Source organism: Polypterus senegalus, chromosome 12 (genome assembly GCF_016835505.1).
Source record: "Polypterus senegalus isolate Bchr_013 chromosome 12, ASM1683550v1, whole genome shotgun sequence".
NCBI classification, from domain to species: Eukaryota; Metazoa; Chordata; class Cladistia; order Polypteriformes; family Polypteridae; genus Polypterus; species Polypterus senegalus.
The window spans coordinates 108,176,192-108,243,808 of NC_053165.1; the positions used below are offsets into that span (position 1 = coordinate 108,176,192).

General features: G+C 41.0%; 2 protein-coding genes and 1 non-coding gene across 5 annotated transcripts; 1 reads left to right on the forward strand and 2 right to left on the reverse strand.

Moving 5' to 3' along the window:
• The first annotated feature begins 14,553 nt into the window (after positions 1 to 14,553).
• Positions 14,554 to 37,302, forward strand: coro2bb (coronin, actin binding protein, 2Bb). 2 transcript variants are annotated; one of them, XM_039773203.1, is made up of 12 exons: positions 14,554 to 15,030; positions 21,430 to 21,630; positions 25,512 to 25,628; positions 26,965 to 27,114; positions 27,193 to 27,357; positions 27,472 to 27,588; positions 28,109 to 28,213; positions 28,662 to 28,758; positions 31,706 to 31,818; positions 34,613 to 34,703; positions 34,887 to 35,026; positions 36,188 to 37,302. In XM_039773203.1, exons 1-12 carry the CDS (start codon positions 15,016 to 15,018, stop codon positions 36,317 to 36,319), a joined length of 1,443 nt encoding a protein of 480 aa, XP_039629137.1. In that variant the 5' UTR covers positions 14,554 to 15,015; the 3' UTR covers positions 36,320 to 37,302. The 2 variants fall into 2 exon arrangements, with proteins under 2 accessions (XP_039629137.1, XP_039629138.1); XM_039773204.1 differs by lacking the exons at positions 14,554 to 15,030; positions 28,662 to 28,758; positions 31,706 to 31,818.
• A 5,042-nt stretch (positions 37,303 to 42,344) lies between these two features.
• On the reverse strand, positions 42,345 to 50,514 carry LOC120541502 (acidic leucine-rich nuclear phosphoprotein 32 family member A). 2 transcript variants are annotated; one of them, XM_039773206.1, is made up of 7 exons: positions 48,887 to 50,514; positions 46,059 to 46,208; positions 45,831 to 45,953; positions 45,518 to 45,716; positions 44,569 to 44,681; positions 43,274 to 43,343; positions 42,345 to 43,188 (listed from the first exon to the last, which is right to left on the reverse strand). In XM_039773206.1, exons 1-7 carry the CDS (start codon positions 48,938 to 48,940, stop codon positions 43,130 to 43,132), a joined length of 768 nt encoding a protein of 255 aa, XP_039629140.1. In that variant the 5' UTR covers positions 48,941 to 50,514; the 3' UTR covers positions 42,345 to 43,129. The 2 variants fall into 2 exon arrangements, with proteins under 2 accessions (XP_039629140.1, XP_039629139.1); XM_039773205.1 differs by having other exon boundaries at positions 42,345 to 43,191; positions 48,887 to 50,513.
• On the reverse strand, positions 46,282 to 46,411 carry LOC120541818. Its single transcript, XR_005636092.1, has one exon. It is a non-coding gene; the product is annotated as a small nucleolar RNA SNORA28 (small nucleolar RNA).
• Positions 50,515 to 67,617: the final 17,103 nt, after the last annotated feature.

Genomic DNA, 67,617 nt, shown 5'->3' on the forward strand with positions numbered 1-67,617 from the left:
CCATTTCTGCACCACCAGTCACATCATATGCCTTACTTTTAGGAAGTGCCTGCCTTGAGTAATACTACATCTCTCTCTCCCTGGTCTGTCTCAGTACGACACACACACACACACACACACACACACACAGTCACATCTCTCTCCTGATCATGCCTGCTGCGCTGCCTCTTGTTTACCGTTGCTAGGCAACACCGATTACTCTTGTGTTTCAAGTCACTTGGAGTTTTTTCAGCTCTGATATTTAAGAGGACATCTTTCCTGTTGTTGTCAAATCCTCTTGTAACTTTAGGAACATCTACATTTTAACAAGTTTGTACACTTTATGACCTTTTTTCGTTTTTAACCCCTTCTTGTTATTGCTTGCCCCCATTATGCTTGTTCATCCTTTTGCCTTTCACACTTTAAACAATCTTAACATTAAAGTGACCATCAGTAGGATTCATTCCACCTCTGCAGTTAAAGCTCCTCTTGCCTGATGGGTCAGGACACTATCTGATTTGTCTTGATGCACAAACACATTTGTACCTTTAATGCTGTGTGGTTTAGACTGTTTCTTTGCTCATTTGTGGTATCCTACTTCCACAAAAACAAACCTTCATGATATCTCGATCCTAAAAATGTAGTGAAATTTAGTTATTAATTTTGCATTCTCCATTACTCTGGGAGCATTGGGCACAAGTCAAGATGCCAGGGAAAGTCACTAAAGAGTGGATGAAATTACAGCGGTCACACATGTATTCTAAATGAGAGGGAGAGCTGGAGCAGCAGGAGAAACCCCACACCAACAAAGGAAGAACACTGAAACTCCACACGGTCTGACTGGAAAAATCATGTCCTTCAAACTGACAAGCAGCAGAGTTAACCAGTGCACCACCATGAAAACCTTATAAAATTCTTTTTAAGAGAAGCTAGTATAGTTTTACATGGCCATGTTACCATTTCTGCTTTGTGGATTTATGATTTGATGGAACATTTTTTTAAACTGTAACTCCCATGCTGATGGTAATGCATGTCTATAGAGACACACTTTCTGTAGCTCTTACTTTCTCTCACACCCACATACAAACTCTCTCTTTCACACAGGCAAATGGACTCCTACAGGCATGCAACACTCACACAAGTCAATGCAAATGTGTTTTATCGACTTGGCATTTATACATACAGCCAAATCAGTGATGGAGAAAAAAATCATTGCAAGTATGCTGTACAGATCAGGGAACGTCTTGTATTTTTGTGACAGTTTGAAACGACAATTAGAACGAAAGCACCACTTGCTGATTATGTCCTTACCAATCCACAGCTTTCTGACGCTCACCACCCCTCCACTGTCTCTGGTACTGACCACTAGCACTAGGTCTGCTGGCAGAACTGGTTATTTTTCTAAACTGGTAGTTATATTAAAGCGTTTTTCAATTCTTTGTACTTTGACCATTATAATATACTCATTCAGAATTACACACATATTGAGACACCCACACACTCTCTTGCATTAGCCCTGCATTCACACTATCGCACACACAAATTTACATTCATTCAAAGCGATGTTGACCTAGTTTTTCTCACACACACACACACACATTTGCTTCTTCTGTAATACCACACTCTTGCTGTCATGTCCATGTACTTTTTTTTTAGAGAAACATATGAACAACTATTTTCTAAACCTGTTTATTTTTCCATAACAGAGGTGGGAATCCAACGTGGCTGAGGTGCCAGTGAATTACTTGACACCAAGCTGATCAATCTGGACCATGTCTGCAACACAGACAGAAAACATGCAGGAATAAATGCAAGTTTAAGTTCAAGTTCAAATTGATTTTCACAACTCCAGAGTACACTGTTTAATTTCATGCCTGACCAACACCCTACACATTCTCACACTCCATTGTGTTACAGCAGCACTACTCTCCTCGGACCACCCAGAAAGACATACTTTCAGACATGGCCCTGATTGGCTTCAGAATCCTTAATAACTGTTGTGCATTAGACTGTAGTCCCACCTGCTAGTTACAGGGTGACACCTAATGCTGCAGACAGGGGCTCCATGTGCTCTTAAACCCTTAAATTGGAATAAATTACTTCAAAGATCTACTTAACTAGAGGCAGAGTCTTGTCTTGATCAAACTCCTCCACTGAAACGTCTTCTTCATGAGTCTATGCACTAATGAGATGGAATTATAATATTCACGTATTCTCTGTGTCTTATTTAGCTAAGAAATGTGTCTCTTGGTTCATGTAAGCTGGGTCTTCTCATACTGAATACTACACCTTTAAAAATTTCTAAAATGTTCATTAAACCGAAAGAGATCCAAAACAAAAAATAAATATGTTGTGACCAACTATTAAAGACGATCAACACATACTGAGGCATACTCATTCGATAAACTTTCTCTCATAATCTTGGGATCTGGGATCAAGTCCTTACCCACTCACTGTTAGATCTGTAGATTTCCATCCACATTAGAACACTCTTGACGAGAACAGGCCATTCAGCACAACAAAGCTTGCCAGTCCTATCCACTTATTTCTCCAAGAAAACATCAAGTCGAGTTTTGAAAGTCCCTAATGTCTTACTGCCTAGTCACTCTTCTCTGGACCTTTTCTAGCACTGCTATGTCCTTTTTGTAGCCTGGAGACCAAAACTACACACAGTACTCCAGATGAGGCCTCATCAGTGCATTATAAAGGTTGAGCAGAACCTCCTGTGACTTATAACCTAACATTCTGTTAGCCTTCTTAATGGCTTCTAAACACGGTTGGGAAGTTGATAGCTTAGAGTCCACTATGACTCGTAAATCCTTCTCATATGGTGTACTCTCGATTTTCCGACTGCCCATTGTGTATTCAAACCTAATATTTTTACTTCTTATGTGTAATACTTTACATTTACTGACATTAAATTTCATCTGCCCAAGCCTATATGCTATCCAAGTCCTTCTGTAATGATATAACGGATTCCAAATTATCTGCTAATCCACCTATCTTGGTATAATCTGCAAATTTAACCAGTTTGTTACTTATATTCCTATCTAAATCATTTATATATATTAAAAACAGCAGCGGCCCTAGCACTGAACACCACTCTTAACATCGGCCAGTTCTGATGAGGTTCCTCACACCATCAACCTCTGCTTCCTGTGTCTGAGCCAATTCTGCACCCATCTACACACCACACCCTGAACTCCCACTTCTTTTAACTTGATGCCCAACCTCTAACATGGCACCTTATCAAATGCTTTCTGAAAGTCCAGATAAATAATATCATAAGCTCCACTTTGATCGTATCCTTTTGTTGCCTCCTCATAGAATTCCAGCATGTTAGTAAAACACGACCTCCCTCTTCTGAACCCATGCTGACTGTTCAGAATAACTCCTGTCCTTGCCATGTGTTGCTCAATCTTAACCTTAATAATTACTTCCATTAATTTTCCAGTCCTTCGGAATCTATCCAGTGCGCAGTGACTTCCTAAAAATATTTGTCAAGGGTTTATACACTCACCTAAAGGATTATTAGGAACACCATACTAATACGGTGTTTGACCCCCTTTCGCCTTCAGAACTGCCTTAATTCTACGTGGCATTGATTCAACAAGGTGCTGAAAGCATTCTTTAGAAATGTTGGCCCATATTGATAGGATAGCATCTTGCAGTTGATGGAGATTTGTGGGATGCACATCCAGGGCACGAAGCTCCCGTTCCACCACATCCCAAAGATGCTCTATTGGGTTGAGATCTGGTGACTGTGGGGGCCATTTTAGTACAGTGAACTCATTGTCATGTTCAAGAAACCAATTTGAAATGATTCGAGCTTTGTGACATGGTGCATTATCCTGCTGGAAGTAGCCATCAGAGGATGGGTACATGGTGGTCATGAAGGGATGGACATGGTCAGAAACAATGCTCAGGTAGCCCGTGGCATTTAAACGATGCCCAATTGGCACTAAGGGGCCTAAAGTGTGCCAAGAAAAGATCCCCCACACCATTACACCACCACCACCAGCCTGCACAGTGGTAACAAGGCATGATGGATCCATGTTCTCATTCTGTTTACGTCAAATTCTGACTCTACTATTTGAATGTCTCAACAGAAATCGAGACTCATCAGACCAGGCAACATTTTTCCAGTCTTCAACTGTCCAATTTTGGTGAGCTCGTGCAAATTGTAGCCTCTTTTTCCTATTTGTAGTGGAGATGAGTGGTACCCGGTGGGGTCTTCTGCTGTTGTAGCCCATCCGCCTCAAGGTTGTGCGTGTTGTGGCTTCACAAATGCTTTGCTGCATACCTCGGTTGTAACGAGTGGTTATTTCAGTCAAAGTTGCTCTTCTATCAGCTTGAATCAGACGTCCCATTCTCCTCTGACCTCTAGCATCAACAAGGCATTTTCGCCCACAGGACTGCCGCATACTGGATGTTTTTCCCTTTTCACACCATTCTTTGTAAACCCTAGAAATGGTTGTGCCTGAAAATCCCAGTAACTGAGCAAATTGTGAAATACTCAGACCGGCCCGTCTGGCACCAACAACCATGCCACGCTCAAAATTGCTTAGATCACCTTTCTTTCCCATTCTGACATTCAGTTTGGAGTTCAGGAGATTGTCTTGACCAGGACCACACCCCTAAATGCATTGAAGCAACTGCCATGTGATTGGTTGATTAGATAATTGCATTAATGAGAAATTGAACAGGTGTTCCTAATAATCCTTTAGGTGAGTGTATACTGTATGTACTCACTAGCCTCCTTAAGAACACGAGGATAAATATTATCTGGGCCTGGTGATTTGTTTGATTTCATCTTATTTAATCTGAGCAGCACTTCTCCTTCTACAATTTCCAAATCCCTCAGTACCTACTTAGTTATGCGCAGGTTAGCTTATTAGTATTAAAGCTGGCCTAGTGAGGGCATGTATGATTGCTTTCTGTTAAGAGGGGATTCCCATTTTTGTGTCCCCTGCCATCCAAACAGGCCCCTCTCCTCATTTTATAGTAAAAAATAAAGTACATAAATTAGTTGTATAGGTGCAGCTTACCATTACATTATATCATTTTTTTAGGCACATTTTCTAATTTTCAGCTTAGCTAAACAATGGATCAAAGATTGAGGTCAACTGACCTCATGGTTAACAATCAATCTGCATTTTACATAACACAGCTGATGGCACACATCATCACAACGCTTATCACAGCTTAAACAGGACAATATCAGAATAATGAACAGAGACCATCAGAGACTGTCGTAGTATTCGTAAGGAGAAAAAGGAAGGGCTCTGATTCACTTATTTCATTGTATTATCAATTCAATATCGCACAATATCATTAGGTATTGTATGAGAATGAACATCTTGTATAACTGTGGCCACCGAGAACAATGTGAAGTTACAAGAATACTTATCTACTTAAGATAGATAAGGACTGAACTGCAATCCTGCACAGCCTTAATACGTGATTATGTGGATCCTTACCCTATGAGCAACTTGTATATCTTAAAAATCCACACAAATGGCCTGATTAAAAAATAAAATATGCAAAAATGTTTGGAAGAAAACCTGCTTATATGTCCTAATTAATTGCAAGCTACACAAATCTGTACAATCTGTGTTTTGGCAAGGACCACCTTTTCTATCCCCTTACCAATCAGCCCCAATTCTCTCTTTTGTTGTAGTCACCAACACAATACAAGAAGAAGCATTCAATGCAAAATGACCTGGTCAGGAGTCAACAGCACACTTAAATAATCACCTTCAATATCAACATATCACAAAGAAACAAGGCCATCACAAATCCATAGTTACAGTTCACAAGCAGACATATTTTTCTGCCATAATATGATTAATTGTGCTCAAAATAGAATTTAACATCTGCTGTTTTAGAAACCTGTTGCATACAAAAAAAATCCCCAATAATTAAAACCTGATTTCCAAAATTCCATCCAGCACTCAGGAATTTGAATTGAGAATTAAATTTGTATGCTACATCCTGATCCAGAATGAAGTGACTCAGACATACTACATTATACTATTTATGATCCAGTGGCACCATTCTGTGCATATTTAATGTTCAAACAATGCAGAATGTGCCAGTACAGGACTGAGGGATGGGACTGGGGGTCTGTTACAGTGGGCTGTCTTAACTTGTAGGAACAATGGGCACTGGCCAGTGGTCCCAGTAGCATAGGGGCCAACAGTGTTGGTGATGCCTGCATATGCTTCTCTTTTGCTATCAAAACAGGGGCTCCAGTGCACTACTTTGCCCAGAGGTCTATGATGCTGTTAAAATGGCCCTAACAGTGGTGTGACTTCCAGTGACAAGCCTGGAGAGATCCCTGGGGCTACAAGGTTCACATTTCATCCAGCTTTATAAGTGAAGACTCTGTGTTGCTAAAAATCAATCCTTTTATTGATCTAAAGGTCACATTATGAAAAATATACCATGTGACAGATAGGGGGCGCTATCGCTCCCTTGAACCCTTGTCCAAGACGCCAGACACCAGATAAAAGTCCAATAATTGACTTTATTTATTAACAACAGTGCACAAAGCACCCTCCTCTTCACAATATTCATTAATCTCTATAATAATTCTCAATAAACCAATCCTCCACTCCCAGACGTGTTGCCACCCTTTCACCCAGCTCAGCTCACTGTCTGGGAGCTCCCACAATCCTTTTATCCTCCCTGACACGGAAGTGTTCCAATCCCCAGTCCATGTGATCTTCTATCACTTCCGGGTCAGATGAAAAGTCCTGTTCTTCATCCCGGAAGTACGTCACTTCTGCTGTCGCTCTGCCTATGACGCACATCCGGGTTATAGGGCACACGTGACTCTCTGGGCCTCCCTGCAGCGTCCTCTGTTGGCCCCTGGGGTGTCCAGCAGGTTTGTAGAGGAAAACTCCATTGTTCATGATTTCCTGCTGGTATCCGGGGAACCTCCATGCTGCAGAGAGAGCTCCATATGGCGGCCTGGGGGTATTGGCTGTGATGACAAGCCGGCCATAGACCACAACCATCCTGCTGTGGGGAGTTTTCTCTGCAGCAAGCCCTAAAAAGCTTGTGAGGGCAGAAAATAAAATTAACACAGCAAAATACAAGGAAATCCTAGAGGAAAACCTGACACAGTCTGAAGATTTGTTTCCCTGCAAAATAACAGCTTCAAGCATGAAGCCAAAGTTGTACATGAATATCTTTAAAACAACAATGCTAATATCCTGGAGTGGCTATGTCATAGTCCAAATCTCAATCCAATTGACAATTTGTGGCTGAAAATGCTGTTTACTTGTGATCCCCAAGAAACCTCACAGAGCTTGAGCAGTTCTGCAAATAAGAAAGGAGAATAATGGCAGTGTCCAGATGGACCTGCACACACCGATAGACTCGAAGCTGTCATGGCTGCCAAGGGTGCATTAATTAAATACAGACATAAACAGGATGAATAATTATGCAAATTGTTATGTTGTATTTTATATTTGCAATTACTTTAGACCACTTTGCAGATATCTGTTTACACTTTGAAATCAAAGAATCCTTTTGATGAGTAATGTCAAAAAGGCTAAATTAAATCCACCACAATTCATTGTTATACAAAACTTTCAAAGGGACAAATCTTTTTAGGCACTGTATGCTGCGTCCTCTTTGTTTGTTGGGATTAATATTTTGACTTTAATCTTTCAATGGATTTACATATTTTAGGAAGACCATTTGATCAGTTTTGGAGTCATGTCTGTTTATGTGCCAGGTTGTCAAACAACAAACATGATAATTCAAAAATGAAACCACTTTGTCCAGAAGAAAGTTGGAATAGTTATAAGGACTGTACACATCTAGAAGTCTGTACAGCCTGAGTGAAATTGTTCCAGTAAACAGTAGGTTTTACTAGCTTTCCACACATTATTTTGCAATATTTTATTGCTAAAACAATCAGATTTTTAATTAATTGTTTCCTAAAAGTTTCTTCCCGTTAATTGTACTCAACTAATGACAAAAATACAAGGGTGCACATAACAATAAATCCCTAGTGATATTTATGCCTGGAAGGACATTATCAAGACACTGTCTAATAACAAATACTAAAAAACAAAAGAGAACAGAATTTTAATAAGCAAGACCAGCAGCACCAATTCCCTCCATGAATGAGACACACCAGACAAATACCTGACAATTTCTTTTATAAGAAATAAAATCCCATGTGATATTTCTGGAATGACATAAACAGAGACACCAAAAAAAAAAAGCAGTTTGTCAGCAGTTAAACTAAATTTGAGCAAATCTCTGAGTGAGAAAAAGGGTCAAAGCAAAAACCTGTGGCCACCAAGGTCCCTCGGGACAGAAGTTAGATTCCAGTACAAAATGTTAATGCAAAACACCACCCAACGTTAAAAGGACAAATAGGGACATAATAAAGCCAGAAATTGTTAATCATCCATCCATCCATCCATTTTCCAACCCGCTGAATCCAAACACAGGGTCACGGGGGTCTGCTGGAGCCAATCCCAGCCAACACAGGGCACAAGGCAGGAACCAATCCTGGGCAGGGTGCCAACCCACCACAGGACACACACAAACACCAAGCACACACTAGGGCCAATTTAGAATCACCAATCCACCTAACTGGCATGTCTTTGGACTGTGGGAGGAAACCAGAGCGCCTGGAGGAAACCCACGCAGACACGGGGAGAACATACAAACTCCACGCAGGGAGGACCCAGGAAGTGAACGCGGGTCTCCTAACTTCGAGGCAGCAGCACTACCACTGCGCCACCGTGCCGCCCCATCTAAATCATCGAAAACCAAAAATGCTCTTTTAGACAGCCACACTAAAAACTGAATTAATGAAGATGCCCACTGTAAAAAACAAATGCCATTGATTGTATTTTATTAAGATTTATATAAAAATTAAAAAAGAGGCACCTTAGAACTGTAATCTGTACAGAAGTCAGTCTGCAATAAAGTAGTAAACTATGCAAATTGTTTTAATAATGGATTCAAAAAATATTAATAAAATGTACCTACAACAAAGACTTTAAAAGTCACTTAGCAACTAAACACACTTAGTTAGGCTTCATTTGTACCTTTATGTCTACACACAATTCAATTGAACTTATGACCATCCTTACCTTTATCCAGCTCTGAAGCATGTATTTATAAATATATATATATACAGTATATAAATATATATATATTGTGAGATTCGCCCGGACACCACCAGTCAGAGACCACATCTTTATAAAAGTCACACGTTTATTCATTCACAAATAAACACAGTCCCGAAATACCACACAATGCAAACAGCAATAATCACCCAACAATCCTTCTTTCTCTCAGTCCTTGGCCGCCAATCTCCTCCTGGGAGCTTCATCCTGCTCCCTCTCCCAACTCTAGCTCTCCGCTCTTCCGCCCTTTTATTCCCGCCCGGATGCATTCCAGGTGGCTGGAAACGAACTTCCGGCAGCTCTTCCTGGTGTGGCGGAAGTGCTGCCCTTTGCCCCGGAAGCACTCCGGGCATCCCTGGCAGGTTCCTCCGCCATCTTGCAGAGTGTGACGGAAGTAAAGTTCTCCCGGGTTCTAGGAGGCTTAAGGCGCCCCCTGGCAGTGGCCACGAGTCCCTCCTCTCCCGTGGTCCTCTCCTGCTCCAGGGCGGTTGTGTCCTCCTGACCCGGAAGCTTTTAATGTCTCTATTCGGTCCCTCCAGGCAAGAACCCCAGACATCTGTGACAATATATATATATACAGTATATGATATTCAGTTTCACTTGCAAAACAAGCGGTACATTGGTGCAGTGATTAGCACTCGGCTTCCAAGGGTGTAAATCCTGTTGCTGATTGTTGGCTCTATGGAATTTGCACGTTCTCCCCTTGTAAACGACATGTTTTCCACCAACATCTCAAAATTGGTGTGTTAGGTTAACCAACATTTCTAAATTGGAGCACCCTTCACTGGACTGGCATCTGTCAAAAGCTGGGCCTGCCTTGTACCCAGTGCATCTATGCTTTTTCTCCAGTCTCTGTCCCTGAACTGGATTAAATTGGTAAGATAATAGACAAGTGGATGGATTTATGGGAAACTTTATATTGCATTCATTAGGTGAAGAAATCAAATTTTAAAGCTGTCCCTCTGTCTCTCCCTCAGTTTTCTTCTTACACTTCTTAAAGAAACAGTGTGAAGGGCTGAAAAAATGCATCAGCAGTTCATTCCATTGGCTGGATTATACATTGGTAGCATATACTTCAAATAATTAATTCATGGACCCAAAAAATCCCAATCACTTTTCAACATCCAGAAGCAATATGACTTTACAAACAATATTTATTTTCGTCCCGACAAGGATGTGATTTATAAATACTAACAAAGCAGCATCCACTTTCGCACTAACTTACCCAAATACAGACGGGGAGGCCAGAAGCTAACCCATATGCAACATGTGAAGAAAGGCAAAAATCTGCGCATGGGGTGGTATCAGCAAAAAATTGTAAAGTAACTTAAAAAAAAACACAGGCTTTCAAGTAAATAACAGTCAATAACATCCCCTAGCCACGGGGAATGCAAAACCAGTGTGTTTCTTTGTGCTGGACCCAAGCCTGGATAAATGGGGAGGCTTACATCAGGAAAGGCATCCGGTGTAAAATTTTGCCAGATCAATATGCGATCAACAGTATCAGATCAACAATACAGATTTCCATCCCGGATTGGTCGAGGCCCAGGATAACAATGGCGGCCACCAGTACTGTTAGCCAACAAGGTATGGGTGGAAAATTAGGCTACTGTTGCCAAATGGAGAGGAAGAAGTGGAAAGCATGTCTGGAAGCAGGAGGACAGGTAGAAGGTTAGGAGATTGGAATTGAGGGTAGGAACGTTGAATGTTGGCAGTATTACTGGTAAAGGGAGTTAGCCAATATGATGGAGAGAAGACAGATTGATATATTGTGCATGCAAGAGACCAGATGGAAGGGGAATAAAGCTTGTTATATCAGAGGTGGGTTCAAATTGTTCTACCATGGTATGGAAGGGAGGAGAAACGGGTTAAGCATTATCCTGAAGAAACAATACATCAAGAGTGTTTTGGAGGTGAAAAGAGTGTCGCACAGAATGTTGATTATGAAGCTGAAATTGAAGGTGTGATGATGAATGTTATTAGCACAATATGCCCCGCAAGTTAGGTGTGCAATGGATGAGAAAAAAATATTTCTAGAGTGAATTGGATGAAGAGGTGGAAAGTGTACCCAAGTGAGAGAGAGTGGTGATTGGAGCAGATTTCAATGGACATGTTGGTGAAGGGAACAGAAGAGATGAGGAGCTGGTGGGTAGGTGTGGTGTCAAGGAAAGGAATGAAGATGGCCAGATGGTACTGGATGTTGAGAAAAAGTTGGCTATGGTGAATATGCATTTTAAGAGAAGGGAGGAACACAGGTTGATGTGTAAGAGTGGAGGAAGATACACACAGGTGGGTTATATCTTATGCAGGGGGATCAGGATGGAGCTGCCAGGCAAAAGAAAAAGAGGAGGTTTATGAATGTTGTGAGAGAGGACGTGCAGGTGGTGGGTGTAACGGAGCAAGACGCAGAGGACAGGAAGATATGGAACCAGATGATCCACTGTGTTGACCCCTAACAGAAGCAGCCAGAAGAAGAAGAAGATGACCAAAAATCATGTCAGCTACTTCAAGCTAAAGGTACTTTATTTTGCTGAAAAAGATTAAAAATAAATAACATATAAGCATGCACTGTAAATAATCTCTAGTGAGTATATACGGTATGTGTGTGAAGACACAAGGACTGCCAACAGTGTCTTTTGACTTACAACTGAGGACTATAAACATTGTTTACCATGTGCACCAATCCTAGACTTGTTCAAGTCAGTTCATGAAGTAGCTGATAACTGTTACTTAAAACTTCAATAGTTCAGGCCAAACCTAGAATCAAGCTAAAGAAAAACAGCCACCTGTGTCACATAACTAATGATAACCCAGACTGGCTATTTTAAATAAGAGCTATGTACATATTCATTCATTTGCAGTAATCTATCATCTCTACTGGCTGTAATCCAGTGTGCTATCCAATACCATATACTGTACAGTAATGCAAAAAAAATAAGTACACACCGAAAAAAAATCTTTTTTTAACATAAAGTATGTGTACATATTAAGACTTAACCTTCATTTAAAAAGTATCTATTGATGAAGGTGATATAACAAACATCATGCCACATGAATGTTTTGCAGGACATTGTTTAATTTAAATAAACATACATGCAAATTTTACAAGTGAAAAAAGTAAACAAGCCTCTTCATTTATCACTACCTCAAATACCTAAACTTAGAATCAATTGCACCAAATCAGGTGAAAATGATTAGAACATCACTGAGGGCATCTTGGAGGAGCCCGTCTTATTTAAAATTCAGACATTTACTTTAGTTTCTGGCATGGTGGCGCAGCGGTAGCATTGCTGCCTCGCAAGGAGACTTGAGTTCACTTCCTGGATCCTCCCTGTGTGAAGTTTGCATGTTCTCCCCGTGTCTGCGTGGGTTTCCTCCCACAGTCCAAAAACATGCAGGTTTGGTGCATTGGCGATCCGAAATTGCCCCTAGTGTGTGGGTGTGTGTGTGCCCTGTGGTAGGCTGGCTCCCTGCCCGGGGTTTGTTTCCTGCCTTGCGCCCTGTGTTGGCTGGGACTGGCTCCAGCAGACCCCCGTGACCCTGTGTTAGGATATAGTGGGTTGGAAAATGACTGACTTTAGTTTCCTCTTTGATATTGAAGTGCGTTATCACCATGTCTAGACTGAAAAATATCTTTAAGGCTTTCAGAAAAAAAAAGTGTATACATGCTTGTGAGTCTGGAAAGGGATTTAAAAAGATGTCCAAACAATTGGAAATCAATCATTCTGCTATCTGGAAGATCATCTACAAGTAGAAAAGATTTTAAACAACTGCTAACTTGTCCAGGCCAGGTCACCCTAGCAAATTCAGCCTAAGAGCAGAATGCAAGATGTCTCTAAGAACCCCAAAATTTCATCATGGTACCTACAAGTAGCTCTTGCCACTGCTGATGTCAAAGTGTTTCAGTCTACCGTTAGGAGAAAGCTGCACAAATTAGATCTACACGGAAGGTGTGCCAGGAAGAAACCTTTACTTTTCAGAAAGAACATCAGAGCAGAACTAAAGTTTGACCATGCACGCCTAGGCAAAGATCAGGACTTCTGGAACAATACACTCTGGACAGATGAGTCAAAGAGAGAGTTATCTGGTCACCGTACCAGAAGACTTGGATTTGACCAGAAGAATTTGATACCTGCTGTAAAGCATGGTGATGAAATGTTATGGTTTCAGGCTGCTTTGCTGCATCAGGGCCGAGGTAGTTCGCCATCCAAGATCACACTATGAATTCTTCATTGTACAAGGGGGTGCTTTAGGTTAATGTGAAACCATCTATCAGAAGGTTGAAGCTCAAATGAAAGTGGACCTTGCAACATGACAATGACCCTAAACATACCAGCAAATCCACCAAGGAATGGTTGAAAAGAAAAAACTTGGGGGTTTTGGAATGGTCAAGCCAATGCCCAACTCTGATTCCCATTGAGAAGTGGTGGAGGGGGGTTGGTTTGAACTGGGCTAGGCAAGCAAGACACCTCTCAGACATTCTGAATGGAGGAGTGATATAAACCTTTTCCCAGTCGATGTGAGAGACTGGGAGATAGTTATAGCAAATGCCCATTTCAGGCTGTTTCTGCATAAAAGGCCAATACCAGCTATTAGACCCATGGGTTTAATCGCTTTTACCACAAATGGAAATGGCATATTTGCATTTTCTTGTTATATACATTATCTCAAAGTCAAATTTTTATTCTTTTGCAATTACATAACCTTTACCTAAAGATAATCCTTCAATGCAGATGAAGTCTTGATATGTCCACATGTTAAAAAAGAAACATTTCATGAGGTGTACTTACTTTTTCACAGGAGAGTAAGGGCATTGTCTATTAAACCAAAGAAAATGCTTTCTGTTTTTCAAATACAAGTTAGACAACTCTGTTTTTCAAATATAAGGGATGATGTGGTACTCTCTTCCAGCCCTTATGGGAGCTACTCTACCTGCACAATCTGTTGTTACTCAGTTTAACTTCTGTCTTTTTTGTAGTCTAGCCCACTACATAACACAACCACAGTAAATCCCAAAGGAATCTTTGAATGACAGGGAGTCACTGATAAGCCTCCCCAAGAGCTCCATAGAGGAGCTGGGTTAGGGTCTGAGTCAGGGTCAGAGTCAGGTTCAGCTTCTTATACTCTCAGTCCCTGAGCTAGTGTTTTTCTCTCCTTTATATACTGGGATCCTAAGAGAATTTACTAATTAGTCACAGGAGGCTGCAAATAAAAACACCAAATAAAAGAAACGATTACACATAGCATGAAAAGCTATGAATTAACAAATGAAAGTACTAGTAGAGTACATTAGATAACTGCAAAGGCAAAAAGCCGTTAACAGCCTCCTGTGGCATACTGGCGACAGTATGTACTGTACAGTGTCCTTGATGTCGTCAGATACACACATAACAGAGGCGTCTAAAGCACTGCAGCTTTTCACGTACACGACTTACTGAAAGGGAAAAACATTTCATCAGAACGAGGAAACGTGTTCTGTAAGAAAACTATCAGCCGGTCTGGCCACCTAAGACCGAGGTGCCAATGCACCCTCCCGTAAGACACGCGCGGAAGTTTTCTTGGTCGCTCTGCGGCTTTTCCTCTCCTTCTCCTTCCTTCCTTCCGCCCTCCCTCTCCCTGTTTCTCTCTTTCTTTCATTTCCCCGGCCTGTCTCTCTCACACTGGGCTGTGCTCCTTCCTTCCCCTGCCTCACTTTTCTCCTCCAGTTTTGCTTCCTGCAGCTCCATCCATAATGAATGCGCGGTGACATCAGCAGAGCTTGGCGAGGGCGTCCTAATCTGATTGTGCGGGGAGCCTCCAGTGCCGCAGCGGCGCGCAAAGCAGAGCGGAGCTCAGCTCACTGTGCGTCGGACGTCGCTTCTCTCGCAGTGCCTGCATGACTGTCACAAAGGTAAGTGTGTCGCCGTGTGTGAGGGGGACTGTCGTCAGTTGAGTATGCCCGCTTCCAAACTTTCACCTGGTACTTTGCACTGATGGGTGCCGCAAGGAGCGGCTCTTCTCCCGCAGGGTGCGGCGCTAGGGGGTGCTCATCCCAATCTGTTTGTAAAAAGCGTCGTCACTTTGTGGTTTTCTGGAGGTCGCCCTTGCAAACGAATGTTTCAGTGGGATGTCAGGGTGTTATCTGTTTGCGGGACTCGGAGATTAGACGGGCTAGCTTGCTAAATGCGATCTTATTGTCTGGCGGCTGTTACGGTACGGTGCGGTGCGATGCGGTGCACTGGGGTAATCGGAGCAGCGTTGTGATGTGTAGTTGATAGATGAAGATAAGATGACGGGTATTTAAGAACACCCGTGCAAGAGAGTGCATGTGTGTGACACCGAGATTATACAGTACGGGAATCACTGTTTGCCCTCGGACTAAAGTAGCCGATCACCACGTATTATTTTCCCAGACTTTTCATATTTGTATTTACTTTCGTAAAGGATAGGATCGGAATCTTTTATTTCCATCTCCATTATCACCTTCTCCTGAGTTTTACTCCCTTGGAGTTGGGAGCGTTCCAGCGAGTGCGGCTGCGCATGCGCTAGTCATCGTTCTCAGGGCTGTGTATGTGTGGGCGCACGTGTGTCAATGTGAGTATTTCTGCCTGTGTAGGGTGCCTTTTGCTTGACACACCACCTCCATTCAGCTGTTGATGTGCTGTAGTGATGCTTGTGTGGGTGCTGAGCTGTCTGAACTCGTCAACCTCCCTCCGCTATGTCCACTCTTATTCTAATTGCTGTATGCATGAGATCACCTCTGACCCTTTTAGTGCTCCACCTGCTTCCTGGCTGGCGTCTCAGGGGATGCTAAAAGTACCAATCTCAGTTCTTTCATGAATGGAGTGTGCAGTGCAGACTGCTAGTGCAGTGATCCTTTCCAGTGCAATATGTACTTTTGCATGTCAGCTGGCCAGTGGCTCCCAAGGTCGTCCCTTCACTCCTGCCGTGTCTTAGTTGTCCAGGAAAGGGAAATAGTCAGTAAGGCCCTTTAAAATGGAGTATAAACATCTCCCATACTCTGAGTCACCGTGTGTGTGTGCTCAGTACTTGTTGGGAATTTCACCAGAGATTTTTATGTCTGTTTTGTATTCCCCCTTGCATGAACTTCCTAAATATCACACTATGTGTAACATCAGTGGTGTTCAGTGTGGTGTTTAAGTTTGATATTAAGGTTCTATGTTACACTGCTGTCTCGCAGGATTTTGATTCTGGTTCAGTTACCTACTAAGATGCTTTCTGTGAGTAGCTTTCATGTGGGTTTTTTCGAAAGCATTCTGTTAACACTCTGTTGGCGTGGTGTGAATTAGTCTGGGTGTGGTGTATCATTTAGGTCAGTTCCTCCCTTGCACCTGTTGCTGCTAGGATGGGCCTCCTCTGTTGGCATAGCTGGTTTTGAAAATGAATGAATGCTGTCATTATCTGTTAATTGTCTCTTACAGTAAACTGCTCCAATGGTATGTGAATCGTCTCAAGCAATATTGTAATGTATACTATCATATTATTTTGAGAACTTGTTATGACAGTGCTCGGCTTGAAAAGCACTATATAGAATAACAACCGTAAAACTCACCTTGTCCTGGAAGAACCTTACAAGTTATTTTACAGGGAAGGGATGGTCCCTCACCCACTAAACATTGCATCTGTATCCTGCCTGCACTGCTGGGGATCTTTTACAGAGGGAGACATGCTGATTAAGAAGGAGAATGCTGCTATTAAAGGAGCCTCTGAGGGTCTCTACAGATGACCACTGGCCAGGGTCCATTTCCTCCCGCTGGTCTGCTTCCTTGAATGAGACCATTGAACCATTTACCCAGCTGTCATGCTATTGGCCACAAGGCTTGATGCTTTAGTGTGATGATTATCTGAGTTGTGTGCATAGTATCTGATGAAGCCCCCTCCCCACCCTTTTATTGTAGAACAGGATGTCTAAGGATTCAATGACAAGGAAGTTTGTTTCAAAAGCACACATTTTTGACCAAAGAATGTCCGCCTTTCTGAACGGTTACTCGCATATATCCAATCTACTGAGTCTTATGTAATTGGTGGATCCGTGGAAATATTCCAACTCCTGCTGCCTTAAGGTCAAAGGTTATGGGACAGGAAGTAAGTAGGCTGTTGTGAAGAGTTTTGCCGTTTATGTAGTTCTTCTGCTGCTGTGTAATTAAGAATGCTTAGCTTGGGACTAGCAAGAGAATGCTGAGGGGGCATTTTCACATCACTTCTTACTTAATTTTCTCAGTTGCAGGGACAAGACATACTCATTGCAGAGGTCAGCAAGACAACGTTTAACAGGAATAAAATAGGGGTCTTGAAAAATTAGTCATAGAAAAGCTACTGTTGGTCAGTCCAGAGCAGCCTAACCACCTCCCTAATGAGCCCTCTTCTGTTTATCCCTCCCATATTTATTTCCATTTAGCTTTACAGTTTCTGTCTAATTTGTCTTATCAGTCTTTTGTGTCAGTCAGCTGTCTTGCTGAGGGAGATTCAGGCAGGCATCGCCTAATTGAATTAGTGTAGAGACAAAGAAATGTGAAAGGGGGCATCAGGCCCTTGAGAGTGTGAAGTGGAAAGACAGGAGAGTGAGGTGATGTAGACAATTTCCTGATCTTCTTTGATATGATGTTGCGTCCGAAATTTAACACAAGAACTTGAGGAACTTGAGGAGGGCTCTTTCAATCACACACCAGTGTGCCACTATCCCATTCCAGTGTAACGTGAACACAGAACAGGGATCTGTGTAGAGAAATGGCGGTCTCAGCCAGCACAAATGTTCTTCATTTAGGACAAGGTGGTCACCGCAGAGGCTCTGTGCGGTCTTAAAAATCTTTCATCAGGCAGGATGCAGCTGTGTCTCTTGAGATTCAGTGGGACCAGAGAGGAAGGAAAGAGCTTGGTGTAGCAATGCTGTCGGGACCCTTGATTGTTGTGTGGGTGGGTAGAGGTTGAAGCCAAGAGGTGGAGGAGGAGTTCTTGGTGTGTGTTATTTTTTAATATATTTTCTTTAATGTTGGTGAAAATAAGTGTGCTGTACAAACAGTTTGTCTTGACTTTGAGGTCTTAAAATTAAAACTATCAGCTTCCTAAACAGGTGCAAAAAGTCAAAGTTGTATGCTTCCTCTGATGTGAACTAAAGTCACTTGTGAGGTCTGTTGCCAAAATTCTTCTTTGCACAAAACAGGCTGAAGTCAGTCTGCTAACTGTGCTTCCCAAATCAATAGGACCCGCTCTCCTACCCAGTGGCCATCCTTGTGCGTCACTGGTCAGCACATTGGCTTTCTCATGCTGGTGGTCAGATATTTTTAGCGAAGAGTTGTGTTAGCCAATCACTAGTAAAAGCAGGCCATCTCTCATGGATTGCTAAACGTCTGGGCTCACATGGCTGAAATCATTTGTCAGACATGATACAGTATGTTGTAGTAGCAATCTTTCATAATCCTTCACTTTTTTTATTTTGGCGTTCTTCTAGGCCAATGAAAGATAGGAGTATGACATCCCCATTGGAGATCTCCAATCTTGTAGCTGAGCTGAAAAATAGTACTCTGAGAAGAAATGTAAGAGCAGTGCAAACTGCGGGCAATGTACTAATAGCCTTGGGTTCTGCAGGAATTGTGGGGTCCATCAGAGGAATCAGTTCATGGCCGCTGGCAGCAGCCATGAAGGTATTCCCCAGGCTTTGTGACCAGGATGTATTTGGTTGTTGTCTAGTTACATTTGAATAGTGTCCCAGAGAAGTGAGATCTGACACTGGCAAAGTCTCTTTGAAGTCCTTCATGTGCAGAATAAGAAAATACAAAGAGCGCTGACCAGTTTTAAGAAGTGCTGTGGAGGAGGAGCCAGAGTGTGTGCTTGACCACATGGCCACTGCCCAGCTTCTTCACTGAAAAACATGAATGGCCTCCGGAAATTTGCAGGGTTCTTGAGCTGATGCCAGGCGGCTGCTTGCTTTTAAGAAAGACAGTTTAACAAAGGAGCTTTTTTTAATTTTAATGACAGCATAGTTTGAAGACCAGCTGGCCAGTTAGGAAATTGGAAGGGGACAGCACAGCGATGAGCTGTCTTCAAAGGAATCTGTGCCTTCCAAGAGCATTCTGGGTCTGGGGTGGACAGTAAAACCATTATTATCCATGACAAATTGAGAACAGAGTTATCTACATTTTTGTAATGGCACATAGTACAGAAGACCATGACTTGGGTTCACTTCTCTAATCAATACCTTTTCTCTGGACAGCTAAATGAATCTTTTAGATTTCAGAAACTTCTCCCTTCATGTGTTAGTCATCTGTACAGAACTACCATATAAGGAAGGGGTGTCTCTTCTTGTTTTCCCCTTCTTTGATGAATATTTAATGACAGAATGTATACCTTCGAGTAAACTGTCTTATTGCTGAAGTTGGGGTCACTGAGTGCAGGTCTTCAGTTTTTTTGTTGCTCCCAAAGACTTTTTCATCTAGGGTGTGGAGTCTCCTTATTACTCCTCGAGGTCCATGTCACTGAAGTGTAGAAATAGGATATTCTTAATACTTTGTTTCAGGTCCTTCAAGAGTATTGAAGAGTCTTCTCATTGCTCTTTGAAACCTTTTCCCCTAAAACAAAGAGTTGGGATCTGGTATGTAGTTCCCCATATTGTTTTAGAAATTTCTGGTGCATCTTATCGCTGCTTTTGATTTCCTGGATTCTGAAATGCTAAGATGAATTATCCTCATTATTTTTCAAGTGTAAAATAAGAAATTTATCTTTACTCAGTAAGGCTTGGCCAATGAGTGTACAGAAAGCGGACATTCTTAATACTCCTTTAGTTTTTCACACCTTACGTATTCAGCTATAAGAATCAATTTTTCACAAAGCACAGGTCCCTTAGATTACATCAAGAGAAGATCTTAACTTTTTCTCCAGGCTTGGCCATTGAGAGTATATGGAGAGAGTGGAATGTTCATTGCTCCTCAATCTCCTGATGCCTAAAAAGCAGGAATGGACTTTTCTAATTCCTAAGGCGACACCTGGAGGAGATAGGAAACTTCTCCCCTATTCCTTAAGGTTTCACTCGCCGTTGAGCCAAAGTCAGATTTAGTTATTGCACCTCTAGGCCCAGCTGAGTTATTACGATTTTAGCACTCAAAGACCCTTTTTACAAAGCAGCATACTGTAAGAAGCTAGTAAATGAATTAAGAGAGCAAATAAGAGAAAAAAAGAACACTGTGATTTCCACACACCCCATGTTATTCTCCTATGCCATCATGGTGAACTTCATGACTTGTTATGCAGTTTTGTATTTGAGTCTAAGATGAGCAAGTTAAGCAGCAGACATGGAAGTTGCATTCTCTAACACATGCCTCACAAAGCACTGCCATCTGTCAGGTGTCTAAAGCTCCTTGACAGCTCCCGGAGATGTAAGCTTCTTGCTTGTGCCATTCTAAGATTCAGGCATGTGTGTTTTTGATCTTCTGTATGTGTGTGTATCTGCATTTACATGTGTGAGCAAGTAGAGGTGTGTGTATATATGCATACTTATTATATTTGGCCAGACAGACTGTATGGCACTGGCAGCGCTGGGGCTCCCTTAGTCTCTCCCCTAGGAGGATGGCCAGTGCACAAGAGGCACTATTATGTGAGAGGAGTGAAAGGGGAGACTCTCCTTGTTCTGCATTCCGTGTGAGTCAGCTGACTGCAGCGGGCTGTGCAGAGCGGCCAGTGAAGCCGTGTCCTGCTCCGCTGTGACAGGAGAGGGAGAGAGCAAGGAAGCATAAGTGGAGTTCAAAGAGTAGTGACACTTTCACATGAACTGCAAGGTATGCTATGCATGAAGGTAAGGGTCCTCTTTATCAAGGAAATTGGAGTAGAATGATGCCATGGTGCTGAACACATTCATTGAACACAGTGTTGCTTTCCTATGAGTGGTTACAGTGTTGTTGGTACCAGGCTGTTGTGGAGGATAGAGCCACAGTGTTGGTGATGCCAGTTTATTATATTGGAGCAATAATCACTAAGGCTGATGTTCATATAGGGTAACAATGTTAGCAGTGTCAAATTTATATATAGAATTAAAGTATCAAAAGTGCCAAGTCTTCCCGCAGGTTACAGGTGCTGAGGTGTTTGTAGCATTGTTGACACAGTTTTTCAACACTTGTTTGTGCGGAAGATGTCCTTTATACCAAGATTTTGCACAACATGCTTGTTAATTGTGCCAGAATAATTACTATAGGATGTGTGAGAACCTGTGACAGGTTTGCCTGGAACAGTCCTAAAGTTTTGATATTCATGATTGTTTTATTCTCTTTGCAATAATTCTTTGTGTTTGTTCCTCTTGTAGATGTCATGGCGCCCTCAGTACCGGTGCTCCAAGTTTCGAAATGTCTATGGCAAGGTAGCTAACAGAGAGCACTGCTTTGATGGAATTCCCATTACCAGGAATGTTCATGACAACCATTTCTGCGCAGTCAATGCCAAGTACCTTGCCATAGTAACAGAGAGCTCCGGCGGTGGCTCGTTTCTTGTCATCCCACTGGAACAAGTAAGAATTCACTCATCCTTAGTAAACAGCTAATCACGTTCAGGTTTATTGACATGTGTACATAGTATAAAAAATTCTTCCATCCATGTCTCTTCAAAAAAGTGATACAATGTCAACAAAAAAACGCACAAACTCACATAAAACAGCAGAGCATGTAGCATTTGTATACGTAGTTATACGCTTTATGCACATGCAAGAACATTTACAGTATTTGTTGCTATCGTTGACTGTTAAGTAACATTAGAAATAGTTTTTGAATCTTCTGGTGAAAAGTATTAATGCTCCTGTACCATTTATAAGAAGCGAGGAATGACAAAAGAGGCTGTACAGAATGTCTAAGGAATTTAGTAATACTGTCTGCCTTTCTAAGGCAGCAAGTGTTGTACATTATATGGCCAAAAGAGTGCGGACAACCCTCCCAGTTACTTAGTTCAAATGTTTCATCTGTTAACAAGTACATAAAGTAAAGCACATTGCACATTGACAAATGTCAGCAGTAGAATGGGTCTCATTGAAGAGCTCAGTGACTTTAAACGTGGCACTGTCATCGGATTCCACCTTTGCCACAAGTTAGTGTAGCGTTCTCAGCCTTTAAGTATTTGCGACCCGAGTTTTCATAATAGTTTTAATCGTGCCCCCTAACGTTTTTTTTGAAAGGAGCCCACTAATACCAATTTGTTCTTTTTTAATTAATGATATATCATAGATGCATATTTTATTATACCTACTTAACTTTTATCGACATTTATCTAACTCTATATTTATTTTTCTAGTATCAGAATGTAGTTTAAGTTAACTTGTTTTAGATTCAATAGATGTATTTTTCATATTTTTGATTCTTGTTTTCTGTTTTCACATCTTCGCGCCCCCCTAGAGGGGCCCGCCCCACAGTTTGAGAACCACTGAGTTAGTGGATTAAATTTCTGCTCTGTTAGATCTGCCCCAGTCAACTATAAGTGCTATTATTGTGAGGTGGAAGTGTCTACTGTAGGTGCAGCATTCGCTCAGCCACAAAGTAGTAGACCACGTAAACTCACAGATCGTAAACGGCAAATGTTGAAGTACATAGCATGTAAAAATTGCCTCTCCTGTGTTGTATCACTCACAACAGAGTCAGGAACTACATCAGAAATTTAAGCATAATCCAAAGGCTGTGTAAATTATTACTACCAGTTGTTCCTCATGTTGACATTTAGCCACTTTAATTACTTTTCTGAGTTCATACCTGAGTTGAACCTGGTGATGTCTGATGATTGAAAGAAAGACACACAAAAATGTAGACATATCAGGAGAAGGGCAAAGCAAGAGTAAAGTTATTCAAGGGTAAAGGACCCTTAACATTTTGAAGCATAACAGTCTTTACCTTAGCTAATCCGATTACAATATTAGAGGCCATTTTTTGAAAAAGCTAAACTAACACCTGGAGAAATGGTCAGATCAACCAATCAAAAGGCAGTATCTCTCAAAACATTGGAGGCTGTATCATAATGGATAGGGTTTGTCTGACACAAATCACTAAAGGCAAGGTTGGCTGTGCCAGACCCCCTGTGATGATGGCCAGTTTCAAATGACCAGTTTCAAATCAGTTTCTAAGATTAAAAAAAAATGACTGTGCCAGGGTCTATGAATTTGATTAGCTAGAGACCAATAACTCAGACAACAAGGCCATTTGTATCAGAGAAGTTGGTCAAATAAAAAAATGATGTAACTAATAACATATTGGATCATTCCAAGCTTTTGAAGTTGGCCAGTGATAAATCAGTTTCAAGGGAACAAGTATGGCTTGTGTTATGTGTGTCTAGGCCAAGTCAATTGAATCTGCACTACGTGGAAAAAATATTCAAAGCCAGTTTTGTACTGACCCTGGTTAGAAATGAAGAATTGATTTATTGAGAGAAATTAATTTACTGTGTGACAAGCAGGTGAATTTTACTACTTTTGCCATAGATGATGCTGTGTGTCATAAGATTTGAAAACATGAAAAAGTTTTTCTTTCAGATACTACAGATATTGATATTGGGACCGAGGTGCAGTGAAATTTGAATATAGGGGATGAGAGCAGGCTAATACTATACACTAGTCTGGTTGTGAGCATCACTTCTTTCCGAGTCATTTGCTCATTTGTGGAGTGAAGTGTCCTGTGGACCATAAAAGAGGGAGGAGTTCGTGAAGCATAAAGCTCAGCTCCTGGTTAATTGCCCACATCCTTTGGCAGGGAGTTAGTGTTGTGCTGGAGAAGTTAAATTCCACCTAATGAGACTCTTGTGAAAAGCATTAAATTCTCAGTGCTCATTTACTTGGTAACAAGGCACAGAGATACCCCTATTCTTGCCAGGCAACGTCCCACAGAGAGCAGGATATCACTGGCATATAAAGCGACTTAGATTTTCCTTATTCCCAGCATGCACTGTAGCCCATGTGATCTCCCCCCTCCTCTCACACTTAGAAGGCCCAAGTGCAAACATCTGCTGGACAGATACTGCTGCAATTAAGCAGCATGGCCTAGTGTTAAGCCGATGGACTAGAAACTACAATAATGTATGATCAAATCTTTGAATCTGCTGATGCCTTTATGATGTAAGTTTAAATGCTGGTGCTGGCTATGCAACACCACTTAGGAATGAGGCTGTGTCTCTTGTCAGGTGCTACTTAAACAAAACATGATTTGAGATGCTCATTGTGGTGGGCCTTTTTTTACTGGGTGTTGTTTTAGGGTCTCATTATTGTTGATTGCAAGGATTTGGAGACTATTGCTTGTTGAAAGTCCCCTTCCTTAAGGGGTCATTTTGGATTTTGGCTGCGGGCTCACTCGTTAAGAAATGTTTTGTGTCTACTCGTGTAGAGTGGCACTGTCTTTACATTGTTCTCACTGTAAGCCCCCTGTTTAAGACAAGATTGCATTTAAAATATTGCGTCTCATTTACTTTATTGACACAATCTGATATACATTTATGTTGTTTTGTATAAAAATATACTGGAATGCAATTAAATAATCATTTATGTGTGTTATAATAAAAAATAAAATGTGAGCATGGCTCCATTTTTGTAATTTGCTCAATTCATTTCTGAGTCCTGGACAGCGGGAGCATATCCTGACCATAACAGGTACAAAGTAGTATTGATCCCAGTATGGGATTGATTAGCACTGACAAAGGAAATCCACATTAAAAATGTACACAAGGAACATGGAAAAGCTTCACTCGGAGGTCTTCACACCTTGAATCTGAATAAGAGATCATTTGCTATGAAGAGACAATATCTACGGCACCACCTTCTCCAAACATACATTCCCCTCAAATTACTGTTGCACTGATGAGTTTACCCTTTGATTCTAAGACACCTTGGGTGGTTTGTTTTACTAGTTTTATGATATGACATGGAATTTTGTTTGTCTTTGTGAGCACATTTTTGAAAATTGAGAGGCACATCATTTCCTTTCATGTCCTTAATATTTAATCTGGATAGCTAAAAATGAATCCAGTCACGTACTGACCAGAAATGACCCTGTCTGCCAAGGACCCGTGTCTTTCTGCAGTGGCTAATCACAGCAGTTGGTCAGGATTTGGTGTTGTCTTGTGTATCAAGACTATATAAATATATTATTTTGGATGTGATGTTTTAGTTTTAGGCTCATTTGTTTCTGAGCCGGAATTCTTATTTCCCCTTAGTTGTCTCAGTATGTTTTTAAACATTTTATACTTTTCTCAAGTCTTGTTTTCAATTTCTAAGTTCTAAATGTTGTGATGATAAATTGTACTTGAATGAGAGTAATGTCTTACAGATACAGAGGAGGTGTGTGCATCATTCTGTATGAATTATGGAGGTTTTCAACTGCAACTGTTGGATCTTTGTGTAGAAATCCATTCTGTTCTTTTTTCCAGACAGGAAGGGTTGATCCCCACTTTCCAAAGGTCTGTGGTCATCAAGGCAATGTCCTGGATATCAAGTGGAATCCATTCATCGATAACATCATAGCTTCATGTTCCGAGGACACCTCTGTAAGTGATGATGGAGTAATCTTTTGTCACTTTTCCACTAGTGTCAAGGACCAGGTGGAACAAGGCTGCAGATTTAGCCTAACTCATATACATACACTCTATATAAAACATTTTTTCTCTTTGTTGCTTTTTTAACATTTGCTTTTGTAGTTTCTTTTGTGCAAAATAAAGTCACAGGCCCACTGGTTTAGTGCTATGTTACAGCTTAGACTTATGCATATTTCTGTTTTATTGGGTAGGATCCATGCATCCATCTGAGATTCAATGGATATTTGAATATGGAGAAATGTGTGGGGGTAATATATAGCAGGATCCAGAAAAGGGGTTCTTGAACACTGGGATTTCCATGAAAAGCTTGCACAGAATGGAATGAATGAGTAGGAGATAGTGGAGGTGTCACATTGGATTTAGTATATGGGCCTTTTAAAATACTATGGATGTGCAGTATCCAATACAGTAGAAAAATCAGTATCCATTATGACCTTGTTTAAAGATCAATGGATGGCATATGTACAAGATGGTGGATGTTGTTTGTGTGTGTGTGTGTGTGTGTGTGTGTGTGTGTGTGTGTGTGTGTGTGTGCATATTTATAGTATATAACCTGTAGAGCAGTGTTTCCCAACCTCGGTCCTGGGGGACCCCTGTGGCTGCAGGTTTTTGTTCCAATCAGATTCCTAATCAGTGACAACACCTGATAGCACTGATCTTATTTCATTAGCAGGTTTTTTTTTTTGTTTTTTTTATTCTACATTCAGAAAAGCATAGCAGCATGATTTTTACATTTATAAGACATTTAGAAGTATTTCTCTTTTGTTGATTTTATTATATTTTGCCCTTTCTCTGTGAAGTTTTTCCTCTTCGTTGTATCTTATTAATGACAAGTTAAAACGAGCAGAGCAGACACGCTGGCAAACAACACTGAATAATCAAAGGCTGCAACTACTTTAGCATCAGACCCTCTGATGAGTGAATAATGGATTAATTAAACAATTAGAAGACCTTGAAAAGTAGAATGAAAATCAGGATGAAAATACTGTTAAAAAAATACATTATTCCAATATAACTGCTTGGTACATTTTAATATAAATATTTTTAAAAAGTTTTCTAATTTCTATATTGTTCCCAAAACACAGAACTTGGGAAATTTCAGTTCACTTAAGTAGCCCAGGGGTTCAATTAAAAGTAGAAGCTGGTTGGAACAAAAACCTGCAGCCACAGGGGTCCCCCAGGACCGAGGTTTTGAAACACTGCTGTAGAGTAAGATCCAATGGAAAGGGAGTGCTGTATCCATTAATGAAGCCAGGCTGCCTGCCTAGTGATGCTGACTTTCTTTCAGGTAAGAATCTGGGAGATTCCCGAGGGTGGACTAAAGCGAAACATGACAGAAGCAGTCCTGGAACTATATGCACACAGCCGGCGTGTTGGCATTATAGAGTGGCATCCCACCACTAACAACATTCTGTTCAGTGCTGGATATGACTACAAGGTAATATGGCCTACACATTTTGGCTAGAGAAATTTGTGCTTTTGAGTGGATGTTAATGTTTCTCTGCTTAACTGTCAGATCATCATATGGAACCTGGACATTGGTGAACCAGTCAAAATGATCGATTGTCACTCTGATGTCATCCTCTGCATGTCATTTAACACAGACGGCAGCCTCCTAACCACTACTTGCAAAGACAGGAAGCTGCGGGTTATTGAGCCAAGGTCTGGTCAAGTGCTGCAGGTATTATAAGTCAAGTGATGAATTGCCAATTTGAAAGTATGATCTTCTCTGTTGTCTGTACAGCCATACGGACTTGCTTGATAATTGATCTTCTTTTTCTTCATTTGCATTCAGGAGGCAAGCTGTAAAAACCACAAGGTAAACAGAGTGGTGTTTTTGGGGAACGTGAAGAGACTGTTGACCACTGGTGTATCTCGATGGAATACAAGGCAGATAGCCCTCTGGGACCAGGTGAGCCCCCTGCTGGTCTCTTGTATATTTCAGATGCACTCATATTTGTACTTGGGGCTAAGGAACTTCATAAAGTTGAGTCTGTCCAGAAGGGTTTCAGCAAGGAGCAGGTCAAATTCAGTAATCCAGCATGTCAGGAAATTGTGGGAATGGAGCTTGCATTTCCATATTGTGTTTATATAGCAGGCCACCTCTTCACACAGATCCTCATAAAATTGGAGAATAATCAAATGTATATCCAGCTCTCTAAACACTAAACCATAGTTCCATTATCCCCTGTTGGTGAGTTTTTGATACCCTAAAACAAAATGGATGTGATGCTGGACCTGGAAACTAGGTGGCAGAGGCAGACCAGGTGAGGTGATTTGTTGTGGCATGGTTGAGGTTCAGTTGAAGCAGCTGTGGAGAAGCATTTCTCTAAAGGAAGGTTACTTCCAGTTTTCAGTTGGTTCATGACTCTGCCAAGCGCTGTGCTTGTCAGATTTGGATTTTTGTCAACAATTTTGCCTCCTTTTAACAGGAGGACCTCTCCATGCCATTAATTGAGGAAGAGATTGATGGACTCTCTGGACTGCTCTTTCCCTTCTATGATCCAGACACCCACATGCTGTACCTGGCTGGCAAGGTGCGTGCTCTCTTTTTTGGTTTATTGAAGTTTGTGTTAAATATTCTGTTCTGAAATCAACATTGCACCACTATGTGAATGATGAATTATTCTTTGGCGTTGCGGGCAGGGTGAATTTTGAGTGCATAAGGCAGTGTGTAAGGGTGTTGTGAGGCAAAGTTGAAGATCTTAACTGTGAACCATCCATATAAGCAGAGTGAAAAAGACATTAAAGTCCACCCAAGTTACCCTGACTGCACCAGATTCATCTGACATTTTCTTGGGAGTAAAATTGTTAGGCTATGCAACAAAATGGCTGTTACCTGTTGGGATATCTGACAGCTCCTTTACCAGCTGCTTTCATTTGTTGGCTTAGCTACATCCCTTGCAGGCCATTTCTCTACACATCTGATTTGGAGCCAACTCTGCCACGTTGATCATTTTCCCTAAAATTTTCCCTTCATTCCAGGGCGATGGAAACATCCGATACTATGAAATCAGTAATGAGAAGCCGTACCTGCAGTACCTAATGGAGTTCCGCTCACCTGCCCCCCAAAAGGGACTGGGTATGAACTAACAAATATTATTATTGCCAAACATGAGACTCATTACCTGAAGGGATTTTGGGTGGGTGCATTCTGTTTTGAGTTTATAAAAGTTTAATTTCAGACCCAGGATTAAGGTATTTGTTTATTTTGATAGCAGGGGACTTAAAATATACTGTCTCTTTCAGGGGACACTATATAGCTAGCTTGTTCACTTTAGCAAGATATTTCATAATCAGCTTTTCCAGTACAGGGGGTCCTCGGGTTACGACACAGTTTACGTTCCTACAACAGTGATGTAACCCGAATTTTGGTGTAAGTCGAAACACACTCTAGCCTAAGTAACTTACCTATCTTAACACATTTGCAAAATCATAATCTAGTACAGTGCTGCCTCGCAGTTAGGAGACCCGGGTTCGCTTCCCGGGTCCTCCCTGCGTGGAGTTTGCATATTCTCCCCGTGTCTGCGTGGGTTTCCTCCGGGCGCTCCGGTTTCCTCCCACAATCCAAAGGCATGCTGGTTAGGTGGATTGGCGATTCTAAATTGGCCCTAGTGTGTGTTTGTGTGTCCTGTGGTGGGTTGGCACCCTGCCCAGGATTGGTTCCTGCCTTGTGCCCTGTGTTGGCTGGGATTGGCTCCAGCAGACCCCCGTGACCCTGTGTTCGGATTCAGCGGGTTGGAAGATGGATGGATAATCTAGAACAGGGGTGTCAAACTCCAGTCCTGGAGGGCCGCAGTGGCTTTAGATTTTCATTCTAACCATCTTCTTAATTAGTAACCAGTTTTTGATGGTAATTAACTTCTTTAGCCTTAACTTTAATTAGCTTGACTCCGGCTCCTTAATTGTTTTTTCCTTAATTAGCAACCGGACAGTAATGAGACATAAAACAAGCAGGACATGACTGCTCACCTGTACCCATCAAACAAAATCTGAAAATAAAGATGAAGGTCTCAGTAAGGTTGGTCACTCAGGTTACCAAAACATTTTAGGAGTTTTTAGATAAAAACAGAATGTCAACAGTTTTGGAAATGTCTGCTGTGGCAAAAAAGAGAGCAGCAACAAGCCATGGAATTGAATAACGGGTTTAATTAACAGCAGGAATCAGCTTCTCATTAAGGAACTGGTTGGAGTTTGAAGCCCCAATTTAGCTGGTCATCTGCTGGCTCGTTTCATGTCTCATTTCTGTTTGGCTGTCATTTAATGAAGAAAAGAATCAATTCAGAAGACTTAATCCTTAAAAACAATGCTATTAAAATATAGGGTAAAGAAGTTAATCAGCAGTGAAAACTGGACACTGATTAGGAAAAGAGTTAGAAAGAAAACCTGCAGCCACTGCGGCCCTCCAGGCCTGGAGTTTGACACCCGTGATCTAGAACATAAAAACACAAAATCTAAGCCTCAGAAAAAGGAAAAGGACATAAATATACTGTACTGTACACTGTACTGTAGTAACAGAAAAAATTAGTGTAAAAAAAATATTTACCTTTATTCCTTCTCATGCCTCAATTTTTTAAAGTTTTTATGGGAGTGAGCGTTGTAACCTCGAAACGTTGTAACCCGAGGACCCCCTGTATAGAGTAACTTTGTTCGTAATGTCCACTCCAAAGGGCTTTGTTGAAATCCCGGCAACTAACAATATACATATTTGAGAGAATGAAAGTGTCACATTATATTGCAAGCAGGTGCTTCTTCACAGGTGTAGTAATTAAAATAATTAACAAATTACTTTAAGCGTGATGGGCTGTTTAATGCATGATGAGGCTGAGCAGACTCAGTTGTTCATTTGAAAGAACTTCACACTGTTGGATACTACAGTCGAGCTTGCTAAGTTTAAATGCATGTTTTGAGGTTTAAAGTGTTTCCAAGAACAAAAACAATGATCTAAGCAGAGGAAAAATGCAATTCGATAAAATGTGAGAATAGGCACAATGCTGAGCAAAAGAAGTCCACAAGCTTACCACTTATTTCACACAGTAAAGGTGTAGGTTGCACAGTATGGCTCCAGTGATTCTCTGTAAGGGCTGGGTCTTTCTGGATAACAATGCCCCTGTGCACTGGAGATGTAATCTCAATGAAAGCTTTGAAGACTATGAAAACAAAGGACCATGGCTGTCTCGGTCACCAGATCTCTGCTGAGCACTTGTAGGAGATTCAGAAGCAGTGCCTGAGAGGGGTGTTTTGTTGAAGGTTTCTAGAATGCTAATGATGTAAAATGCATGGAAGAATAGTGTTGCAACGCTACAATAAACTTCCAGATATTTGTAGAATCTTTGGCAAGATGACCCGGCCACTTATGGTAACCCAAAACCATGTGATAATCTGTATACAGTAAATTAGATAACTGTTGGTTACCTTTAGCTTAATATGTTCTCTAGGGTTGTGCATGAGTGAACAGCAGGCTGATGGGATGGCACCATTTCAGCAGTAAAATAATAAGTTATGCAAGGTTAATATCCCTTAATGTTGTTAAACTTGAAGAAATAAAGTCACACATACTGAAAAGCAGATGCTTTATAGTTTTTTCAAAACAGCGAGGGGAACCCTTCTTCAAGAATTAAGTATTGGTGTGCCAGTATAGTGAACCAAGAATATGACCACATTATGTGTATTGGTAGTCCTTTGAAACCGAGAGCTTTTTTCTTTTGTTATTAAAATGAAGTGCACTTGACCCCTACTGTCTGTCCATTACTGTTCCCACAAACTGCAAACCTGCGCTACAGTCATGCAGAGTTATACCTAGTTTTGGTCCAGAAAGCCTAAGAGAGGTGTACAACTACAGTTTTGCACTCATTCCCCCCACTACCAAATATTTATGAGTGTGTTTAAAAATGTCATTAGATTAACTTAACAAAATCCTGTTTGCAATGCCTATCCTTCCTGAACATAACATAAGTAATGTGTCTGATGTGGGTATGTCAATTCCTGTCATAGTTTGCTCCATTAGTCTCTGTCTCATTTGTCTCTAGGAGTCATGCCAAAGCATGGATTAGATGTTTCTGCCTGTGAAGTGTTTCGCTTTTACAAGCTGGTTACCCTGAAAGGGGTAATTGAGCCCATTTCTATGATTGTGCCTCGGCGGGTAAGTTTTGCAGACTTGGATTTCTGGGAATTAGGACAGGTACATTCCATTTATTTGTTCTGTTTGGCCAGAGTAGAGTAACAAGTGATGCTCCTCAGCACTCAATATGGGCCAGGATGACTGATCTTTGCTTAATTAAATGAATAAATCAAGAGCAGAATGATAAACATAGTTGGGGTACTTATTCAAAGAAAGTAATCATCCATCCTTTCACCTTCTAAACCCACTTTATCTTGAGTGGGGTTTCAGGGAAGCTGAAGCCTATCCCGGGAAGCATAGGGCGCAAGGCAGGAACAATCCCTAGATAGGTCACCAGACCATCACAGGGTAATCATCACATTAGTAATTACTATTATATTACTCTCTAAAACCATGGAAATATGTACCAACTTGAAAATACAAGGATGAAATGCACGGGTCCTTTTAGTACTTTAATAAGTAGGAAATAACCAACAACAGTGAGTGTGAATTCAACAGTTAAACAAGTAAACTGCGTGACTTACATTAGCATTGTGCCATTTCAAAAATATTATCCAGCAGTTAGTTCATAAGAAGAATTCCTAATAAAAAAAAATAATTCTCAAAAATAAAACTGGAACACTTGGAAACATGGAGTTGGTGTACGGTAAAATGATTGTTTGTGTAGCTGCCAGAAGAACAATGTACTTATTGATTGGGTAGGGCCAGCTACCTGCTGTGTTTATTGTGTAAAACAACAAATACGCCCAAGTCTCTGTGTCTCTCTTGTCTCCCTTCCCTTCATACTACCAGAAAGGAATGTGGCAAACAAAAAGATAGCATTGACATTTTGTAATTAGCTGTCAGTGAATGTAAGATGGTTAAATTAGAGATTCAGTTAACACACATACATCTCCACTTTATTGGGAATTAAAAAAATAAATAAAATGCATGTACGATATGGCAGTATATTTTAGGGCACATGATGTTTAAAGTGTTTTCATTTGATTTGATTGGATATGGAAGACTTTTTTGCTTTGTAAATCTCACTCCTTATGAGCTCTTTGATCAAGATGCAGGACGTCACAATGAATTTAAATGGTAACATAGCTATCATGCGTTTAATTATAAAGTTCTCTGACACCTTACACTTCTGTCTATCTTGCTTAAACTGGAATTAAATTCTCTCCTTTAATCTTATTATTTGAATGTATTGAAAAATTGAAATTATCTTTCCAAAGTGAACTGAAAACTGTTTCGTTCTTAATGAAAACAGTTGACCTTAATACAAAAAGTTGACCTTTAATACAGAAAATAAAATATATTTGACACAGATCTGTCATTATCTGACACTATGTACTTTATACCTGGGTGAACAAACACATCACACATGTGCAGAGCAAATTATACAAGGGTGCATATCAGGTAGCCACGCTAATATCCTTCATTGCTACATTAAATGAAAAACCTCCACTTCAATGCATTTAAATTTTAGTTGCTTACAGACATACAGTATGTGTAATGCAAGTAGTGAAAGTTATGGCCAGCAGCCATGCCATCTGCATTTCAAAACAGGTAATCAACCTAAAGCTAAACATGTTTAGGCCCGGCTAGTACTTGGATGGAAGACCATCTAGGAAAAGCTTTGCTTGTGATGCCATCAGAGGGTGCTTGCCCTGTGGTCTGTATGGATCCCAATTGCCCAGTGAAGTGACAGGGGACACTGAAGTAACAATTGGCATGGTCATTTGGATGACATGTAAAAGGTCAGATAGATAGACAGATACTTTATTAATCCCAAGGGGAAATTCACATAATCCAGCAGCAGCAGCGTACTGATAACAAAACAATATTAAATTAAAGAGTAATAAAAATTCAGGTATAACAGACAGTAACTTTGTATAATGTTAACGTTTATCCCCCAGGGTAGAATTGAAGAGTCGCATAGTGTGGGGTCTCCTCGGTCTGTCAGTGGAGCAGGATGGTGACGGCAGTCTGTCGCTGAAGCTGCTCCTCTGTCTGGAGATGATCCTGTTCAGTGGATGCAGTGGATTCTCCATAAATTGACAAGAGCCTGCTCAGCGCCCGTCGCTCTGCCACAGATGTCAAACTGTCCAGCTCTGTGCCTACAATAGAGCCTGCCTTCCTCACCAGTTTGTCCTGACTCTCTGTGGTCATAAACGATCCCTGAGCATCTTTCAAAAATTGTAGGGTGTTTCCCAATGTCCTGGCTAAATTGCCCACCATAGCATGTCAATAATCCCCTGTCCCTTATTTGCTAACTATCTCTCTCACCCCTTCACCACCTAATAGTTAATGTGTGGCAAGTATAATGGCGCAAGAATTCAAGGTGGGTGGCTGAGCATTGGTGGTGGTTGAGGTGCTTTCCCGACTGTCTATGTAAAGCACTTTGAATAGGTTAGAAAAGCACTATATAAATGTAAATAATTATTATTATATTCCAGTTAAGTGATTTCAGGGTGATTTCAACAATTTAAACTGTAATGTATTATACTACATAGTTACTGAGAAATGTAAATATTTTACATTAATGCATTACTTTGTATCATGTTACCCCAAACCTAGGTGCAAAGATGGTCAGGGGATGACTCAGTTTGCAGGACCCTGCTGAGAAAACTGCTACAAATGTGCAGTTAACCAGGAGAGCCTTTACTGGGCATATCTGTACCCTTGGAGGCAATTTTCTCCTGACCAGCTTACTTGGGAACGTGAATTTAATGTTCCAGTGTGTTTCAACACAAGTAACTAACTTGCTCTACCACAGCAGGGACTTCTATTGCAAAAGGATTACTGATGAGTCCTTATCTTCTTCCAGTCAGAAACTTACCAAGAAGACATCTACCCAATGACGGCAGGAAACGAGCCAGCGCTCACAGCAACTGAGTGGCTGAGTGGCATGAACAGGGGTGAGCATGACAACCACAATAAGGTTTGCTGTACTCCCAGTTTTTGTACCCAATTATATTATGAGCCTGACCCTGGCTCCCAGTAACATCTAATACTTGCCTGGTCCTGATAGGCACTCAATAACTTCATGTTTCCTTTGTTGAACTGTTAACATTTCATGACCGAATTTCTTGCCTGCACAGATCCCATCCTCATATCCTTGAAGGAGGGGTATAAAGCGCCATCAACACTTGTGTTTAAAGCGCCAGTTAAAGAGAAGAAGGGTGTTGTGGTTAATGGAATTGATCTCCTAGAAAATGTGCCTCCTAGAACTGAGAATGAGGTGAGTGTTTGTAGGGCTATTTTTGGTGGGGTTGGAGGAGTAAGCTGGTGGTCACAGGAGCCTGGTGTGTTATATGCAGTGGTCATCCCAGTCATTACAACAGTCACAGACCATATCGATCTTCAGGCAGATCCATCCATCCATTTTCCAACCCATTGAATCCCAACACATCACAGGGGTCTGCTGGAGCCAATCCCAGCCAACACAGGGCACAAGGCAGGAACCAATCCTAGGCAGGGTACCAACCCACCGCAGGACACACACAAACACACCAGGGCCAATTTAGAATCGCCAGTCCACCTAACCTGCATGTCTTTGGACTGTGGGAGGAAACCCACGCAGACACGGGGAGAACATGCAAACTCCACGCAGGGAGGACCTGGGAAGCGAACCCAGGTCTCCTAACTGCAAGGCAGCAGCGCTACCACTGCACCACCATGCCACCCCAGGCAGATCCTTAGCCCTTCATTAATGACTATACTCACAGGCCCTCATTTGTACCATTGATTGGTCCTTCTCTTTCTTAACAAACTGGATTCTTGGTCCATCCTCTTCCTCCCTGCACTGGAAGCTCTCTACAATACACTCACTGGTGAACATTCAGCACTGCTCCTGTTATGGTATTGTCACATTCACAGACTACCGCAGAATTGTTACTTGCACGTGGCAACATGTTGCCACACTCCTGCATCATGTTATTAGAATTTATCAGCGCAGCACACATCCAAACTCACCTGTTCCTTACAAGAGGACCATCAGTAGTGTGTTGTATCTGCAGCCCATGTCCTTCCTCACTACCCTTCTTCCTGAATAAAGAACCCTCAGTGCTACACTAACATAACATTCTTCTCCACACTGTTGGTCCATTAAAAGAGCCGCCCGTGTACTACCTCTTCCTCAGTAAACTACTTTCAGCCCCTCTTCTTCCTCACCAACTGGCACTATACCCTACTGTCACAATAGAATGTCCTCAATAACAAATCTTCATGACTTATGCACCTTCAAATGCTACTCTTTCTCCCACACAGGCCCTGAGCACCACCCTCACAGCTCCTTCCTTTGTCCATTTCATGCCCTTCCTGGCTGTGGGTGCACAGTAGGGGTTTGGGGGTCACGCTATTCCTATCAACTCTGACTTGAACTTCCTTTTTCTTCCCAAAGCTGCTCCGCATGTTTTTCCGACAGCAGGATGAGCTGCGCAGACTCAAAGATGAACTTGCACAAAAGGACATTAAAATCCGGCAGCTGGAGCTTGAGCTGAGAAACCTGAGGAACTTGCCTAAAAATGTGTGACTCGCCTTCCTGTGGGTCCTGCTTCCATCCAGTAACTTCTCTTGTATGAAAACATTTTATTTACAAGGATGGAAGGCTCCTGCTTTCAACCTTGTGCTACTCTACACAAAACAGTGCAGTGCCCATGCAAGCCAGGACCCTCACAGTACTGCCAAAGGACAAATGCAGCTATTCTCCCAGCTCCCCACTCAGGGATGGAGCCCCTGGTTGCTGACAGGGTGGCCATCATGGCAGTGCTCCACCTTGCCCTGTCAGGTACACATCATGCTGTCCTGACAGCCTGTGTCTGCGTGAAAAGGCACATCAAAACACTGGGGGCGTGAAGCCAGAAGCTACTCTGTTACTGCAGTGAGTTTGAGTGTACAGTATGTAAGTATGTATGTGTGTGTGGGCAAGTATGCAAGCATGTGTGCCTGTGTCACCGCCACTCAAATAAGGCTGGGCACACTATGATATCTGAAGTCGGAGAAGCCCCCACCGTTGGTGAAATCCTTTAGCCCTTTCCTCCTAAGCATTGTGACACAATTGATATCATCATAAGTCACTTTGCGCAGCAGTAGGTAAGAGTACCCGGGCACCAGTAACACTGTGCAGCAATCATGATGTGGCACTTTCAGTCTGGAAGGGGTTGTGATATATTTGACACATTGGTTAATGGCAATCGATGACTTGCATATTACATTTTATTACGTTTACTCATGATGTTAAGATTCCATCCAGTCATAAAAAGTGTGATAATGAAGTCAGGGTGAAATTGTTGAGTGTCTGCTCAGTCTTGACGGCATCCACTACAGGACACACTTTTTACTGTTGGTTATGCCTGGTAGATTGTGGGGTGTTGGACAGGTGGATGGTAAATAACCAAGTTCAGAATGGTATTTGATTATGGAACCAATAACAACATTATGGGCAACTCTGAGAAAAGCTCAAACAGGTTGAAATCTGTACAGAAGCAAATGCAAATAAAAATATGGCAAAGCAAAGGTGTCAAGAGCAAGAGGCAGTTCAGCCAGACTGGCCAGTAGAACACAAGTTGGGTCTGGACGGTGAGGTGTGAATGCAGACACTTAGCAACAGGAGACACTGCTGGTAAAATGGGGCTCTGGTTATCAAACATGAAGTCAAGGAGAATTTACACCGCTGTCCTTTTCAAAAATACTTTTTTTTTTTTTTTTTTTTTGCTTATGTGACATCAGTGGGTCCCCGTAAAACAGCACTGTGATTCCAAACGGCTCTTTTGTGTACGCCATGTAAAGTAACATTTTACCTAGTCTACTTTTAATGTTAGTGCTGGGCATTTTGATTCACTTCGCTGATTCGATTCTTTTGAACTACCCCTTTATGTAAATCGATTCTTTTGAATTCTGCATTCATTTGATTTGTTTGATTCATGTATACAGTAGGATTACAAGCTGATGCATATGTGATGTTCAGGGTTGGGGGGATTCCTTCTGCTTGCACCAAAAATGTAAAATGTAATAATTTGCATATTATTTTGTGTGGCTATAACTCAGCGTTAACATTTGCAGCACACCACGCAAGGCATATGCCATTTAGTATGGATTTTGTAAAAACAGTGCTATTGTTTTTGGTGCGCCATCTGCTGGAATGACGAATGCAATACATTCTTTTTTTTACAAAAAAAAAAAAGATGTTTGTGAGGTGCCATCTTGTGGAATGACCGAGACATAGCAACTGGATGGACACAGACGCTTACCCTTTTATTAAAGTGGATGATATATATAGAATTATTTATTTAACATGATTCTGTTTCAGTACAGAAAGAATAATAATACTTTAAAGATACATAATTAAAATAAGACATTATGTTACAGAATCACAAGTGAATAAGAATTGTGCACCTTGTTCTCAGGTACTAATTCACTTCCAGAATCAAATGAACGATAATCGTGAGAGTCGTTCGCAAGTCAAATAAATGAGAATTGTATGACTCAACCCCGGGCAATGATTCTTTCATAAATCAAATGAATGAGAATTGTTCTTGGCTAATGATTCGTTCCCAAATTAACTGAACAAGAATCATGTGGCATATTCTCTGGTAATGATTAGTTCACGAATCAAATGAATGAGAATCATCGGGCTTGTTCTCAGGTAATGATTTGTTCACAAATCAAATCTTGAGACTCGCTTGCAAATCAAATGAATGAGAATTGTGTGGCTTCTTCTTGAGTAAAGATTCAGATGAAATTCGAAAACATGAGAGAATGATAAATGCTCTGTAAATTTCAAAGAGCCGTAAAACGGGTGTGCCAAGGTAAAGTTAAAAGATTAATTGTTGGAAACTAGAATATTTTTTTAAGGTTCAGCTTTGTGAGACTAATTTGTTGAATGCACAAAGGGCCATAAATATTAGTTCAGTATTATGTATATATATATATTCTGTTTAAAGTAATTCAAATAACAAAGTGTACAAAACACACCACATTCTAATATAAATGGGTTGTTACTGCATTGTAGTTGTATGATAAACAAGAAAATGATGAAGGACAGAGTTCTCATTTGCCGATAATGATTTAGCTCAAACTAAAAAGAATCATGAATCAGTCGGGACTTCCACATGCACTTTAAACAATGGAATGAAAGAGGCTGATGGCATCATGCCTTTGCTTTAGCTCTCCTGCGCTGAATCGATTCATTCATACTTGCAAATCGATTCCCAAGATTCACTGAAAACAGTCATTCAAAAAGAACGATTTGTTTGTGAATTGCCCATCACTACTTAATATTCATTATTTTATTTTTTTGAACATTTGCAATTGAAGTCATTGTTGTGGCCCAAGAGTTCAACAACGTATGGAATAAATGACAATTACAAGAAATAAATGAAAAATGGAAGTTTAATGTAACAGTCATCTCTCCAATTGATCTGATTTTATTTGTTAGCGTGGCACACTGGCTAGGACTGTTCCCACACTGATCCAGCGACCCCGGTTCTGGGATTTGCCCATCCTCACATCTGCATTGTCGTTCTTCCTCCCTTATTCCAAAGACCTGCATTACACGGTGATTAGCAGTTCTAAATTGGCTCTATCTGAGCTCAGTAGTGGATGGGTTCCCTGTCCAGGTCCTGCCTTCCTCATAAAGCTGCTGGGATATGCACTAGTCCTCTGAGATCCTGAGCTGGATTTCTTTAAAACCACCTCCTAAATATCCTTTACATGATTATTTTAAATATTCTTTTTTATCCAAAAGGTGAAGTATCATAATTGGTGTTTGTTCCATCCACTAAAATAACATTTGGTGTCCAATCACAAATGTCTTGGATAATATTTGTAAAATTTACAAAAAATTATATCTGAATATTTTTTTATTAGGCCTATGCCACAAACCAAACTGGTCCAGCTGAAGCCCCAGTGGGTTGCATGCAACAACATTAATTATAAAGCAAATGTGCACAAATTCTTCACAGCCAAAAATCAAGTTAGACTCATTTGTCATGAGGGGAGACACCATCATGGAGCTCAAGGTGACACTATCATACATAAACACTGGTTTGGTGTGCACGAGCTAATATGAACATGCAGATTTAAGTCTGACCACGTTGACGCACGGCCACAGGGGACGGGAGCTGGTAGTCCGTGTACGTGTCTTCCAGCATATTTGGGCACTTGTGTGTTAGCATGTAGTTTCATGGACAGGCCTAATGTAAGTTTTCGTGTGTGTGTGCGCTTGCTTGCTTATGTAGCCACCAGTAACTGCAGAGGCCTTATCAGGACCTGACCATATGTGTGTTTTTCAGCTGTTAGTTGAAAGACTTCTGCTGCCCGCACTCGATAGCGCTCAAATTTTACAGATGTGTTGCGGAGTCCCTCTTGTGGCCATTATGGGCACTTCGCTTTTTTGACTGCCACCTGTTGGTGGGCAACACCAAATCCTAACAATAGAGCGGGACCAAGGTTTATTTAAAACGGCTCCCTGCAAAATACAGCATTAATACATTTTAAAAGAGCCGCTTGTTAAATAAAAATTTAAGGACCTGAGTTAAGTATGTACAGTAAAATATATTGTAAGCTCATAACACACACACACACCTGCCACACGTCGAACCTCAACCTAAATCGTCATACCTTCACGTTACGAGGGTTAGGGCACTGACAGAAGTGTACAAATACGAGCCAGTCTGACCCCCCATATCCAACTGTCCACAACAGAAATTAAAGGAACAGACTGTGTATACCTCTGTAAGGGCTTTCTCGCGGTTGTCGGTACGATGCGTTGCTCCTTAAAAAATGTCATACAAGCTATTGCGCCGTTTTACTGACAACTGCTTGCCCAATGTAAACGCATTATTGGGAAACATGGCAGCCCCAGAAAGTCAGAGCGCGATTCTAGCTAAAATGTGATGTGTTCGTAATCAAATTCAGAAGCTCAGGTCTGAACTCCAGTCTCTTGTGAGTTGTAAACTGTAGCAGCTGACGTCTGTGGCATTGGAGATGGTCCCGTCTGCATTATCAGACATCATGCCTAGTATGATGAGCTCCTCTCTCCAGTTAGTAAGCTTGGCTGTGCACTGGTCCACTTGTTCCTTTTTCTTGATTTTCACCGTTTTGTAAATGACGACGTGCTAATACCCGAAGCGCTGGTACCGTGGTAGACGGAGTTGTATAAATATCTACATGGCGTCAGTTTGAATAGGTTCGCCCGCCCATTCAGATCCGCGGCGTAGTCTCAAGTCAGCTGCACGTTAAGCTTCTTTCTGAGACCCTGTGAAAGTGATATTTAATCAAATGTGACTCGCTAGAGGGCACACTTGGCTTGGTATCAACTACATAGGCAAGTCTAATGAAAATTATGGTCAGGTTTTCTCAACTAACAACAACGTTTAGAAAAATGACGATACACTTCTTAAAATCTAATTACCTCAAATGTATGAGTATAGTGTAAGGAATCTCCTACATACATTTATGAGACTCGTGCTCTCGTGTCTTCCGATTGCAAAAAAAAAAGTTTTGGAGTGTCTGGGATGTCGCCATGGTGCTGCAATATTAGAAATTGTGTGTTTATCTCCAAATTTTATGGACCAACATAATGAATAACACAAAGCTAATGCTGTAACCATACGTTTGGAAAACCACAGAATGGCACACACGTCTTGAACCTATCGCTGTTTGACTTGGCTTAATTTTAACACTTACCAGACATGCCTGGCATGAAATTAGGCCCACCGCATATACTGCTTGCTATGCAACTCCTCCATCGTTCTGTCAGCTACAACAGACATACCAGCCACAAGACACTCCAAAACTAAAAGCTGCATAACAGGAGAGTTATCCACCTCACCTAAAATATCTAACTCTGTGTTAGTAACGATGGGATAAAAGTCTTAGCTTTTATAGACATTTCTACTTTTGACAGGGGCATCACATCTGAATATAGAAGAGTTCTCTACAGGTAACACTTACTAAAACAAATGTACTCTCTCTAGTCAGGTTTCCAAATTCAACGTGTTAAAGGTTGGGTTCCCCACCACCCCCTCCTTAAGCTCAGTGTTCACTTGGCTCCACCCTACATTGATTCAGTGGCCCATTAACTCAAGTAAGCCACAAAATGTATAAAAAAATTTATTGAAATCTTTGAATGACACAAAAAAAAAAAAACAGACAAAAAAAAAAAAAAACCCAGACAAACTAAGTTTGGCTGTGCAGAGAAAATTGTAAAGGTTTGCCTTTGTACAGATGATACAGACCAGGAAATACAAGTCACCCAAGCTGTTATTCAGAAGGGATATCAAAGAAAAACTATACATTCATGAGGCATTGTCAGTATGTCACTGACTACTAAGTAAGAAAATACTATTTAGCATTAGTAATATGCCAGTGAATGTAACGAGAGAAGCCCAAACATCAGGTCATGCTTAATTATTCTGCTTCAATACTCTGCATTTATGCAAGTAAAAATGTTAAAGTATCATATACAAAACAGGAAAAAATGCAGATTCTGCCTACTTCAAATTGCTAAAGATCACTGTATTGTACAGGTTAAAGTAGAACACGGGCGTTTTCAAAAGGGTTCAACTTATTTTATTACAGTCAATTATTACACTTTTCAATCAAGTTGACGCCTGCCATTCTCATCCAAAAATACTTAAAACTGAGATCTTTCCTTTTACTAAAAAACACAAAATATTTGGTCGCTATTTACAAATAACACAAAAATGTCCAGCTACTCAGAGCAGGAAAACACACCACACACACACACACGCGCGCGCAGGGAAATCCTCTTGCTGCAGATTTGATAATGGCAGACATGAGTTGCACAATATACAAAAATGAGCTGTTAGGTAAAGGGGCAATTTATTGTGCATGATCAGGTAGGCACAAAGACACACCTGAGTCTGTGCCTAAACAGCACATTTTTGATGATGAGAACAGCATGTGACACCTGGGGGGATGGGGAGGGATTGCATCTTAAAATACAAAGAGTAATTTGCCATTTTGTACTAAAACAAATCCAACCTTGCAAGCAATAGAGTTCTGGAGCTGCAATGGGATATTAGCAGTGTACAAAATTGGATTTAGGCTTCTAGAACACACTATGTGAAACTGCACAACAGCTGTCCTAACCACTCCAGCTACTAAGATCATCATTTTTGACCTGAATGTAATATCAGGGTATGGGGGGGAAAAAATGAAGGGAGTGGCAGTAAAAATCAAGCTTTTATTTCCCCTCACCCACCCAATAAACATCTCACATTCCCACAGCAACGTTACAACCATAAGATATGGGGGAAAATACAGGGTAAAAACAGTCAAATCACAAGAGGAGCTTCTAAATGTCAGTGAGGGTGCTTTAATCATCATCTTCACCTTCATCTTCTGGATCTCTTTTTCTCTTTTGACCTCTCTCTTCTTCTGAAAGCAAGAACCGGAAAGAGTCAAATATTGCTGGGTCAATTAAAAAAAAAAAAAAATGAGCACTGTCAAAACTACTTACCAAAGTCTTCATCTTCTTCCTCATCTTCTTCCTCCACACCCCCATCATTGAACTCTTCCTCTTCTTCCTCCTTTAAAATAAAAAAAAAAAAATCACAAGCAACCAACGTCAACTATATCTATATCACACACACATTTTCCAGTCTCCAAATTACTTTCAAATCATTCAATCTAAAAGTTTCTAGTGTTATTGTCTATTGCCCTTATTATGCTCTTCTCTCTTGATAAACTGAGGGATTCTCACGTACTTCTCCAGAACTTGCACAGTGCTGTTAAGAGGGCAGGACGTAGAACCACACCCTTACGCCCAAGCTACTAGATACCAGATATCTGCAAGTGTGTCTGCAGCTACCATTTGAGATTGTAGGATGCTTTTAGAGCCCTTTGCTAATCTGCAAAATGCAGATTAAAGTCAAACATTAAGTTATAATTTGCTCTGCAGTCTATTAAAATGAAAATATCAATATGTTTAAGAAATTATGATTAGATGAATAAAATAAGACATTAGAAAATGTCACCTGTGCTAACCAAAAAACAAAAGAATCAGTATAACTAAAATAATTATTTTTAGTTAATTATGTCAAATATTTGACAACAGCAATGTGAATACCAAATCAGTAAAGAGGAAACAAGCAACTAGAAATACAAACGGCACCACTGGTGTGTATAAGCATCTCTTACATGTGCTAGACACACAAACTTTTTGGTTTGGGTTTCCTGCAGGCAAACCTTTACCTGGTGATAGGATTAATTTTGAATTTGACATTAGGTACAGAAATAAAGCCGAGGGTTCTGCCACTATTGCGGATATCTCATCTGTATGCTTCTGCTGTGCTGGAGAATGCAACATGGCTGTATATTCCGGTCAACAGAATATTCTGTGTTAGGTTGAATGCTAGTTTTATTAGTCTGAATTTGTTGCAACTCTTTTGGATGCATCTGTGACTATACTGCAGTTGGTGGTAAGAAATGGCTTTTTACCTTGCTGCAGTATCATCCTGATTGGCAGAGTGAAAAGTATGTTAATTTAAATGTAAAGAAAAATAAAAGCACAGCACCATCAATGAATGAGAACTAAGCAGAAACCAAAAAAAACTTCTATACAGAAGATTTTGGTTATGTGAATAGATCAGTAAAGGTTAATTCAAATGCAGTTAGTGTGCTCTGAAAGCAAAAAATGAATATAAAAAACACAAGAACAATTAATATTTAAAATGAATGATTTAAGGCACAATATGATCATTACCGCTTTAACAAAATGCCACACAACACTAATATGTTGCTTGTCACTTATACCTCCTCGCCGCTTATGTCCTCTTCCTCCTCCTCTCCTTCATCCTCCTCCTCTTCCTCATCTCCTTCCTCCTCTTCCTCAACTGCCGCTTCCTCGTCATATTCTTCTTCTACCTCTATACAGAGTATTAGACAACTTAAACATTGCAGGGCCAAGGTTTATACAAGCAGACTATGCAAATTATATACAAATATTGTAGTCTCTCGCTGTAAACACAAAAAAAGTTAAATGGTGTACAACATGATGCACCATATTACTATTTGATTGCTTAGCAGTTTTAGAGTCATGGGTTTAACTCCTGGCCAGGATACTACCCGTGTGAATTTTACACACTTTCAAAATCTGTGTGGACTTTCCTCTTACATTTCTATGATGTACTTTTAAGTGTACTTGAGTCTGCCCTGGTTTCCACCATGAGCCCAATGCTATGGAGCCACAACCCTTAAGTTTATAAAGAAAGAAAAGAAAATTAATGGATGGAAAAGCTGAAGTGAAAAAACAGCTGTTAAAAAGGCCCAAGCATGCTCCCAAGGGAGCTTTTGGCACCCCAAATAATTTAATAATGTAAGTGTACGCATTACTTCATCAGTTGGGTGAAATGCAAACAATTTGAAAAATTCTGACTAAGCAACAGCACTCTCAGTAAGTTTCTTCATCGGAGTAAAACCATCATATACATCTATCTATATCTCCTGTTCTAATATGATTCAAACAAAAATTCACATCATCCCAAACAGAATTTGAATTCCTATTAGATGCAAAGGTACTATACAAGAAAAACACAAAATTTGTCATGTATAAATGATTCTCACAGTTTTAAATACTCAAACTTTATACAGAAATACAAAAAATGAAAACATGACATTTTAAGAATTACAAGCCAAAAAACTTAAGAGCACTGAAGTAAGATTGGTTCAGAATAAATAAATGAAGGAATGAGCACACACGTACCATCTTCATCTTCATCATCATCATCTAGACCCTCTACGTAAGCCTCTGTGTCAGAGTCTGGTGCCTCTTTATCCTCCCTGTCATAGCCATCAAGGTATGTGAGCTGAGGCAGAAGCTTGAATACATTGTCTCTGTAATCATTTAAGTTTGTGACTTCGCAGTTGAAAAGGTCTAAACTCTTAAGGTTTTCCAACTTTTTCTATGTGGAGATAAAGAAAGGTGGAGTATTAATGGATCAGTGGCAAGCTACACGTGGACTAAACTGCCAAAATGATACAGGTTTAAAACAATATACCAAAAGACTGCAACTCACCAGAGGCTCTATTGTACTCAGGTCCTTTATTTTATTACCACTGAGGTTTAAGTGTGTGAGGTTTGGACATTTTTCTGCCAGTACTTCTAATCCTCCTGAGATTCTGTTATCACTAAGCTCGAGCTGTAAGAGAAATGTGCATAGCTGGATTAAAAAACAAAACACAAAACAAAAACCACCATATCAAACGCAACAAAGATCACTTTCACAGACACGAATATCTCCTACCTTTTTAAGTTTGTTTAATTTGGGCAGATTTGCTACTGATGTTAGGCATACATTGATTGTGCTTAGAAACTCAAGCTCTTCAAACTCATCTGTCAGACCCTCAATTTTGCCTTCATTTGAACGACAGTTGTCTAGAACAAGCTCTTTAACCTGTAACAAAAATAGGATGAAAACAGGAATTAAACAATGCTGACACTGAATAAAGTTTAGAAAGAGAAGAATATTTGTAACAGCCCAGTTAACAGCAAATCCCAAAAACAGAGAGTGCTGGAATAGGTTAGACTGTAGTTTGCTTTGGCAAGCTGAAATTGTGCCAAATCACTGTTTCAAATATCTGACACAGAGTGTAGCTTGCAAATCAGCACACATATAAACCAGATTTTGTGTAGCCTGAATTTACATCATATATTACAGAAATAACTCAGCAGTTTTAGATTTTAACTCTAATGTAGTATCATAATTAAATATATTACCAATGTGGGATGCACCACAGACTATTTTCAATCAGCACAAACCCAATACCTTGATCTCAAATAAATACAGCATTTAACATTAACTGTTTTAAAACCAAAATATTCATGTTTACTACAAAAAATGAAAATATACTGATCTTTAGGATATTAACACAGCTGTTTCATCTACTTTATGCAACTACACGCCTGCATTTCACAACAGGAACATCTTTTGCATTGAAGAGTGCGGTCCTACTAGACATGCACCATGACAGCCTAGTGTCCCATTCAAGCTTAACTATCTTGTTGTGTGGGCAGATTCCTGCTCCTACTATTTTGAAAAGAAAAAAAAGATCTATGTCTTAAAATGGATGGACAGGCAGATGCACTGGATTTGCTACACTGTATTTACCTAATACTACAAACATGAGTTACCAAAACCACGTTACCCTATTTAATATTTTAAAAACTGAAGCTAAAAACTTTAACGTTAACCCATTGCTACAAAGTATTAAGATCACGTGGCTGTGGATATCTAGACGTATAGGGTGAACCACATTACCAGATACGTTTACAATTTCCTACCCTCTAGAACGTGGAAACGATGCAGAGCAGATATATGACTAACTTCATGAAAACAATCTCAGCAGTTGTAATGGTGTCTGTCAACATCCAACTTTCAGGCAAAAGCAACCCCAACACAAAAATGTTTCGGCGATTAACAGTCAGTCATTCCACTGAAAGATCGGTATCAGTTTGTCTCACACTTCATTCACTTATCCGTCTTTCATTATGAAACCTCCAACGCGGCATTAAAATAAAGTACCACTTAAGCATTAAGTTGAAAAGCAACATTTTTTGAAATTAAACAATCGCGTCAGAAACCTGGAAGACCATGACAAAATATACATTTTAGATTAAAACGCACGCTGAAATCCAAAACTGCACTTCATGATTTCGTGCCGGAGAATTCTTCAAACAGAACTCCCGTAATAATAAGTCATAAAAATCGTTCATTCGTCTATCCAATTTCTGAACCCGAAGCTTCCATTCCGACGGCACAGGGGATCCTATGACTGGCGTCCTCAAGCAGCAACAGGGGTCGCGGATATAAGAATCCAAAAAGCCGGCCGTCATTACCACAACTCACCGTCAAAAGTGTTAATCAAAAATTCTAGCACCCTGCGCATTTTATGCCCCAGTGTTTCGATCTTTACACGAGAGGGTCTCCTTTTGAAATTAAAACCCAAACGTAAAAACAACGATGTAAAAACTCCCCCTCAATATCCTCACTAGCCGGAATTCTTATTTTAAAAAGCACTCAACTTCCAGAGACCGGCACCGCCCTATACGAGTCGGAGTATAAGCGCCCCGATGAACCAGATGGGGACCCCCAATCCGGAAAAGTGAGCCCCGCAGCACACGACAACGCCACACACAAAATGGCTGACCGCGCGGAGGCTTGCACTGAACACCCCGCTTTTGAAATCATGACAATGGGTGCCAACGCACGCAGCCAGGTCGAACCAGCGCCACATCTAAACGTTTGCACAAAGATTCTAAAGAGCTCCCGCGAAATCTGCACTACGAGAGACTGGGGTCTCTTACCGGGGAAAATTCACCTCTCCGTCGCAGCCTGCTAAGATGGCGGCTTGCCCTAGATACAACTGGCGCGGGGCAGCTGCCCAAACTTGGCGCCTTCGGTCCACCCAGGTCCCAGTCCGCTGAGCAATCGCGCGACTAACCCTCCGCAAAGCGAGCAATGTGCTCCTCTGCAGAGCCGCGAGGCTGAGCGGAGCGCGCGAGCAATGCAACCCCGGCCCTTATTACCGGAGAGAGCGCGCGCGCATTCTACATACACACAAACACCGTCGCGAGCTTTCACGGCCAGTATGCGTGCCTCGCATCTCGAAACGCACGGAGAAGCACCAAACCCGGGAGAATTGAAAAACGAACAACCATAACGGGGTGATAAAGGGCTCAATCTCCGATTTTACACCTCGATAAAAAAGGGCGCGTTCGTGAGACTACAAAGTTACAAATATGGCTCCCCGGCGCCTGTTTGCACGACAGTCTCTCGGCCAACAAGCCCTGCCACCGGGACGCTGTGCGGACTCTCCGCGCCAAAAGCAAAGTTTCTTCAAAAAGCGGAGATTCTTATTATCTTTTTTTCTAAACTTTTCCTCACAGGGGGATCAGTCCCACTTACAGTCGATTGTACTGCGCGCCTTATAGCACCCACATCTGGCAGCCAGGTAGTCAAATGAAGGACAGCACTGCTCTGCAAAAACACCTAAAATGACCAAAGAAACTAAAACATGCGAACACGTACACACACATACGCACACAAAGGAAGAACCAGGACGGGGATCTTACGTCTGACGGCGTTCGATTTCGCAGCTCCAGGTGAATCCTTTTCTTCATATCCATCTTGAACGCGCAAGCCTGAATTTTAATTTAGTAACAACCAGACCACCGTTTAGTACTTGAGGGGCTCTTTAACAGTACAACCACCTCTCAACCACTGTGCTTCTCACTCAAACTTGCGATCCGAAGGCGGGATTTGCCAGCTGGATTGTCGTCACCACGGGCTAATCGTAGCGACCAGATGTCGCATCAAGGCACCATTAGAGGTGCCTTCAACCGGCCTGCCGCCAATGAACGTGCGGGGCGGGGTTTGGGTGCCTCGGGATAGGTTGCGCTACTGCGAATGTGCATTTAAGTGTCATTTCTGCGTTTAAGCGCCATTGCATGGCAGCCTTGAAGTGTGACTTTTAATATGGAGTTTGATATTAAGATGATAAAAGTATTGAGAATCATAATGCGCTTATTATCCACGACTATAGATCGACCACGAAAACGATTATTTTATGTATTATGTAAACAGGCCTCGGGTTATTGACCCCAAACACCCCCCCTTTTTTTGCTGCGCTGTCCAAGACCAGTTGGGACGATTTGTTTACTTTGCTTCACGCATTTGTTCCTTGCGTGAAACACAATGCACTGCATTGTCAAGTACATGTTTGATATATCAAAATTAAAGCGATAGTTAGTTGGTAATCGCTGCGTGCATGTGCCCCAAGTATGCCAGCCTCGCGCACACAGATAATCGTGTTATTTAAGCCGATTGATCTCAATTCCCAAACGGCATTCCATTACTAGAACAATTCAAACATGCAGCGCGAGACGTGGCTGGAATGGGACGCGCACGCACTGAGTCCTCAGTCGCGTGTTTTTTTTTGCTTTATCCCACGCGTTGTTTGACCCAGTTTGTCAGGATCTCTGTCTCTCTTTTGTTCGTGACAGTCCACACCACGTGGCATCCATTGTAAGAGCTGGGCATTCGTTGCAAGGGGAGCGCCCTGTAATCGATAGATCTGTGGACTCCTTTTCGTTACCACGGACGAGTTAAACTTTTATTTCGTGAAATCTTAACACGCGCGTCAGTGTTTCAACTGGGCTGCCATCGCATGCCGAGTTGTCGACCTAAACACTGCATCACCCGTAATCCTCCACAGCTATTCAGTACTCGAATAAAGAAACAAAATATTGCCATGTTTGTCAGTTATGCAGGCAAAATCGGCATTCGCATCCAGCTCGATGCCCTACTGCCTTCACAATTTATCTATCGAAAAGCCTCCGCGTAGTGGACAGGCTGACATCAAGCGACACCCGGTCTTAGGAACACGCCGTTTATCGTCCATTGGAATCTAGTTTCATTAAATGCACCCTCTGGCCGAATTACTGCCAAAGTCGGCTGGCTTGTTCGTCTTCGTCCCACGTGATCCTCGGGCCCCCTCGAAAGATAGTTCTTGTACTGCCAGATGTCACCATTAGTGTAACACACCTTTAACCGTTTCATTCAAACCAATTACGACATTAAGGCGGCGACGGCGCATTTCAAGAGAGCCTCGCATTCGCCCCAAAGCGCTCTGCCCGCGGCAAGCAGGCGCGGTCCGAGATGGTCCTGCCAGCGATGGCAGTCACACTCTCCCACGACCAACGTCACTGTCTGGCAGCCACACTCCTCTGGAATTAACATGCCTGCCTTCTATTTTTTAATGAAATAAAAAAAGAGAGTCGCGAGACGCGGTTACCGTACACACTTCAGCCAATCAAAACGTAGCGTGTACCCACGCAGCATTACAGCATTTCTAAATGACCAATAAAAACACAGCAAGAAGCCCTTCATTTCCGCTAGCAGGTTAAATGCTGGCGAATATAAACAGGCAAAGAAAAAAAAAAAACAAGGTCACCTGACCAGTACGGCGCCATCTTATCTGCAACAAAACGCAGCATTTAAAAAATAAAAATAATCAATAATTTACTTTCATGGTCGAAGAAAATTATAAGACATTACCTACAATTCAGGCCATGTCTTTGTCGAGCTCAGCGGCCGCTTTTAGAGGCTCAGAAGCCGAGGTGAAGAACACTGCGTAACACTCATTCTATTCGCCGGGCTGTTGACATGACAGACAGCGCACTGCATGGCGTCGCTGGATATATATATATTTTCTATAACAACGTCATGACCTTTCAGTCCGTTTCCTGACATTTCAGACGCTGCCAATGTCAGTCCTCGGTTACCGCTGTCTAGCTCTTTCCAGCCCGCCTCGGCAAGGGCGTGCGGAGCCATTTTAGAAGCTCCTTGCGTGGTCACGATCATTATTTTCCTCTGGGTGTGTCACTTTGGCGGCCCCGCAGTGCAGCTTGCGTGCGCCACGCTTCGGTCGAGCTGCGCATGGCGTGGCGGGCAGGCTGACTGGCGGGTAGGGCCGGCCTCGCCACGACTCGCGGCGTTGTTGCTGTTCTCGGCCTCCGCCTGGTAGTTCAGTGCTAGGACTGGTGCTGGTTTTGATGCCGGTGCTCCCAACTTAAAACGACCACCTCTCGAGTCCAATCGCTTTGCTGTGTGTTACGCTTGTTTCCTGCTTAATTTTATGTTTTCAGTGTCAATGCTGCAGTTCCGTTCAGGCAGTAATGTAGATTTTAATTCGATTACTATTGTCGTTTACTTAGGTAAGCAAAGGTTAAGGTTTACTCCCCGGTTAGGATATATACCTGCCATTTCTGCAACGATGGAATTGTAAATACAGTGCCTGTGTTGTCCCGTTTACGTGTAATGTTTCTTTAAAATATTTTTCTTAAACTGTACAGATTTCTAAATATATCACTGTTTGGGACAAAACAGAAAAGTTGGATGCATCTGTTTATACTTTAAGGTCATGTAGCATGTGTTTCAATCAAGTTTAAGGTATGATGAAATGTTGATGTGGCGAGTTACTTTTTTTTTTTATATAAGCATTTGGACAATTTGGCCTGCTTCCTTTAGAAGTGACCTTCTTTAGTCCAAAGACATGCAGTTAGGGTTATTGGTGGATATAAGGAACCTAATATGTTTGCATAATCTGGAATGGAGAATTGGGTGCCCTGTAATTGGTTCCTGGATAGGCCCTGTAACTGTGTATTAGTACAGAGCTGTTAAGTCTAGTAATTCAGTTATGCTGGCATGACTCTAATCATTTCAAAATTTTTTTTATGTGGAAGCCAAAGTCACTTTACATGCCACTTTGTCATGGGGTATGTCAGATTTGTTGAGCATTTGTCTCATCATGATCTCATCACTGCACCATGTCAAATTATCCATCTATCCATTGTTCACTGCTTATCTGAGGTCGGGTCGCGGAGGCAGCGGCCTAAGCAGGGAAGCCCAGACCTCCCTCTTCCCGGCCAGCTCCTCTGGAGAGACCCCGAGGCGTTCCCAGGCCAGGTGGGGGATATAATCCCTTCAGCGTGTCCTGGGTCTTCCCCGTGGCCTTCTCCCAGTGGGACATGCCCGGAACACCCCCAGGGAGGTGTCCAGGGGGCATCCTGACCAGATGCCCGAAACACCTCAAATGACTCCTCTCAATCCGGAGGAGCAGCAACTCTACTTCGAGTCTCTCCTGGGTAACTGAACTCCTCGCCCCATCTCTAAGGGAAAGTCCAGCTACCCTGCAGCGAAAACTCATTTAGGCCGCTTGTATCTGCAATCTTGCTCTTTCGGTCACTACCCAAAGCTTGTGGCCATAGGTGAGGGTAGGAACATAGATTGACTGGTAAATTGACAGCCTCGCCTTTTGGCTCTCTTCACCACAATGGACCGTTGCAGAGCCCGCATTACTGTGGATGCCACACTGATCTGTCTGTCGACCTCCCACTCCGTTCTTCCCTCACTCGTGCACAAGACCCTCCACTTCAGGTAGTAATGTGTTCCCAACCCGGAGAGAGCATTCCACTCTTTTCCGGCAGAGAACCATGGTCTTGGATTTAGAGGTGCTGACTCTCATACCTGCCGCTTCACACTCGACTGCGAAGCACTTCAGTGAGAGCTGGAGGTCACTGTCCGATGAAGCCAACAGAACCACGTCATCTGCAAATAGCAGAGACGAGATTCTGAGGTCACCGAACCAGACTCCCTCTGCTCCTTGGTTGCGCCTAGAAATTCTGACCATAAAACTTATGAACAGAATCGGTGACAAAGGGCAGCTCTGGCAGAGTCCAACCTCAACAGGAAACAAGTTTGACTTATTACTGGCAATGCGGACCAAGCTCCTGATCCTCCTGTACAGGGACTGAATGGCTCGTAACAACGAGCCTTGTACCCCATCTTGGAGCACACACCACAGGATGCTTTGAAGGACACTGTTGAATGCCTTCTCCAAATCCACATAACACATGTGGACTGGTTGGGCAAACTCCCTTCCCCCTGCAGCTTCCTGGCCAGGGTGTAGAGCTGGTCCAGTGTTCCACGGCTGGGTCAGAGTCCGCGTTGTTCCTCTTGAATCCGTGATCGACATCGACCAAACTCTCTTCTCCAGCACCCCTGAATAGACCTTACCGGGGAGGCTGAGGATTGTGATCCCCCTATAGTTGGAGCACATCATCCGGTCACCTTCTTAAAAAGACCATCATTCCGGTTTGCCAATCCAGAGGCACTGCCCCCAATGTACATGCAATGTTGCAGAGGCGTGTCAACCAGGAAAGCCCCACAACATCCAGAGCCTTGAGGAACCCAGGGTGAACCTCGTCTACCCCAGGGGCCCCGCCACCTCAGAGCTTTTTAACTACCTCAGTGACCTGAGCCCCTGATATGGGCGGCCCGGAGTCCTCTAGCTGTGCTTCCTCTGAGGAAGACATGTTGGTGGGATTGAGAAGATCCTCGAAGTATTCCTTCCACCGGACAATAACGTCAACAGTTGAAGTAGACAGCTCAGCCCTTCTCTTCACCCGAGTGTCCAAAATATAAGGTTGCAGATCTGATGACACGATTACAAAGTCGATCATTGAGCTGTGACCTTGGGCAGCCTTTCCGCCAAGTGCACTTATGGACATCCTTGTGCTCGAACATGGTGTTCTGTGCTGGCCATGGATTGTCCATAACGAAGTCCAACAACGGAACACACCACTCGAGTTTAGATCGGGGGGGGCTGTTCCTCCCATTCACACCTCTCAAGGTTTCACTGTCATCGCCGATGTGAGCTTTTAAATCTCCCAGTAGGATGATAGAGTCTCCAGGAGCCACGCCTCGCAGCGCTTCTTCCAGGGGCTCCAATAAAGGCTGGGTACTCTGAACTGCCATTCGGCGCATAAGCGCAAACAACAGTCTGAGTCCTTCCCCCAACTCTAAGGCTCAGAAAAGCAACCCTCTCATCCAACGGGGAGAACCCCAACATGCAGGCCTCGAGCTGGAGGGCCATAAGCAAGTCCACCCCTGCCCGACACCTTTCACCCATAGCAACTCCAGAGTGAAACAAAGTCCAGCCTCTCTCAAGAGGAATGGTTCCAGAGCCCAGACCATGCGTAGAGGTGAGCCCGACTATATCTAGCCGGTACCTCTCAACCTCTCGCACCAGTTCAGGCTCCTTCCCCGCCAGAGAGGTAACATTCCATGTCTCAAGAGCCAGTTTTGGCAACCAAGGGTCGGAACGCCAGAGTTACCGCCTTTGGCCACCACCCATATCACATTGCACCCGACCCCTATGGCGTCTCTTGCAGGTGGTGGGCCCACAAGAGAGCAGAACCATCTTGCTCCTTCGGGCTGGGCCCCGTGGTTAAAGGTCCAACCACCAGGCGCTTACCAGTGAGCCCCTCCCCAGGGCCTTGCTCCAGGGTGGGGCCCCGGGTACCCTTTCCTGGGCAAGGGAAGCGCCGATCCTTGATTTATATCCATGTGTGGTCTCAGGATCGAGTTAGTCTAGATCTTCACCTCAGACCTGTTTGCCTTGGGAAGCCCTACCAGGTGCATGTAGCTCCCGACAACATAGTTCCGAGGATCACTAGACCACGCAAGCCCTTCTGCCACGGCAAGGCCTCAATCCAAGAAGATCTGTGCTTGGTCAGCAAATGTGATATGGGATGCTATTGCCAGTCATATGCCCCTTTTTTGACAGCCAATAGCATGCTGCCTGATGGTGCAGGTGCTATATTAAATGTTAACCGATATGGCAAGTTCAGTAGCAATCTCAGCCGTTTATTTCTTTTTTTTTTCCCCATTCTGTTATGGTATGTAAAATACACAACAACAGAGACAAGCTTCTCCTCTGTTTGTATGGCTCAAAATTCTCTTGTTCATTTCCAGAGGAGGATTCATTAGTTGTCAGCTTTCTTGCAGTCACACCCGGAATCCCCCAGCTAAACTCAAATTCAAATCTGTTTGATTTAACCAGAGAGAGACACAAACTATTTGGAGTGAGATGAGTTAGGCGATCTGCCTCACAGGAGCATGTCTCCAATTGCCTCTTACTAAGTAAGGTTATGTAAATGAGGCTATACCTGAAAATCGCTGGAAAAGATGCTTTTATCCAAACTGACTTACAAAGGAGATCAACATAATCAAGTGAACATCAGTTTGGAGAACAAGTGTTAAAGGACAGGTTACAAAAGTGATTGTCACAAGTAAAGAGCTCAGAAAAAATACAAGCAAGTTAAAATTCCTAGTTTACAAAACCTAGTAGCTTATATCATTTAAAAATCCACCAAATGAGTCTCCAAATGTTTCCTAAACATATTGAGGGAGTCAGAATTTAAAATTTGAGGTAGGCAGTTCATTTCACCAGCCAGAATCTACACATCACCAGACACTGTTCATCAACAGACATGAATGGTCAATAAAGATCATAGGACATTACAGGTGGCTCCATTTATATAAGTGATGATCCAAAATGTGTTGGCCAAGGTTAGTTGGTGTTAACAAGATTGGATTTCTGAATGGGTAGATGAAATCTATATGCCTACTTCTAACTGATGTCAACAGAATTGGATTTCTAAATAGGTCAATGAGATGTACTGTACGTGGCTATTGCTAATTGTTGTTAATATTATTAGATTTGTGAATGGGTGAATGAGATCTATGTCATTGATTTTGTACATGGTTTAAAGATTATTTGTAACAGACACTACAGTATATGTTTATTTTTTTTTCTAAAGTGGATATATACCTTGGAGACACAGTCTATACCTGTATATATAATGTACCTGTCAGAAGTAGTTGATTTGATGTAATAAAATTTCTTCATGGTTACCAGGGGCTACACATTACAATAGTCTGGATTGAGATCGATACCGTGCAGTGGTGGTGTTGCCAGATTCTCTACATCAGCAGACCTGAGTGGTCAATAAGGTGCATAGGACCTCACTTGTGTCTACATGTATGTATGTATGTGTGTGTGTATATATATATATTGTATATAATATATGAGTTGTGTGTGTGTATATATACTGCTCAAAAGAATTAAAGGAACACTTTTTAATCAGAGTATAGCATAAAGTCAATGAAATTTATGGGATATTAATCTGGTCAGTTAAGTAGCAGAGGGGGTTGTTAATCAGTTTCAGCTGCTGTGGTGTTAATGAAATTAACAACAGATGCACTAGAGGGGCAACAATGAGATGACCCCCAAAATAGGAATGGTTTAACAGGTGGAGGCCACTGACATTTTTCCCTCCTCATCTTTTCTGACTGTTTCTTCACTAGTTTTGCTTTTGGCTACAGTCAGTGTCACTACTGGTAGCATGAGGCGATACCTGGACTCTACAGAGGTTGCACAGGTAGTCCAACTTCTCCAGGATGGCACATCAATACGTGTCATTGCCAGAAGGTTTGCTGTGTCTCCCTGCACAGTCTCAAGGGCATGGAGGAGATTCTAGGAGACAAGCAGTTACTCTAGGAGAGCTGGAGAGGGCCATAGAAGGTCCATAACCCATCAGCAGGACCAGTATCTGCTCCTTTGGGCAAGGAGGAACAGGATGAGCACTGCCAGAGCCCTACAAAATGACCTCCAGCAGGCCACTGGTGTGAATGTCTCTGACCAAACAACCAGATGAGGGTGACCCAAGGGCCCCATGTCCTCTAATGGGCCCTGAGCTCACTGCCCAGCAGCATGCAGCTCGATTGGCATTCGCCATAGAATACCAGAATTGGCAGATGCACCACTGGTGCCCTGTGCTTTTTACAGATGAGAGCAGGTTCACCCTGAGCACGTGACAGAAGTGAAAGGGTCTGGAGAAACCATGGAGAACATTATGCTGCCTGTAACATCATTCAGCATGAGCAGTTTGGTGGTGGGTTAATGATTGTCTGGGGAGGCATATCCATGGAGGGTCACACAGACCGCTACAGGCTTGACAAAGGCACCTTGGCTGCCATTAGGTATCAGGATGAAATCCTTGGACCCATTGTCAGACCCTATGCTGGTACAGTGGCTCCTGGTGCACGACAATTCCTGGCCTCATGTGGTGAGAGTATGCAGGCAGTTCCTGGAGGATTAAGGAATTGATACCATTGACTGGCCACCACACTTTCCTGACCTAAATCCAATAGAATACCTCTGGGACATTATGTTTTGGTCCATCCAATGCCACCAGGTTGCACCTCAGACTGTCCAGGAGCTCAGTGATGCCCTGGTCCAGATCTGGGAGGAGATCTCCCACAACACCATCTGTCATCTCATTAGAAGCATGCACCGATGTTGTCAGGCATGTATACAAGAACACAGGGGCCATACAAAGTGCTGCGTACAATTTTGAGTTGCTGCAATTAAATTTTGGCAAAATGGACTAGCCTGCCACATAATTTTTTCACTCTGATTTTTGGGGCGTCTTTGAATTTAGGGCTCTGTAGGTTGATCATTTTCATTTCCATCAAACGATGTGGCATCCTTTCGTTCCTAACAAATTACCCAGTCTATATCAGTATAGATATCCAGGAGGATTTCTTTTTCCCATTGAGATCTGATGTGTTTTCAAAGTGTTCCTTTAATTTTTTTGAGCAGTTTATAATTTTTTTTTTAAAAGAGGCGCTGATCCGTTGACTGCTCCGCAGACAAGCATCAAGGATTTTAACTTAAGGCATACCACTACAGGAAGCCAGTGTAGTGATCTGAAAGTGGGGTGACCAGTGGCTTGGTGATACGTAGTGGTACTCCTACCAGTAGAAAATTGCAGTAATCAACTTTGTGTCTCTTTAAAGGCAAGTCCATTAGGGTGCAATTTCAGCCCTTTTACAGAACACTTATGCCGTTTTCAAACATCATCCTTTCTTGTATATGTGTATGTGTACATTTACCTGCCATTTGTGGAAAGTTTTTTTCCCCCTCCTTAAATATATAATCTGGTGAAATAAGTACATCCAAGCTGATTAAGCCACCTTTAGCATGTTCAGCATTTCTGCACCTGTCATTTGAACAAAAAGGCCATTGTTAACAATAAAATATTGAATTAATGGTAATGCAAATTAGTGAATGTGTTTGATACTGTAGCTCTATGCAGAAACTAAAAGGTTGTTTTGAGTAGAGCGTTATGGCATTTTTTTCTGTGTTCATTTTGAATTCTTCGACTGGCAAGATCTGAATTCAGAACATTTTTTGTAACCACATGTTGTGGGCAAGTTATCATTTCTGTTAAGATCATCTTTTTCATTTAATATGATACATTTCATAAAGGAATTGCTCTTGGCCCTTTGTGTTTTGACCCTTTCTGGACTGCTTTGGGAGATTAGAAGAAATACAATCAACTGAGCTTTTTCCTTTATTCAGTACCTTTGTAAAGCACAAGTGGTTTCACTGCTGTGTCATGGTGCCCAGTACATTGGTTTAAATTCTGGCATAGTGATGGTCTGTGTATAGTCGGCACATTCTCCTCAATTTCATGTGGGTTTTCCTCCCACTTCCTAATAAAATACTTGTTAGTAAACGGAGAATCCTAAATTGGCTTAATATGAGTGAATGTGTGCCAGTCTCATGCCAAGCTGGTTCCCCTTGTGGCTGATGTTACTCAAAGAGGTTATGTTGTTCCCTTAAAATTGAAATAGTATGTCTGAAAAATGGATATGCTGGTGTACCTCTAATCTTCTTAAAAATTTGCATATGTCTTGCATGAAAATGTAAGTACATTCCAGGAGATGTTTTTAAATTAAGTGGATATACAAAGATTTGATCTTCATTTAAAGCATATAGATAAAGGTGATCTAACAACATTATGTCACGTTTACATTTTGTAACCTATCGCATAATTTAAATAAACAACAAATTTCACTTATGGGAAAATTAAGTCCAAACCTGCATTTATCATTACCTCAAATACCTAAAATTAGAATCGGATGCAAATGATTAGAACATCATTATACAGGATCTTGTCCGTACCTGTCTTATTTTAAACTATAGACATTTAGTTTGGTTTGTTCCTAGTTGTTGAAGTGTGTGTTATAACTTTGTCCAGAACCCTTGAAGACACAATAGGCAGGTGCAACACTTTATAGTATATTCTTCCTTTTACCATCCTATTAACATATTAATTACAGCATTTCCCCAATAAGCACTACAACTCCATATAGACTGTTATTTCCCACTGTACTCCATGGTCCTGGCAATTTTTAAGTCTGCAGCTTTACTTTTGCTGAGGAGCTTTCTTTTGCAACTTATATATTGTCTTATAGTCTCAGTACAAGTCAACATACTTTTACAGTATATGTTTAAAGAAATGTGAGTTAATTGTGTAAACTATGGAAATATAGCTCAAACTATTACAACAGGTTTCAGGTGGAGTCCTGGGGGGGTTCCCCTTGGCTGCAGTTATTTATTCTAACCAACTTCATAATGGACATATTTTTCTCTTTTAATTGATCTTATTTGGTTTTTGGTATTTGGTTACCTATCCTACAGATATGTATAGGTAATTAATGGTTATTTCTATTATTTACCATAACTTTAAATGCTTCCTTGTCTTTCACCAGTTTTTTTTTTATTTTATTTACTCTTTTCTGTAGCATTTGCTCCCTTAATTGCATCTAAATGCTGATGGTTAGCAATGTGCAGCGCAGACACGGGAACAAACTATGCTTACTAATCACCACACAAGTGAATGTAGCACTGAAGTGTGTACTTCTCTTTAACATTCATTGTTAAGGGAGCAGACTCTATAGAAAAGGGTGAATTAAAAAAAATGGCAAAGAAAACGTAAATATTTAAATTTCTGATTAAAATAGAAAAAATTCAGAATTGTGTAGAATATTAAAATACAAAGGACATATCCATAAACAATGAGATCAACTAGAAGAAAGATTCTTTAACTGTGAAATCGTTTGAAATGAAAATCCATAGCTACAGGGGTCCTCAAGGACTGTGAACAATGGAACTAGTGATATGTTTACATAGAGAGAGAGGTTGGGAGTATGCACGTTGCCGCACCCACCATTAAGCTAACCATGATTGAGTTCCAAATGCAGCCATGCAATGGGTGACACTTCAGCACCACAATGAACAAACAGTGTGAGATTTTTTTTTACAGTGGCTGGAGTGCCAGTCCTGCCACCAACCTCCAAGTTTTCCCTGCAAGTTGGAGGACCTTGCAGTGCTTGATGAAGATTAACGTCATACCTAGGATGGAGCAATTGCAGGTTAAGGGCCTTGCTCAGGGGCCTAACAGAGTAGAGTCACTTCTGGCGTTTTATGGGATTTAAACTGGCAACTTTCCAATTGCCGGCCTCAGAGCCACCACTCCGCCAATAACATAAATCATAGTGATGTACCTGTTATTATACATTGCTACACACTACATTATGGATGACATTTTTTTGGTGTCATCCTCATGAATAAGGATCTAAGGAAGAACTGAAAATGTGTATTATTGAGAAGGCTAATGAAACACAGCACTGCATGTCAGAGTATCAGTGGAATTTCTCTCCAAGTCAGTATTGCTGAGCCCCATGATCAATTTAAAAATTAGTTCTTTGTGGGTACTCTCTGTTTGATGGGCTGTAGGCTATGTCGACATCCTCAAATCCAGACTAGCAATACTGGTGTTCAAGATGGACAATTCCCAAGCATCCCTATGGGTGTCCTGACTGGTTTCCCATATGAGGACCACTGCCACTTAGCATATGGGGAATTGAACAACTCCTAATTCCCGGCTATTGCTGGTCTGTCCATTATTTCCTCCCAGCCAGACACAAAGTTATTTCTCTGGTCTACCAGTCAATATGATTTTGTCATTGCTCTGGCCTCCCGTCCAGGTAATGTACATTTCCCTGTCTGATCCGGGATGCCTGTTCTCCTCCTATACAGTCATTTGAGTGCAGCAACTTTTTCTAAAAATTACCCCTAACTTTAGAATATATTGCAGCCTTTTTTCTTGGACACTGCTGCATACTGGTGACCAGGTAGAGAAGAGGTTTTATTTTTTAGTTTCAAATTGGGAGGAAAGCAGCACATCCTCATCTTTGATTACAGTACATTGAGGGTATTTAGCAGAATTTTTCATAATGATGATAAGTTTTGTCTAATTTTTCACGTTTTGATTTTTTGTAATGTGCATTTGCATATAATGCAAGAAGCACCTATTGAGACAACCATGTCTGCTTGTCTGTCTGTCTGTTCTCATGAAACAACTTGGCCCCCAGTGGTTTTATTTTGTTGAAATTTGACACACTTATTCTTCAAAGAAATTTTTTGACACAGTTCCATTTTCATTCAGAGATCTCAATCAGATTGCGCTGCATGAAATTTTGAAATTTCAAAATCTTCCATTGAAAAGTATAGGTGAAATATTAAACTTGTCTATCTTGAACCATACACATATTTTCACAACTTCAACTATAAATTTCTTTTTTAAAGTTTACATTTTTCCTTGAGTAAAGTTGAATCAGTTTGTTTACTTTCTATATTTCCCTCTTTTACTCGTCTGACAGCCACTCAGATGCCCAATTCAAGTCACTCAAACACCAGGGAAGGTGCTTGCAAGCAGCAGATATAACAGAACACGTCTCCTGCTGCTTTAGGTAAATTAACCATAAAAGTACAAAAAGAAAAAATATGAATCTGGAAATGAGTGGAAGAGTAAAACAATTTATCTTGTATAAAAGACCGAATTGATTGAACTAATATTAGTGTTGTAAAGTAGTGACATCATCATCCTGCCGCTAAACATTGTTTAACTTATTTAATTACATGGGAAAGGTGCTGCTTCCCTAAATAATATAACCATAGGATGAGTATAGAAAGGGAACTGTAGTTAATATGCTGGCAGAAAATTGGATCCACAGGGCATACAACAATGGTCATACTGTGGTATACAGTTTCTACGGTGCACGAAGAGGCTTATTGTGCTGCAAATAGCAAGGACAGGGAGGGACTACAGCTTGCGCCATTCTGAAATAGTTGTTAGCCACAAAATGTATATGACTCTGCATGGATTATGATTTATCCATGCCCAAAGAGTCACTTTCTTCAATGAATCTTCACATTCTAATTAAAATCTTTAAAATTACTGTCACCATTGGTATTTCCATTATACAATAAATCTGTAGCCTTCCAAGTTCTTACTTATTTATATAATTTTAATGAATTATTGGGTTTTAAAGGATAATTTCGGTATTTTTCAAGTCAAAATGATCTCTTCGCAAACATGGTGTGTTTGCATTTGCCTGTGAAAATGTGTTCTAAAGTTAAGGACTTCATATAAATTTTAAAAATACAATGGAGGGTATGAGGTACGAAGGAAAAGCTTACTAAATACATCCATTTTTCAAGGCAAGACAGTTTTCGAGTATTGATCTGTTTTTTAAACCTCTTATGTTCTTATTTAATATAAGACATTACTTTTCCATTGAGTTATAGAGGGTAGGTTTTTCCAGTTGAGAAAGCTAGTATGAGAAATCACATTAGATTTTTAATCGCATGCCATTAAAGGATTAGGGGTTGTTTTGAATCTGATAGTGCTGTCTGACCAAAAAAAAAAAAAATCCCATATTAGTGTCAGGGCTGAATATTGCTGTAGAGAACTCATGTTGTGTCTACCTAAAATATATTGTATTTCAGTAACACATATTGTTATTCATATCTGGCATATGTCATTGACTTCTCCATGTCACCATTTTGATTGTGGTTTACATAATGGGTTGTGTCTTTTTGTGCTAATCTTAGGGCCACCACCATAGTGTTATTAGTTACAACTTCCATTGCTGGTCTTTGGGCATGAGTTTGTCACTTTGTTGTGTCAATTGATGATATTTTGAGAGCAGAAGGGTAGACAGAAACAGAATCAAAACCAGGAGATCAAAAAGCATCATTAACAAACCAAAGCAAGAAGCATAATTTATAGTCAAACAATCATGAGCAAAGAGATCAGAACCAGAATGACAAAACAAAATTAGTTTTCAGCAAAAGAACATTTGGAAAACAAGGTTTTCTATCCATAGTTCAGATAAGGAAATACATTTCAGCTGCCTTTTTAACTCATGGCCTTCATTACCCTCGGGTTGCAACCTCTGAGGACACATCTCCAGAAACACGAACAGTTCCCCTAATGACAGGTGCACAAAATAGTGGCAAGCACTAAGAAATAAAACAACTCTTAAACGTATGCAGAAAAAATTAAAAGTAAGCACTAGAATTAAGTTCAGGATTTCAAAAAACACTAGAATGACTGCTAGATCATTTTAAATGATGGAAAAAAAATATTTAAAGACTCAAAAACATAACATACTCAACCACTATGAAGATAGTGACATGCGTAACAAACCAATCCAATATTTGGACTGAAGTATCTAAAGACACACCTAGGGAAAGGATAACAGACAATGTTTAGGATTTCTTTCTTTTGATAAGTTTTTAGCTCTTGTTTTCGATCTGGTGACTGATTTATTTAATTAAGATATTTATAAACTCCTCTCTGACAAAACTCTCATTTTTGTTTCTCCTTCATTCTCAGTCCTTATGCACAAGAATGTTTTGCTTATAACTATTAAAGATATAGTCAAGTAAAGAACAGATGTGATGTACAGGTGAAAAAATGAATATTGTCTTGAGTTTGAGTAGAGTAAGCTGTGTGGGTCTTAAAGATTATGATCATCAGTTTAATTTAAGATTATTCTAACAGTTTTAAATATTTCAGTTACAGCTGTTGATAACTTATCTAAACCAGTTTTTAATAGACCATTAAAATCTTCTGCTTATAAACTTTGGAAAATTTCTGTTGGGAATTAAATCAAAATTTGGTGTGTATACTTTATTTATATTAATCATAATTATTTACGTTTTGGTTTTAATATAGTGTACTTCAGAGTCTTATATGATACTAGTAGCTACAAAAGAGAGTGCTTTTTGACTCAGTATTCCTCCTACTCAGTGTCTTCTTGGTACGACTGAAACATTTGATCAAGCTAAGCTATTTCTAGCAAAATTTGTCCTTACTATTTAAATGGTCTCTTGCAAAAATATATTTGACTAACAACTTCAGGGACCTTTATGTCAAAAAACGTATTGATTCTGAAGTTAATAATTGAGACTTTTAACATCACAGTTTAGCGACTGTAAAGTATAATCAATGTTGAATGACAGTTGTGTTTTAGCAATACAGATATATGTTTTGTTGTCCTCAAGGGAAAATTCAGAATTCCTATTTCAAAATAGGACAAGAAAAATAACAATTGTAAAATTCTGCATTCCAACTGCTGAATCATGCCACAAACAGTACATTCAAAGAAACATACTAACTATTATACTGTGCGGGCATCTAGCAAGGCAATCAAAGGCTAAAAATTAGAATTAAACCATAAAGAGTAAAAATTAAAAATAACTGGAAGAGAAAACAGGAAAAGACAAAAAAAATCAACTTAATAGTTTACTACTTTGAGATAAAGTTAGAATCACCTCACATATAAACATTCTAATAGCAGTTTCCAATATTATTAAAAGAAGGCAAAGAGAATGCTAAGACAGAAAAGGAAAAGATTAGAAGAAGTAAGTAGCAGAAAGCTAGAGAAGGAAAATACAACAGATGGATTAGATGCCCACTACATTTCACTATTATTACCATGGACATGTTCAACAGTTTAACTGATTGAAAATAAATCTGGACACCCTGTTTTGATAAATTAGAGGGTTTTTAACTTCTAGCTCGTGACCATGAAAGATGTTTATGCTCAAATCTAAAGAGGGGTGATCCATTTCCTAATCTTTGGAGCAGTATCTGTCTTGTTGTGTAGGGAGCTTCTGGTGCTTTTCGTGCATTACTTGGTTGACTTTACAAAGCTAATCTTTGTTTTTCATCATCAAGTAAAGTTGGCTTTATTTCTAAGTTGGCCCCAGAGCTTATTGCTTATCCATTCATATTTTGTAATTTTGTTCCTGGTTGACCATTATTATTGTTCTCCTCGTTTAGACCTCTGCCTGTCCTGTCTTTATTTTTCATCTGCAGGTCTTGTTGCTTGCTCACAAAAATCCTTTTGCACTCTTGTGCACCTTAACACTGTATCTGTGCAGGTTTTCATCTCTCATCTCCAAACATGCTGGTTAGGTTAATTGATAATTCCAGGTTCGTCCTGTGTCAGAGTGAGTGTAGTTCTGGTCTATACCTGAGTTGGCCCTATAATGGACTGGCTCCCCCTCTCTACCTGCTTCTAGCCATGTGCCCAGTGCTGAGGGCTGAAATAGGCTCTAGTCTAAATGATCCTGAATTTGATTAAGTGGGTCTGTGAATGTTATGTTATACATGTAGTAGTATAATAAATAGTATAAGAAAGTAACCAGTGCAATTACATAATTGGGAATAGTAAAAAGCAAATTAATTCAATCATTAAATATTTGTAGAAGTAAATTCAATTAGTCAAGGTAATTCTGTAAAACAGCACCTAGCACTTTTTTGTTCACCATTTTCAGAATCTACTTTTTTTAGTGTATGTATGTAGGAAATATATGAGACCCAAGACAGTAACCAGTCCTAGACTGGGAACCAGTCAATTGCACGACACACTCACTCAATTTCGAGTAATAGATTAACATAAAATACATGTCCTTGGAATGTAGGGGGAAATGAGAGTAGCCAAAGAAAATCTTTATATTCACAGGGAAGACCTCTTCACAGAATGTGACTGTGCCAGAAATTAACCCTGTGTCCCTGAAGATATGAAACAGCAGCACATAAAAATACACCTAGCAGTTAAGGCAAAATGACAGATTTATGTGAAAGCATAGTAGAATGAAAAGAAAAAATGCAATTCATTGCTAAATCATGAAAAGGGCCATAATTTATATTATTCTATGCTTGGATTTGAGTGATTACACTGCTTCACCATGTATGCCCTCTTCTTTTTAGTGGTCTCATATTATGTGGTCCTGAACCCTCTCCCCATTTTCTGTGTCATTGATATCTTTGCCTCATTACATCTACCTTACTTAACTCCTTCATTTGTTCTCATTTATTCTTCCTTAACTTGATAACCCACTACATACTTTGTTGCTGGGGTTTTACCAAGCCCACCTTATGGCCCATCCATAAGTGCCAAGTGCAGTATAGAAAGTGATTCACTGTCTGACTGTGAATTAGTGTACAGTATGATTGCATTTTTGATTAAATATACTAAGTTACTTGAATGAGAGCTTAATGGAGTGACACAGTGATGCAATTCCTAGCACAGCAGCCCTCAGCATCTTGGGGCTGTATCTCACTGTCAGAGTTTTGCAGAGGTTGTATCCCTAGGTTTAATGTTGTTAGATATTTTAACTTTTGTTCATTTTTTCCTTCTTGGTTTTAGTTTTGTTAATTGCTTTTAATTAGTCCCCTTGTTATTTGTTTATTATTGTTTTTTTAAATCTTCTTCCTGTTGATTAAACCTGAGGATCCAGAGCTTCTAATCACACAATCATAGGGAAGACTTATTATTCTAATTTCATTGTTCGGAAAATGGATTGATGAACAGTTGGATCTGAAATGGTTAACATTTATTATGCTTTGATTTCCTTCAAAAATCTGTCTAATAATTTTAAATGCAGAAAGTATTCAGACCCCTTCATTTTCTGCACAGTTTATGGTTTTGTTGATTCAAATTTAAATGGATAAATTTGCTGTTTTTACCCATTAATCTGCACTCAGTAACCCAAAACAACAAAGTGAATGTATGTTTTCAAATCTATTAAAAATGAAAATCTGAAATCTTTCATTTAAGTATTCAGACCCTTTGGTAGCAGTCACTGCTTCAAGTCTTATGGGATAAACCTCTGCAAGCTTTGCACACCTGAATTTGGCCGGTTTACCCTATATTTCTTGGCAGATCCTGTCAGGCTCTTTTAGACTAGATGGGAAGTCTCTGTAAACTTCCACCTTCAGGTATCTCCAAAGATGTTCTATGTGGCTTTAAGTCTGGGCTTTGGCTGGGCCATTCAAGGACATTCAGAGATTAGTTTAGAATCCACTCCAGTGTTGTCTTGGCTGTATGCTTCAGGTCATTGTCTTACTGAAAAGTGAACCATCGGCTCAGCCTGAGATCATGTGCCTTCTGAAGTAAGTTTTTTTCAAAACCTCTCTGAATTTGGCTGCATTCATCCACCTCCTTCAATTCTAACCAGTCTCCCTGTCCCTGCTGCTGAGAAGCACCTCCATAGCATATGGTATATATGAGGGGTGTCGAACTCCAGTCCTGGAGAGCCGCAGTGGGTGCAGGTTTTCATTCTAACCATCTCCTTAGTTAGTGATCAGTTTTTGCTGCTAATTAACTTCTTTTGCCTTTGTTTTAATTGACGTGACTCAGACCCTTTGTTGTTTCTTTTTCCTTAATTAGCAGCCAAACAATAATA

What these genes read in the sequence shown, in the direction of transcription:
- coro2bb (XM_039773203.1), top strand. An exon ending in GTGCTGGATATGACTACAAG is followed by an intron (nt 27,115 to 27,192) that starts GTAATATGGCCT and finishes CTTAACTGTCAG; the next exon opens with ATCATCATATGGAACCTGGA. An exon ending in AGATAGCCCTCTGGGACCAG is followed by an intron (nt 27,589 to 28,108) that starts GTGAGCCCCCTG and finishes TCCTTTTAACAG; the next exon opens with GAGGACCTCTCCATGCCATT.
- LOC120541502 (XM_039773205.1), bottom strand. Translation starts at nt 48,940, where the DNA reads ATGGATATGAAGAAAAGGATTCACCTGGAGCTGCGAAATCGAACGCCG. An exon ending in GAAATCGAACGCCGTCAGAC is followed by an intron (nt 46,209 to 48,886) that starts GTAAGATCCCCG and finishes TTTTTGTTACAG; the next exon opens with GTTAAAGAGCTTGTTCTAGA. An exon ending in AGGACATAAGCGGCGAGGAG is followed by an intron (nt 43,344 to 44,568) that starts GTATAAGTGACA and finishes TTTATTTTAAAG; the next exon opens with GAGGAAGAAGAGGAAGAGTT.